This window comes from Aegilops tauschii, chromosome 5, assembly GCF_002575655.3.
Source record: "Aegilops tauschii subsp. strangulata cultivar AL8/78 chromosome 5, Aet v6.0, whole genome shotgun sequence".
Taxonomy (NCBI): domain Eukaryota; kingdom Viridiplantae; phylum Streptophyta; class Magnoliopsida; order Poales; family Poaceae; genus Aegilops; species Aegilops tauschii.
Genome location: NC_053039.3, coordinates 153,853,457 through 153,925,545, shown reverse-complemented (window position 1 = coordinate 153,925,545; position 72,089 = coordinate 153,853,457).

Genomic DNA, 72,089 nt, shown 5'->3' with positions numbered 1-72,089 from the left:
CTAGCTCTATAAGCTAGTTCAAATAATTTTACACTAGAGTTGAACTAGCTCTATATGCTTGTACAAATAATTTTACACTAGAGTTGAACTAGCTCTATAGCCTAGTACAAATAATTTTACACTAGAGTTGAACTAGCTCTATAAGCTTGTACAAATAATTTTAAAGTAGAGTTAAACTAGCTCTATAATCGAGTACAAATAATTTTACACTAGAGTTGAACTTGCTCTATAGGCTACTTCAAATATTTTTACACTAGAGTTGAACTAGCTCTATAAGCTAGTTCAAATAATTTTACACCAGAGTTAAACTAGCTTTATAAGGTTGTACAAATAATTTTACACTAGAGTTGAACTAGCTCTATAGTCTAGTACAAATAATTTTACACTAGAGTTGAACTAGCTCTGTAAGCTACTTCAAATAATTTTACAGTAGAGTTGAACTAGCTCTATAAGCTAGTTCAAATAATTTTACACTAGAGTTGAACTAGCTCTATAAGCTTGTACAAATAATTTTACACTAGAGTTGACCTTGCTCTATAGGCTAGTACAAATAGTTTTACACTAGAGTTGAACTAGCTCTATAAGCTAGTTCAAATAATTTTACACTAGAGTTGAACTAGCTCTATAATTTAGTTCAAATAATTTTACACTATTGTTGAACTAGCTCTATAGCCTAGTACAAATATTTTTACACTAGAGTTGAACTAGCTCTATAAGCTTGTACAAATAATTTTACACTAGAGTTGAACTAGCTCTATAGCCTAGTACGAATAATTTTACACTAGAGTTGAACTAGCTCTATAAGCTTGTACAAATAATTTTACAGTAGAGTTGAACTAGCTCTATAATCGAGTACAAATAATTTTACACTAGAGTTGAACTAGCTCTATAAACTACTTCAAATAATTTTACACTAGAGTTGACCTAGCTCTATAAGCTAGTTCAAATAATTTTACACTAGAGTTGAACTAGCTCTATAAACTTGTAAAAATAATTTTACACTAGAGTTGAACTTGCTCTATAGGCTAGTACAAATAATTTTACTCTAGAGTTGAACTAGCTCTATAAGCTAGTTCAAATAATTTTACACTAGAGTTGAACTAGCTGTATAATCTAGTTCAAATAATTTTACACTAGAGTTAAACTAGCTCTATAAGCTTCTTCAAATAATTTTACACTAGAGTTGACCTAGCTCTATAAGCTAGTTCAAATAATTTTACACTTGAGTTGAACTAGCTCTATAAGCTTGTACAAATAATTTTACACTAGAGTTGAACTTGCTCTATAGGCTAGTACAAATAATTTTACACTAGAGTTGAACTAGCTCTATAAGCTAGTTCGAATAATTTTACTCTAGAGTTGAACTAGCTCTATAATTTAGTTCAAATAATTTTACACTAGAGTTGAACTAGCTCTATAGCCTAGTACAAATAATTTTACACTAGAGTTGAACTAGCTCTATAAGCTTGTACAAATAATTTTACACTAGAGTTGAACTAGCTCTATAGCCTAGTACAAATAATTTTACACTAGAGTTGAACTAGCTCTATAAGCTTGTACAAATAGTTTTATAGTAGAGTTGAACCAGCTCTATAATCGAGTACAAATAATTTTACACTAGAGTTGAACTAGCTCTATAAACTACTTCAAATAATTTTACACTAGAGTTGACCTAGCTCTATAAGCTAGTTCAAATAATTTTACACTAGAGTTGAACTAGCTCTATAAGCTTGTACAAAAAAATTTACACTAGAGTTGAACTTGCTCTATAGGCTAGTCAAAATAATTTTACACTAGAGTTGAACTAGCTCTATAAGCTAGTTCAAATAATTTTACACTAGAGCGGAACTAGCTGTATAATCTAGTTAAAATAATTTTACACTAGAGTTGAACTAGCTCTATAAGCTTCTTCAAATAATTTTACACTAGAGTTGACCTAGCTCTATAAGCTAGTTCAAATAATTTTACACTAGATTTGAACTAGCTCTATATGCTTGTACAAATAATTTTACACTAGAGTTGAACTAGCTCTATAGCCTAGTACAAATAATTTTACACTAGAGTTGAACTAGCTCTATAAGCTTGTACAAATAATTTTAAAGTAGAGTTAAACTAGCTCTATAATCGAGTACAAATAATTTTACACTAGAGTTGAACTAGCTCTATAAGCTACTTCAAATAATTTTACACTAGAGTTGACCTAGCTCTATAAGCTAGTTCAAATAATTTTACACTAGAGTTGAACTAGCTCTATAAGCTTGTACAAATAATTTTACACTAGAGTTGAACTTGCTCTATAGGCTAGTACAAACAATTTTACACTAGAGTTGAACTAGCTCTATAAGCTAGTTCAAATAATTTTAAAGTAGAGTTGAACTAGCTCTATAATCGAGTACAAATAATTTTACAGTAGAGTTGAACTAGCTCTCTAAGCTACTTCAAATAATTTTACACTAGAGTTGACCTAGCTCTATAAGCTAGTTCAAATAATTTTACACTAGAGTTGAACTAGCTCTATAAGCTTGTACAAATAATTTTACACTAGAGTTGAACTTACTCTATAGGCTAGTACAAATAATTTTACACTAGAGTTGAACTAGCTCTATAAGCTAGTTCAAATAATTTTACACTAGAGTTGAAATAGCTCTATAATCTAGTACAAATAATTTTACACTAGAGTTGAACTAGCTCTATAAGCTACTTCAAATATTTTTACACTAGAGTTGAAATAGCTCTATAAGCTAGTTCAAATAATTTTACACCAGAGTTAAACTAGCTTTATAAGGTTGTACAAATAATTTTACACTAGAGTTGAACTAGCTCTATAGTCTAGTACAAATAATTTTACACTAGAGTTGAACTAGCTCTGTAAGCTACTTCAAATAATTTTACAGTAGAGTTGAACTAGCTCTATAAGCTAGTTCAAATAATTTTACACTAGAGTTGAACTAGCTCTATAAGCTTGTACAAATAATTTTACACGAGAGTTGACCTTGCTCTATAGGCTAGTACAAATAGTTTTACACTAGAGTTGAACTACCTCTATAAGCTAGTTCAAATAATTTTACACTAGAGTTGAACTAGCTCTATAATTTAGTTCAAATAATTTTACACTATTGTTGAACTAGCTCTATAGCCTAGTACAAATATTTTTACACTAGAGTTGAACTAGCTCTATAAGCTTGTACAAATAATTTTACACTAGAGTTGAACTAGCTCTATAGCCTAGTACAAATAATTTTACACTAGAGTTGAACTAGCTCTATAAGCTTGTACAAATAATTTTACAGTAGAGTTGAACTAGCTCTATAATCGAGTACAAATAATTTTACACTAGAGTTGAACTAGCTCTATAAACTTGTACAAATAATTTTACACTAGAGTTGAACTAGATCTATAAACTTGTACAAATAATTTTACACTAGAGTTGAAATTGCTCTATAGGCTAGTAAAAATAATTTTACTCTAGAGTTGAACTAGCTCTATAAGCTAGTTCAAATAATTTTACACTAGAGTTGAACTAGCTGTATAATCTAGTTCAAATAGTTTTACACTAGAGTTGAACTAGCTCTATAAGCTTCTTCAAATAATTTTACACTAGAGTTGACCTAGCTCTATAAGCTAGTTCAAATAATTTTACACTAGAGTTGAACTAGCTCTATAAGCTTGTACAAATAATTTTACAGTAGAGTTGAACTTGCTCTATAGGTAGTACAAATAATTTTACACTAGAGTTGAACTAGCTCTATAAGCTGGTTCAAATAATTTTACACTAGAGTTGAACTAGCTCTATAATCTAGTACAAATAATTTTACACTAGAGTTGAACTAGCTCTATAATCTAGTACAAATAATTTTACACTAGAGTTGAACTAGCTCTATAAGCTAATTCAAATATTTTTACACTAGAGTTGAACTAGCTCTATAAGCTAGTTCAAATAATTTTACACCAGAGTTAAACTAGCTTTATAAGGTTGTACAAATAATTTTACAGTAGAGCTGAACTAGCTCTATAGTCTAGTACAAATAATTTTACACTAGAGTTGAACTAGCTCTGTAAGCTACTTCAAATAATTTTACACTAGAGTTGAACTAGCTCTATAAGCTAGTTCAAATAATTTTACGCTAGAGTTGAACTAGCTCTATAAGCTTGTACAAATAATTTTAAAGTAGAGTTGAACTAGCTCTATAATCGAGTACAAATAAATTTACACTAGAGTTGAACTAGCTCTATAAGCTACTTCAAATAATTTTACACTAGAGTTGACCTAGCTCTATAAGCTAGTACAAATAATTTTACACTAGAGTTGAACTAGCTCTATAAGCTTGTACAAATAATTTTACACTAGAGTTGAACTTGCTCTATAGGCTAGTACAAATAATTTTACACTAGAGTTGAACTAGCTCTATAAGCTAGTTCAAATAATTTTACAGTAGAGTTGAACTAGCTCTATAATCGAGTACAAATAATTTTACACTAGAGTTGAACTAGCTCTCTAAGCTACTTCAAATAATTTTACACTAGAGTTGACCTAGCTCTATAAGCTAGTTCAAATAATTTTACACTAGAGTTGAACTAGCTCTATAAGCTTGTACAAATAATTTTACACTAGAGTTGAACTTACTCTATAGGCTAGTACAAATAATTTTACACTAGAGTTGAACTAGCTCTATAAGCTAGTTCAAATAATTTTACACTAGAGTTGAAATAGCTCTATAATCTAGTACAAATAATTTTACACTAGAGTTGAACTAGATCTATAAGCTACTTCAAATATTTTTACACTAGAGTTGAACTAGCTCTATAATTTCGTTCAAATAATTTTACACTAGAGTTGAACTAGCTCGATAGCCTAGTACAAATAATTTTACACTAGAGTTGAACTAGCTCTATATGCTTGTACAAATAATTTTACACTAGAATTGAACTAGCTCTATAGCCTAGTACAAATAATTTTACACTAGAGTTGAACTAGCTCTATAAGCTTGTACAAATAATTTTAAAGTAGAGTTAAACTAGCTCTATAATCGAGTACAAATAATTTTACACTAGAGTTGAACTAGCTCTATAAGCTACTTCAAATAATTTTACACTAGAGTTGACCTAGCTCTATTAGCTAGTTCAAATAATTTTACACTACAGTTGAACTAGCTCTATAAGCTTGTACAAATAATTTTACACTAGAGTTGAACTTGCTCTATAGGCTAGTACAAACAATTTTACACTAGAGTTGAACTAGCTCTATAAGCTAATTCAAATAATATTAAAGTAGAGTTGAACTAGCTCTATAATCGAGTACAAATAATTTTACACTAGAGTTGAACTAGCTCTCTAAGCTACTTCAAATAATTTTACACTAGAGTTGACCTAGCTCTATAAGCTAGTTCAAATAATTTTACACTAGAGTTGAACTAGCTCTATAAGCTTGTACAAATAATTTTACACTAGAGTTGACCTAGCTCTATAAGCTAGTTCAAACAATTTTACACTAGAGTTGAACTAGCTCTATAAGCTAGTTCAAATAATTTTACACTAGAGTTGAAATAGCTCTATAATCTAGTACAAATAATTTTACACTAGAGTTGAACTAGCTCTATAAGCTACTTCAAATATTTTTACACTAGAGTTGAAATAGCTCTATAAGCTAGTTCAAATAATTTTACACCAGAGTTAAACTAGCTTTATAAGGTTGTACAAATAATTTTACACTAGAGTTGAACTAGCTCTATAGTCTAGTACAAATAATTTTACACTAGAGTTGAACTAGCTCTGTAAGCTACTTCAAATAATTTTACAGTAGAGTTGAACTAGCTCTATAAGCTAGTTCAAATAATTTTACACTAGAGTTGAACTAGCTCTATAAGCTTGTACAAATAATTTTACACGAGAGTTGACCTTGCTCAATAGGCTAGTACAAATAGTTTTACACTAGAGTTGAACTACCTCTATAAGCTAGTTCAAATAATTTTACACTAGAGTTGAACTAGCTCTATAATTTAGTTCAAATAATTTTACACCAGAGTTAAACTAGCTTTATAAGGTTGTACAAATAATTTTACAGTAGAGCTGAACTAGCTCTATAGTCTAGTACAAATAATTTTACACTAGAGTTGAACTAGCTCTGTAAGCTACTTCAAATAAGTTTACACTAGAGTTGAACTAGCTCTATAAGCTAGTTCAAATAATTTTACGCTAGAGTTGAACTAGCTCTATAAGCTTGTACAAATAATTTTACACTAGAGTTGAACTTGCTCTATAGGCTAGTACAAATAATTTTACACTAGAGTTGAACTAGCTCTATAAGCTAGTTCGAATAATTTTACTCTAGAGTTGAACTAGCTCTATAATTTAGTTCAAATAATTTTACACTAGAGTTGAACTAGCTCTATAGCCTAGTACAAATAATTTTACACTAGAGTTGAACTAGCTCTATAAGCTTGTACAAATAATTTTACACTAGAGTTGAACTAGCTCTATAGCCTAGTACAAATAATTTTACACTAGAGTTGAACTAGCTCTATAAGCTTGTACAAATAGTTTTATAGTAGAGTTGAACTAGCTCTATAATCGAGTACAAATAATTTTACACTAGAGTTGAACTAGCTCTATAAGCTACTTCAAATAATTTTACACTAGAGTTGACCTAGCTCTATAAGCTAGTTGAAATAATTTTACACTAGAGTTGAACTAGCTCTATAAGCTTGTACAAATAATTTTACACTAGAGTTGACCTAGCTTTATAAGCTAGTTCAAATAATTTTACACTAGAGTTGAACTAGCTCTATAAGCTTGTACAAATAATTTTACACTAGAGTTGAACTAGCTCTATAGGCTAGTACAAATAATTTTACACTAGAGTTGAACTAGCTCTATAAGCTAGTTCAAATAATTTTACACTAGAGTTGAAATAGCTCTATAATCTAGTACAAATAATTTTACACTAGAGTTGAACTAGCTCTATAAGCTACTTCAAATATTTTTACACTAGAGTTGAACTAGCTCTATAAGCTAGTTCAAATAATTTTACACCAGAGTTAAACTAGCTTTATAAGGTTGTACAAATAATTTTACACTAGAGTTGAACTAGCTCTATAGTCTAGTACAAATAATTTTACACTAGAGTTGAACTAGCTCTGTAAGCTACTTCAAATAATTTTACAGTAGAGTTGAACTAGCTCTATAAGCTAGTTCAAATAATTTTACACTAGAGTTGAACTAGCTCTATAAGATTGTACAAATAATTTTACACTAGAGTTGACCTAGCTTTATAAGCTAGTTCAAATAATTTTACACTAGAGTTGAACTAGCTCTATAAGCTTGTACAAATAATTTTACATTAGAGTTGAACTAGCTCTATAGGCTAGTACAAATAATTTTACACTAGAGTTGAACTAGCTCTATAAGCTAGTTCAAATAATTTTACACTAGAGTTGAAATAGCTCTATAATCTAGTACAAATAATTTTACACTAGAGTTGAACTAGCTCTATAAGCTACTTCAAATATTTTTACACTAGAGTTGAACTAGCTCTATAAGCTAGTTCAAATAATTTTACACCAGAGTTAAACTAGCTTTATAAGGTTGTACAAATAATTTTACACTAGAGTTGAACTAGCTCTATAGTCTAGTACAAATAATTTTACACTAGAGTTGAACTAGCTCTATAAGCTTGTACAAATAATTTTACACTAGAGTTGACCTTGCTCTATAGGCTAGTACAAATAGTTTTACACTAGAGTTGAACTAGCTCTATAAGCTAGTTCAAATAATTTTACACTAGAGTTGAACTAGCTCTATAATTTAGTTCAAATAATTTTACACTATTGTTGAACTAGCTCTATAGCCTAGTACAAATATTTTTACACTAGAGTTGAACTAGCTCTATAAGCTTGTACAAATAATTTTACACTAGAGTTGAACTAGCTCTATAGCCTAGTACAAATAATTTTACACTAGAGTTGAACTAGCTCTATAAGCTTGTACAAATAATTTTACAGTAGAGTTGAACTAGCTCTATAATCGAGTACAAATAATTTTACACTAGAGTTGAACTAGCTCTATAAACTACTTCAAATAATTTTACACTAGAGTTGACCTAGCTCTATAAGCTAGTTCAAATAATTTTACACTAGAGTTGAACTAGCTCTATAAACTTGTAAAAATAATTTTACACTAGAGTTGAACCATCTCTATAGGCTAGTACAAATAATTTTACTCTAGAGTTGAACTAGCTCTATAAGCTAGTTCAAATAATTTTACACTAGAGTTGAACTAGCTGTATAATCTAGTTCAAATAATTTTACACGAGAGTTAAACTAGCTCTATAAGCTTCTTCAAATAATTTTACACTAGAGTTGACCTAGCTCTATAAGCTAGTTCAAATAATTTTACACTTGAGTTGAACTAGCTCTATAAGCTTGTACAAATAATTTTACACTAGAGTTGAACTTGCTCTATAGGCTAGTACAAATAATTTTACACTAGAGTTGAACTAGCTCTATAAGCTAGTTCGAATAATTTTACTCTAGAGTTGAACTAGCTCTATAATTTAGTTCAAATAATTTTACACTAGAGTTGAACTAGCTCTATAGCCTAGTACAAATAATTTTACACTAGAGTTGAACTAGCTCTATAAGCTTGTACAAATAATTTTACACTAGAGTTGAACTAGCTCTATAGCCTAGTACAAATAATTTTACACTAGAGTTGAACTAGCTCTATAAGCTTGTACAAATAGTTTTACAGTAGAGTTGAACTAGCTCTATAATCGAGTACAAATAATTTTACACTAGAGTTGAACTAGCTCTATAAGCTACTTCAAATAATTTTACACTAGAGTTGACCTAGCTCTATAAGCTAGTTCAAATAATTTTACACTAGAGTTGAACTAGCTCTATAAGCTTGTACAAATAATTTTACACTAGAGTTGAACTTGCTCTATAGGCTAGTCAAAATAATTTTACACTAGAGTTGAACTAGCTCTATAAGCTAGTTCAAATAATTTTACACTAGAGCTGAACTAGCTGTATAATCTAGTTCAAATAATTTTACACTAGAGTTGAACTAGCTCTATAAGCTTCTTCAAATAATTTTACACTAGAGTTGACCTAGCTCTATAAGCTAGTTCAAATAATTTTACACCAGAGTTAAACTAGCTTTATAAGGTTGTACAAATAATTTTACACTAGAGTTGAACTAGCTCTATAATCGAGTACAAATAATTTTACACTAGAGTTGAACTAGCTCTATAAGCTACTTCAAATAATTTTACACTAGAGTTGACCTAGCTCTATAAGGTAGTTCAAATAATTTTACACTAGAGTTGAACTAGCTCTATAAGCTTGTACAAATAATTTTACACTAGAGTTGAACTTACTCTATAGGCTAGTACAAATAATTTTACACTAGAGTTGAACTAGCTCTATAAGCTAGTTCAAATAATTTTACACTAGAGTTGAAATAGCTCTATAATCTAGTACAAATAATTTTACACTAGAGTTGAACTAGCTCTATAAGCTACTTCAAATATTTTTACACTAGAGTTGAAATAGCTCTATAAGCTAGTTCAAATAATTTTACACAAGAGTTAAACTAGCTTTATAAGGTTGTACAAATAATCTTACACTAGAGTTGAACTAGCTCTATAGTCTAGTACAGATAATTTTACACTAGAGTTGAACTAGCTCTGTAAGCTACTTCAAATAATTTTACAGTAGAGTTGAACTAGCTCTATAAGCTAGTTCAAATAATTTTACACTAGAGTTGAACTAGCTCTATAAGCTTGTACAAATAATTTTACACGAGAGTTGACCTTGCTCAATAGGCTAGTACAAATAGTTTTACACTAGAGTTGAACTACCTCTATAAGCTACTTCAAATAATTTTACACTAGAGTTGAACTAGCTCTATAATTTAGTTCAAATAATTTTACACCAGAGTTAAACTAGCTTTATAAGGTTGTACAAATAATTTTACAGTAGAGCTGAACTAGCTCTATAGTCTAGTACAAATAATTTTACACTAGAGTTGAACTAGCTCTGTAAGCTACTTCAAATAAGTTTACACTAGAGTTGAACTAGCTCTATAAGCTAGTTCAAATAATTTTACGCTAGAGTTGAACTAGCTCTATAAGCTTGTACAAATAATTTTACACTAGAGTTGAACTTGCTCTATAGGCTAGTACAAATAATTTTACACTAGAGTTGAACTAAGCTAGTTCGAATAATTTTACTCTAGAGTTGAACTAGCTCTATAATTTAGTTCAAATAATTTTACACTAGAGTTGAACTAGCTCTATAGCCTAGTACAAATAATTTTACACTAGAGTTGAACTAGCTCTATAAGCTTGTACAAATAATTTTACACTAGAGTTGAACTAGCTCTATAGCCTAGTACAAATAATTTTACACTAGAGTTGAACTAGCTCTATAAGCTTGTACAAATAGTTTTATAGTAGAGTTGAACTAGCTCTATAATCGAGTACAAATAATTTTACACTAGAGTTGAACTAGCTCTATAAGCTACTTCAAATAATTTTACACTAGAGTTGACCTAGCTCTATAAGCTAGTTGAAATAATTTTACACTAGAGTTGAACTAGCTCTATAAGCTTGTACAAATAATTTTACACTAGAGTTGACCTAGCTTTATAAGCTAGTTCAAATAATTTTACACTAGAGTTGAACTAGCTCTATAAGCTTGTACAAATAATTTTACACTAGAGTTGAACTAGCTCTATAGGCTAGTACAAATAATTTTACACTAGAGTTGAACTAGCTCTATAAGCTAGTTCAAATAATTTTACACTAGAGTTGAAATAGCTCTATAATCTAGTACAAATAATTTTACACTAGAGTTGAACTAGCTCTATAAGCTACTTCAAATATTTTTACACTAGAGTTGAACTAGCTCTATAAGCTAGTTCAAATAATTTTACACCAGAGTTAAACTAGCTTTATAAGGTTGTACAAATAATTTTACACTAGAGTTGAACTAGCTCTATAGTCTAGTACAAATAATTTTACACTAGAGTTGAACTAGCTCTGTAAGCTACTTCAAATAATTTTACAGTAGAGTTGAACTAGCTCTATAAGCTAGTTCAAATAATTTTACACTAGAGTTGAACTAGCTCAATAAGCTTGTACAAATAATTTTACACTAGAGTTGACCTAGCTTTATAAGCTAGTTCAAATAATTTTACACTAGAGTTGAACTGGCTCTATAAGCTTGTACAAATAATTTTACACTAGAGTTGAACTAGCTCTATAGGCTAGTACAAATAATTTTACACTAGAGTTGAACTAGCTCTATAAGCTAGTTCAAATAATTTTACACTAGAGTTGAAATAGCTCTATAATCTAGTACAAATAATTTTACACTAGAGTTGAACTAGCTCTATAAGCTACTTCAAATATTTTTACACTAGAGTTGAACTAGCTCTATAAGCTAGTTCAAATAATTTTACACCAGAGTTAAACTAGCTTTATAAGGTTGTACAAATAATTTTACACTAGAGTTGAACTAGCTCTATAGTCTAGTACAAATAATTTTACAGTAGAGTTGAACTAGCTCTATAAGCTTGTACAAATAATTTTACACTAGAGTTGACCTTGCTCTATAGGCTAGTACACATAGTTTTACACTAGAGTTGAACTAGCTCTATAAGCTAGTTCAAAATTTTTTACACTAGAGTTGAACTAGCTCTATAATTTAGTTCAAATAATTTTACACTATTGTTGAACTAGCTCTATAGCCTAGTACAAATATTTTTACACTAGAGTTGAACTAGCTCTATAAGCTTGTACAAATAATTTTACACTAGAGTTGAACTAGCTCTATAGCCTAGTACAAATAATTTTACACTAGAGTTGAATTAGCTCTATAAGCTTGTACAAATAATTTTACAGTAGAGTTGAACTAGCTCTATAATCGAGTACAAATAATTTTACACTAGAGTTGAACTAGCTCTATAAACTACTTCAAATAATTTTACACTAGAGTTGACCTAGCTCTATAAGCTAGTTCAAATAATTTTACACTAGAGTTGAACTAGCTCTATAAACTTGTAAAAATAATTTTACACTAGAGTTGAACTTGCTCTATAGGCTAGTACAAATAATTTTACTCTAGAGTTGAACTAGCTCTATAAGCTAGTTCAAATAATTTTACACTAGAGTTGAACTAGCTGTATAATCTAGTTCAAATAATTTTACACGAGAGTTAAACTAGCTCTATAAGCTTCTTCAAATAATTTTACACTAGAGTTGACCTAGCTCTATAAGCTAGTTCAAATAATTTTACACTTGAGTTGAACTAGCTCTATAAGCTTGTACAAATAATTTTACACTAGAGTTGAACTTGCTCTATAGGCTAGTACAAATAATTTTACACTAGAGTTGAACTAGCTCTATAAGCTAGTTCGAATAATTTTACTCTAGAGTTGAACTAGCTCTATAATTTAGTTCAAATAATTTTACACTAGAGTTGAACTAGCTCTATAGCCTAGTACAAATAATTTTACACTAGAGTTGAACTAGCTCTATAAGCTTGTACAAATAATTTTACACTAGAGTTGAACTAGCTCTATAAGCTACTTCATATATTTTTACACTAGAGTTGAACTAGCTCTATAAGCTAGTTCAAATAATTTTACACCAGAGTTAAACTAGCTTTATAAGGTTGTACAAATAATTTTACACTAGAGTTGAACTAGCTCTATAGTCTAGTACAAATAATTTTACACTAGAGTTGAACTAGCTCTATAAGCTTGTACAAATAATTTTACACTAGAGTTGACCTTGCTCTATAGGCTAGTACAAATAGTTTTACACTAGAGTTGAACTAGCTCTATAAGCTAGTTCAAAAAATTTTACACTAGAGTTGAACTAGCTCTATAATTTAGTTCAAATAATTTTACACTATTGTTGAACTAGCTCTATAGCCTAGTACAAATATTTTTACACTAGAGTTGAACTAGCTCTATAAGCTTGTACAAATAATTTTACACTAGAGTTGAACTAGCTCTATAGCCTAGTACAAATAATTTTACACTAGAGTTGAACTAGCTCTATAAGCTTGTACAAATAATTTTACAGTAGAGTTGAACTAGCTCTATAATCGAGTACAAATAATTTTACACTAGAGTTGAACTAGCTCTATAAACTACTTCAAATAATTTTACACTAGAGTTGACCTAGCTCTATAAGCTAGTTCAAATAATTTTACACTAGAGTTGAACTAGCTCTATAAACTTGTAAAAATAATTTTACACTAGAGTTGAACTTGCTCTATAGGCTAGTACAAATAATTTTACTCTAGAGTTGAACTAGCTCTATAAGCTAGTTCAAATAATTTTACACTAGAGTTGAACTAGCTGTATAATCTAGTTCAAATAATTTTACACGAGAGTTAAACTAGCTCTATAAGCTTCTTCAAATAATTTTACACTAGAGTTGACCTAGCTCTATAAGCTAGTTCAAATAATTTTACACTTGAGTTGAACTAGCTCTATAAGCTTGTACAAATAATTTTACACTAGAGTTGAACTTGCTCTATAGGCTAGTACAAATAATTTTACACTAGAGTTAAACTAGCTCTATAAGCTAGTTCGAATAATTTTACTCTAGAGTTGAACTAGCTCTATAATTTAGTTCAAATAATTTTACACTAGAGTTGAACTAGCTCTATAGCCTAGTACAAATAATTTTACACTAGAGTTGAACTAGCTCTATAAGCTTGTACAAATAATTTTACACTAGAGTTGAACTAGCTCTATAGCCTAGTACAAATAATTTTACACTAGAGTTGAACTAGCTCTATAAGCTTGTACAAATAGTTTTACAGTAGAGTTGAACTTGCTCTATAATCGAGTACAAATAATTTTACACTAGAGTTGAACTAGCTCTATAAGCTACTTCAAATAATTTTACACTAGAGTTGACCTAGCTCTATAAGCTAGTTCAAATAATTTTACACTAGAGTTGAACTAGCTCTATAAGCTTGTACAAATAATTTTACACTAGAGTTGAACTTGCTCTATAGGCTAGTCAAAATAATTTTACACTAGAGTTGAACTAGCTCTAAAAGCTAGTTCAAATAATTTTACACTAGAGCTGAACTAGCTGTATAATCTAGTTCAAATAATTTTACACTAGAGTTGAACTAGCTCTATAAGTTTCTTCAAATAATTTTACACTAGAGTTGACCTAGCTCTATAAGCTAGTTCAAATAATTTTACACTAGAGTTGAACTAGCTGTATAAGCGTGTACAAATAATTTTACACTAGAGTTGAACTTGCTCTATAGGCTAGTACAAATAATTTTACACTAGAGTTGAACTAGCTCTATAAGCTAGTTCAAATAATTTTACACTAGAGTTGAACTAGCTCTATAATCTAGTACAAATAATTTTACACTAGAGTTGAACTAGCTCTATAAGCTACTTCAAATATTTTTACACTAGAGTTGAACGAGCTCTATAAGCTAGTTCAAATAATTTTACACTAGAGTTGAACCAGCTCTATAGCCTAGTACAAATAATTTTACACTAGAGTTGAACTAGCTCTATAAGCTTGTACAAATAATTTTACACTAGAGTTGAACTAGCTCTATAGGCTAGTACAAATAATTTTACACTAGAGTTGAACTAGCTCTATAAGCTTGTACAAATAATTTTACAGTAGAGTTGAACTAGCTCTATAATCGAGTACAAATAATTTTACACTAGAGTTGAACTAGCTCTATAAACTACTTCAAATAATTTTACACTAGAGTTGACCTAGCTCTATAAGCTAGTTCAAATAATTTTACACTAGAGTTGAACTAGCTCTATAAACTTGTACAAATAATTTTACACTAGAGTTGAACTTGCTCTATAGGCTAGTACAAATAATTTTACTCTAGAGTTGAACTAGCTCTATAAGCTAGTTCAAATAATTTTACACTAGAGTTGAACTAGCTGTATAATCTAGTTCAAATAATTTTACACTAGAGTTGAACTAGCTCTATAAGCTTCTTCAAATAATTTTACACTAGAGTTGACCTAGCTCTTTAAGCTAGTTCAAATAATTTTACACTTGAGTTGAACTAGCTCTATAAGCTTGTACAAATAATTTTACACTGGAGTTGACCTTGCTCTATAGGCTAGTACAAATAATTTTACACTAGAGTTGAACTAGCTCTATAAGCTAGTTCGAATAATTTTACTCTAGAGTTGAACTAGCTCTATAATTTAGTTCAAATAATTTTACACTATTGTTGAACTAGCTCTATAGCCTAGTACAAATATTTTTACACTAGAGTTGAACTAGCTCTATAATCTAGTACAAATAATTTTACACTAGAGTTGAACTAGCTCTATAAGCTACTTCAAATATTTTTACACTAGAGTTGAACGAGCTCTATAAGCTAGTTCAAATAATTTTACACTAGAGTTGAACCAGCTCTATAGCCTAGTACAAATAATTTTACACTAGAGTTGAACTAGCTCTATAAGCTTGTACAAATAATTTTACACTAGAGTTGAACTAGCTCTATAGCCTAGTACAAATAATTTTACACTAGAGTTGAACTAGCTCTATAAGCTTGTACAAATAATTTTACAGTAGAGTTGAACTAGCTCTATAATCGAGTACAAATAATTTTACACTAGAGTTGAACTAGCTCTATAAACTACTTCAAATAATTTTACACTAGAGTTGACCTAGCTCTATAAGCTAGTTCAAATAATTTTACACTAGAGTTGAACTAGCTCTATAAACTTGTACAAATAATTTTACACTAGAGTTGAACTTGCTCTATAGGCTAGTACAAATAATTTTACTCTAGAGTTGAACTAGCTCTATAAGCTAGTTCAAATAATTTTACACTAGAGTTGAACTAGCTGTATAATCTAGTTCAAATAATTTTACACTAGAGTTGAACTAGCTCTATAAGCTTCTTCAAATAATTTTACACTAGAGTTGACCTAGCTCTTTAAGCTAGTTCAAATAATTTTACACTTGAGTTGAACTAGCTCTATAAGCTTGTACAAATAATTTTACACTGGAGTTGACCTTGCTCTATAGGCTAGTACAAATAATTTTACACTAGAGTTGAACTAGCTCTATAAGCTAGTTCGAATAATTTTACTCTAGAGTTGAACTAGCTCTATAATTTAGTTCAAATAATTTTACACTATTGTTGAACTAGCTCTATAGCCTAGTACAAATATTTTTACACTAGAGTTGAACTAGCTCTATAAGCTTGTACAAATAATTTTACACTAGAGTTGAACTAGCTCTATAGCCTAGTACAAATAATTTTACAATAGAGTTGAACTAGCTCTATAAGCTTGTACAAATAATTTTACAGTAGAGTTGAACTAGCTCTATAATCGAGTACAAATAATTTTACACTAGAGTTGAACTAGCTCTATAAACTACTTCAAATAATTTTACACTAGAGTTGACCTAGCTCTATAAGCTAGTTCAAATAATTTTACACTAGAGTTGAACTAGCTCTATAAACTTGTACAAATAATTTTACACTAGAGTTGAACTTGCTCTATAGGCTAGTACAAATAATTTTACTCTAGAGTTGAACTAGCTCTATAAGCTAGTTCAAATAATTTTACACTAGAGTTGAACTAGCTGTATAATCTAGTTCAAATAATTTTACACTAGAGTTGAACTAGCTCTATAAGCTTCTTCAAATAATTTTACACTAGAGTTGACCTAGCTCTATAAGCTAGTTCAAATAATTTTACACTTGAGTTGAACTAGCTCTATAAGCTTGTACAAATAATTTTACACTAGAGTTGAACTTGCTCTATAGGCTAGTACAAATAATTTTACACTAGAGTTGAACTAGCTCTATAAGCTAGTTCGAATAATTTTACTCTAGAGTTGAACTAGCTCTATAATTTAGTTCAAATAATTTTACACTAGAGTTGAACTAGCTCTATAGCCTAGTACAAATAATTTTACACTAGAGTTGAACTAGCTCTATAAGCTTGTACAAATAATTTTACACTAGAGTTGAACTAGCTCTATAGCCTAGTACAAATAAATTTACACTAGAGTTGAACTAGCTCTATAAGCTTGTACAAATAGTTTTACAGTAGAGTTGAACTAGCTCTATAATCGAGTACAAATAATTTTACACTAGAGTTGAACTAGCTCTATAAGCTACTTCAAATAATTTTACACTAGAGTTGACCTAGCTCTATAAGGTAGTTCAAATAATTTTATACTAGAGTTGAACTAGCTCTATAAGCTTGTACAAATAATTTTACACTAGAGTTGAACTTGCTCTATAGGCTAGTCAAAATAATTTTACACTAGAGTTGAACTAGCTCTATAAGGTAGTTCAAATAATTTTACACTAGAGCTGAACTAGCTGTATAATCTAGTTCAAATAATTTTACACTAGAGTTGAACTAGCTCTATAAGCTTCTTCAAATAATTTTACACTAGAGTTGACCTAGCTCTATAAGCTAGTTCAAATAATTTTACACTAGAGTTGAACTAGCTCTATAAGCGTGTACAAATAATTTTACACTAGAGTTGAACTTGCTCTATAGGCTAGTACAAATAATTTTACACTAGAGTTGAACTAGCTCTATAAGCTAGTTCAAATAATTTTACACTAGAGTTGAACTAGCTCTATAATCTAGTACAAATAATTTTACACTAGAGTTGAACTAGCTCTATAAGCTACTTCAAATATTTTTACACTAGAGTTGAACGAGCTCTATAAGCTAGTTCAAATAATTTTACACTAGAGTTGAACCAGCTCTATAGCCTAGTACAAATAATTTTACACTAGAGTTGAACTAGCTCTATAAGCTTGTACAAATAATTTTACACTAGAGTTGAACTAGCTCTATAGCCTAGTACAAATAATTTTACACTAGAGTTGAACTAGCTCTATAAGCTTGTACAAATAGTTTTACAGTAGAGTTGAACTAGCTCTATAATCGAGTACAAATAATTTTACACTAGAGTTGAACTAGCTCTATAAGCTACTTCAAATAATTTTACACTAGAGTTGACCTAGCTCTATAAGCTAGTTGAAATAATTTTACACTAGAGTTGAACTAGCTCTATAAGCTTGTACAAATAATTTTACACTAGAGTTGACCTAGCTTTATAAGCTAGTTCAAATAATTTTACACTAGAGTTGAACTAGCTCTATAAGCTTGTACAAATAATTTTACATTAGAGTTGAACTAGCTCTATAGGCTAGTACAAATAATTTTACACTAGAGTTGAACTAGCTCTATAAGCTAGTTCAAATAATTTTACACTAGAGTTGAAATAGCTCTATAATCTAGTACAAATAATTTTACACTAGAGTTGAACTAGCTCTATAAGCTACTTCAAATATTTTTACACTAGAGTTGAACTAGCTCTATAAGCTAGTTCAAATAATTTTACACCGGAGTTAAACTAGTTTTATAAGGTTGTACAAATAATTTTACACTAGAGTTGAACTAGCTCTATATTCTAGTACAAATAATTTTACACTAGAGTTGAACTAGCTCTGTAAGCTACTTCAAATAATTTTACAGTAGAGTTGAACTAGCTCTATAAGCTAGTTCAAATAATTTTACACTAGAGTTGAACTAGCTCTATAAGCTTGTACAAATAATTTTACACTAGAGTTGACCTTGCTCTATAGGCTAGTTCAAATAATTTTACACTAGAGTTGAACTAGCTCTATAATTTAGTTCAAATAATTTTACACTAGAGTTGAACTAGCTCTATAGCCTAGTACAAATAATTTTACACTAGAGTTGAACTAGCTCTATAAGCTTGTACAAATAATTTTACACTAGAGTTGAACTAGCTCTATAGCCTAGTACAAATAATTTTACACTAGAGTTGAACTAGCTCTATAAGCTTGTACAAATAGTTTTACAGTAGAATTGAACTAGCTCTATAATCGAGTACAAATAATTTTACACTAGAGTTGAACTAGCTCTATAAGCTACTTCAAATAATTTTACACTAGAGTTGACCTAGCTCTATAAGCTAGTTGAAATAATTTTACACTAGAGTTGAACTAGCTCTATAAGCTTGTACAAATAATTTTACACTAGAGTTGACCTAGCTTTATAAGCTAGTTCAAATAATTTTACACTAGAGTTGAACTAGCTCTATAAGCTTGTACAAATAATTTTACACTAGAGTTGAACTTACTCTATAGGCTAGTACAATTAATTTCACACTAGAGTTGAACTAGCTCTATAAGCTAGTTCAAATAATTTTACACTAGAGTTGAAATAGCTCTATAATCTAGTAGAAATAATTTTACACTAGAGTTGAACTAGCTCTATAAGCTACTTCAAATATTTTTACACTAGAGTTGAACTAGCTCTATAAGCTAGTTCAAATAATTTTACACCAGAGTTAAACTAGCTTTATAAGGTTGTACAAATAATTTTACACTAGAGTTGAACTAGCTCTATAGTCTAGTACAAATAATTTTACACTAGAGTTGAACTAGCTCTGTAAGCTACTTCAAATAATTTTACAGTAGAGTTGAACTAGCTCTATAAGCTAGTTCAAATAATTTTACACTAGAGTTGAACTAGCTCTATAAGCTTGTACAAATAATTTTACACTAGAGTTGACCTTGCTCTATTTGCTAGTACAAATAGTTTTACACTAGAGTTGAACTAGCTCTATAAGCTAGTTCAAATAGTTTTACACTAGAGTTGAACTAGCTCTATAATTTAGTTCAAATAATTTTACACTATTGTTGAACTAGCTCTATAGCCTAGTACAAATATTTTTACACTAGAGTTGAACTAGCTCTATAAGCTTGTACAAATAATTTTACACTAGAGTTGAACTAGCTCTATAGCCTAGTACAAATAATTTTACACTAGAGTTGAACTAGCTCTATAAGCTTGTACAAATAATTTTACAGTAGAGTTGAACTAGCTCTATAATCGAGTACAAATAATTTTACACTAGAGTTGAACTAGCTCTATAAACTACTTCAAATAATTTTACACTAGAGTTGACCTAGCTCTATAAGCTAGTTCAAATAATTTTACACTAGAGTTGAACTAGCTCTATAAACTTGTACAAATAATTTTACACTAGAGTTGAACTTGCTCTATAGGCTAGTACAAATAATTTTACTCTAGAGTTGAACTAGCTCTATAAGCTTGTTCAAATAATTTTACACTAGAGTTGAACTAGCTGTATAATCTAGTTCAAATAATTTTACACTAGAGTTGAACTAGCTCTATAAGCTTCTTCAAATAATTTTACACTAGAGTTGACCTAGCTCTATAAGCTAGTTCAAATAATTGTACACTAGAGTTGAACTAGCTCTATAAGCTTGTACAAATAATTTTACACTAGAGTTGAACTTGCTCTATAGGCTAGTACAAATAATTTTACACTAGAGTTGAACTAGCTCTATAAGCTAGTTCGAATAATTTTACTCTAGAGTTGAACTAGCTCTATAATTTAGTTCAAATAATTTTACACTAGAGTTGAACTAGCTCTATAGCCTAGTACAAATAATTTTACACTAGAGTTGAACTAGCTCTATAAGCTTGTACAAATAATTTTACACTAGAGTTGAACTAGCTCTATAGCCTAGTACAAATAATTTTACACTAGAGTTGAACTAGCTCTATAAGCTTGTACAAATAGTTTTACAGTAGAGTTGAACTAGCTCTATAATCGAGTACAAATAATTTTACACTAGAGTTGAACTAGCTCTATAAGCTACTTCAAATAATTTTACACTAGAGTTGACCTAGCTCTATAAGCTAGTTCAAATAATTTTACACTAGAGTTGAACTAGCTCTATAAGCTTGTACAAATAATTTTACACTAGAGTTGAACTTGCTCTATAGGCTAGTCAAAATAATTTTACACTAGAGTTGAACTAGCTCTATAAGCTAGTTCAAATAATTTTACACTAGAGCTGAACTAGTTGTATAATCTAGTTCAAATAATTTTACACTAGAGTTGAACTAGCTCTATAAGCTTCTTCAAATAATTTTACACTAGAGTTGACCTAGCTCTATAAGCTAGTTCAAATAATTTTACACTAGAGTTGAACTAGCTCTATAAGCGTGTACAAATAATTTTACACTAGAGTTGAACTAGCTCTATAGCCTAGTACAAATAATTTTACACTAGAGTTGAACTAGCTCTATAAGCTTGTACAAATAATTTTACACTAGAGTTGAACTAGCTCTATAGCCTAGTACAAATAATTTTACACTAGAGTTGAACTAGCTCTATAAGCTTGTACAAATAGTTTTACAGTAGAATTGAACTAGCTCTATAATCGAGTACAAATAATTTTACACTAGAGTTGAACTAGCTCTATAAGCTACTTCAAATAATTTTACACTAGAGTTGACCTAGCTCTATAAGCTAGTTGAAATAATTTTACACTAGAGTTGAACTAGCTCTATAAGCTTGTACAAATAATTTTACACTAGAGTTGACCTAGCTTTATAAGCTAGTTCAAATAATTTTACACTAGAGTTGAACTAGCTCTATAAGCTTGTACAAATAATTTTACACTAGAGTTGAACTTACTCTATAGGCTAGTACAAATAATTTCACACTAGAGTTGAACTAGCTCTATAAGCTAGTTCAAATAATTTTACACTAGAGTTAAAATAGCTCTATAATCTAGTAGAAATAATTTTACACTAGAGTTGAACTAGCTCTATAAGCTACTTCAAATATTTTTACACTAGAGTTGAACTAGCTCTATAAGCTAGTTCAAATAATTTTACACCAGAGTTAAACTAGCTTTATAAGGTTGTACAAATAATTTTACACTAGAGTTGAACTAGCTCTATAGTCTAGTACAAATAATTTTACACTAGAGTTGAACTAGCTCTGTAAGCTACTTCAAATAATTTTACAGTAGAGTTGAACTAGCTCTATAAGCTAGTTCAAATAATTTTACACTAGAGTTGAACTAGCTCTATAAGCTTGTACAAATAATTTTACACTAGAGTTGACCTTGCTCTATAGGCTAGTACAAATAGTTTTACACTAGAGTTGAACTAGCTCTATAAGCTAGTTCAAATAGTTTTACACTAGAGTTGAACTAGCTCTATAATTTAGTTCAAATAATTTTACACTATTGTTGAACTAGCTCTATAGCCTAGTACAAATATTTTTACACTAGAGTTGAACTAGCTCTATAAGCTTGTACAAATAATTTTACACTAGAGTTGAACTAGCTCTATAAGCTTGTACAAATAATTTTACACTAGAGTTGAACTAGCTCTATAGCCTAGTACAAATAATTTTACACTAGAGTTGAACTAGCTCTATAAGCTTGTACAAATAGTTTTACAGTAGAATTGAACTAGCTCTATAATCGAGTACAAATAATTTTACACTAGAGTTGAACTAGCTCTATAAGCTACTTCAAATAATTTTACACTAGAGTTGACCTAGCTCTATAAGCTAGTTGAAATAATTTTACACTAGAGTTGAACTAGCTCTATAAGCTTGTACAAATAATTTTACACTAGAGTTGACCTAGCTTTATAAGCTAGTTCAAATAATTTTACACTAGAGTTGAACTAGCTCTATAAGCTTGTACAAATAATTTTACACTAGAGTTGAACTTACTCTATAGGCTAGTACAAATAATTTCACACTAGAGTTGAACTAGCTCTATAAGCTAGTTCAAATAATTTTACACTAGAGTTAAAATAGCTCTATAATCTAGTAGAAATAATTTTACACTAGAGTTGAACTAGCTCTATAAGCTACTTCAAATATTTTTACACTAGAGTTGAACTAGCTCTATAAGCTAGTTCAAATAATTTTACACCAGAGTTAAACTAGCTTTATAAGGTTGTACAAATAATTTTACACTAGAGTTGAACTAGCTCTATAGTCTAGTACAAATAATTTTACACTAGAGTTGAACTAGCTCTGTAAGCTACTTCAAATAATTTTACAGTAGAGTTGAACTAGCTCTATAAGCTAGTTCAAATAATTTTACACTAGAGTTGAACTAGCTCTATAAGCTTGTACAAATAATTTTACACTAGAGTTGACCTTGCTCTATAGGCTAGTACAAATAGTTTTACACTAGAGTTGAACTAGCTCTATAAGCTAGTTCAAATAGTTTTACACTAGAGTTGAACTAGCTCTATAATTTAGTTCAAATAATTTTACACTATTGTTGAACTAGCTCTATAGCCTAGTACAAATATTTTTACACTAGAGTTGAACTAGCTCTATAAGCTTGTACAAATAATTTTACACTAGAGTTGAACTAGCTCTATAGCCTAGTACAAATAATTTTACACTAGAGTTGAACTAGCTCTATAAGCTTGTACAAATAATTTTACAGTAGAGTTGAACTAGCTCTATAATCGAGTACAAATAATTTTACACTAGAGTTGAACTAGCTCTATAAACTACTTCAAATAATTTTACACTAGAGTTGACCTAGCTCTATAAGCTAGTTCAAATAATTTTACACTAGAGTTGAACTAGCTCTATAAACTTGTACAAATAATTTTACACTAGAGTTGAACTTGCTCTATAGGCTAGTACAAATAATTTTACTCTAGAGTTGAACTAGCTCTATAAGCTAGCTCAAATAATTTTACACTAGAGTTGAACTAGCTGTATAATCTAGTTCAAATAATTTTACACTAGAGTTGAACTAGCTCTATAAGCTTCTTCAAATAATTTTACACTAGAGTTGACCTAGCTCTATAAGCTAGTTCAAATAATTTTACACTAGAGTTGAACTTGCTCTATAGGCTAGTACAAATAATTTTACACTAGAGTTGAACTAGCTCTATAAGCTTGTACAAATAATTTTACACTAGAGTTGAACTTGCTCTATAGGCTAGTACAAATAATTTTACACTAGAGTTGAACTAGCTCTATAAGCTAGTTCGAATAATTTTACTCTAGAGTTGAACTAGCTCTATAATTTAGTTCAAATAATTTTACACTAGAGTTGAACTAGCTCTATAGCCTAGTACAAATAATTTTACACTAGAGTTGAACTAGCTCTATAAGCTTGTACAAATAATTTTACACTAGAGTTGAACTAGCTCTATAGCCTAGTACAAATAATTTTACACTAGAGTTGAACTAGCTCTATAAGCTTGTACAAATAGTTTTACAGTAGAGTTGAACTAGCTCTATAATCGAGTACAAATAATTTTACACTAGAGTTGAACTAGCTCTATAAGCTACTTCAAATAATTTTACACTAGAGTTGACCTAGCTCTATAAGCTAGTTCAAATAATTTTACACTAGAGTTGAACTAGCTCTATAAGCTTGTACAAATACTTTTACACTAGAGTTGAACTAGCTCTATAAGCTTGTACAAATAATTTTACACTAGAGTTGAACTAGCTCTATAAGCTTGTACAAATAATTTTACACTAGAGTTGAACTAGCTCTATAAGCTTGTACAAATAATTTTACACTAGAGTTGAACTTGCTCTATAGGCTAGTACAAATAATTTTACACTAGAGTTGAACTAGCTCTATAAGCTAGTTCGAATAATTTTACTCTAGAGTTGAACTAGCTCTATAATTTAGTTCAAATAATTTTACACTAGAGTTGAACTAGCTCTATAGCCTAGTACAAATAATTTTACACTAGAGTTGAACTAGCTCTATAAGCTTGTACAAATAATTTTACACTAGAGTTGAACTAGCTCTATAGCCTAGTACAAATAATTTTACACTAGAGTTGAACTAGCTCTATAAGCTTGTACAAATAGTTTTACAGTAGAGTTGAACTAGCTCTATAATCGAGTACAAATAATTTTACACTAGAGTTGAACTAGCTCTATAAGCTACTTCAAATAATTTTACACTAGAGTTGACCTAGCTCTATAAGCTAGTTCAAATAATTTTACACTAGAGTTGAACTAGCTCTATAAGCTTGTACAAATAATTTTACACTAGAGTTGAACTTGCTCTATAGGCTAGTCAAAATAATTTTACACTAGAGTTGAACTAGCTCTATAAGCTAGTTCAAATAATTTTACACTAGAGCTGAACTAGCTGTATAATCTAGTTCAAATAATTTTACACTAGAGTTGAACTAGCTCTATAAGCTTCTTCAAATAATTTTACACTAGAGTTGACCTAGCTCTATAAGCTAGTTCAAATAATTTTACACTAGAGTTGAACTAGCTCTATAAGCGTGTACAAATAATTTTACACTAGAGTTGAACTTGCTCTATAGGCTAGTACAAATAATTTTACACTAGAGTTGAACTAGCTCTATAAGCTAGTTCAAATAATTTTACACTAGAGTTGAACTAGCTCTATAATCTAGTACAAATAATTTTACACTAGAGTTGAACTAGCTCTATAAGCTACTACAAATATTTTTACACTAGAGTTGAACGAGCTCTATAAGCTAGTTCAAATAATTTTACACTAGAGTTGAACCAGATCTATAGCCTAGTACAAATAATTTTACACTAGAGTTGAACTAGCTATATAGCCTAGTACAAATAATTTTACACTAGAGTTGAACTAGCTCTATAAACTTGTAAAAATAATTTCACACTAGAGTAAAACTCGCTCTATAAGCTAGTTCAAATAATTTTACACTAGAGTTGAACTAGCTCTATAAGCTAGTTCAAATAATTTTACACTAGAGTTCAACTAGCTCTATAAGCTTGTACAAATAATTTTACACTAGACTTGAACTAGCTCTATAGCCTAGTACAAATAATTTTACACTAGAGTTGAACTAGCTCTATAAGCCTGTACAAATAATTTTACACTAGAGTTGAACTAGCTCTATAATCTAGTTCAAATAATTTTACACTAGAGTTGAACTAGCTCTATAATCTAGTTCAAATAATTTTACACCAGAGTTAAACTAGATTTATAAGCTTGTACAAATAATTTTACACTAGAGTTGAACTAGCTCTATAGTCTAGTACAAATAATTTTACACTAGAGTTGAACTAGCTCTGTAAGCTACTTCAAATAATTTTACACTAGAGTTGAACTAGCTCTATAAGCTAGTTCAAATAATTTTACACTAGAGTTGACCTAGCTCTATAAGCTTGTACAAATAATTTTACACTAGAGTTGACCTTGCTCTATAGGCTAGTACAAATAATTTTACACTAGAGCGGAAATAGCTCTATAAGCTAGTTCAAATAATTTAACACTAGAGTTGAACTAGCTCTATAATCTAGTTCAAATAATTTTACACTAGAGTTGAACTAGCTCTATAGCCTAGTACAAATAATTTTACACTAAAGTTGAACTAGCTCTATAAGCTTGTACAAATAATTTTACACTAGAGTTGAACTAGCTCTATAGCCAAGTACAAATAATTTTACACTCGAGTTGAACTAGCTCTATAAGCTTGTACCAAAAAATTTACACTAGAGTTGAACTAGCTCTATAATCGAGTACAAATAATTTTACACTAGAGTTGAACTAGCTCTAGAAGCTACTTCAAATAATTTTACACTAGAGTTGACCTAGCTATATAAGCTAGTTCAAATAATTTTAAACTAGAGTTGAACTAGCTCTATAGCCTAGTACAAATAATTTTACACTCGAGTTGAACTAGCTCTATAAGCTTGTACAAAAGAATTTACACTAGAGTTGAACTAGCTCTATAATCGAGTACAAATAATTTTACACTAGAGTTGAACTAGCTCTATAAGCTACTTCAAATAATTTTACACTAGAGTTGACCTAGCTATATAAGCTAGTTCAAATAATTTTAAACTAGAGTTGAACTAGCTCTATAAGCTTGTACAAATAATTTTACACTAGAGTTGAACTTGCTCTATAGGCTAGTACAAATAATTTTACACCAGAGTTGAACTAGCTCTATAAGCTAGTTCAAATAGTTTTACACTAGAGTTGACCTAGCTCTATAAGCTAGTTCAAATAATTTTACACCAGAGTTGACCTAGCTCTATAAGCTAGTTCAAATAATTTTACACTAGAGTTGAACTAGCTCTATAAGCTTGTACAAATAATTTTACACTAGAGTTGAACTAGCTCTATAATCTAGTTAAAATAATTTTACACTGGAGTTGAACTAGCTCTATAAGCTACTTCAAATAATTTTACACTAGAGTTGAACTACCTCTATAAGCTAGTTGAAATAATTTTACACCAGAGTTAAACTAGATTTATAAGCTTGTACAAATAATTTTACACTAGAGTTGAACTAGCTCTATAGTCTAGTACAAATAATTTTACACTAGAGTTGAACTAGCTCTGTAAGTTACTTCAAATTATTTTACACTAGAGTTGAACTAGCTCTATAAGCTAGTTCAAATAATTTTACACTAGAGTTGAACTAGCACTATAAGCTTGTACAAATAATTTTACACTAGAGTTGACCTAGCTCTATAAGCTAGTTCAAATAATTTTACACTAGAGTTGAACTAGCTCTATAAGCTTGTACAAATAATTTTACACTAGAGTTGAACTTGCTCTATAGGCTAGTACAAATAATTTTACACTAGAGTTGAACTAGCTCTATAAGCTAGTTCGAATAATTTTACTCTAGAGTTGAACTAGCTCTATAATTTAGTTCAAATAATTTTACACTAGAGTTGAACTAGCTCTATAGCCTAGTACAAATAATTTTACACTAGAGTTGAACTAGCTCTATAAGCTTGTACAAATAATTTTACACTAGAGTTGAACTAGCTCTATAGCCTAGTACAAATAATTTTACACTAGAGTTGAACTAGCTCTATAATCGAGTACAAATAATTTTACACTAGAGTTGAACTAGCTCTATAAGCTACTTCAAATAATTTTACACTAGAGTTGACCTAGCTCTATAAGCTAGTTCAAATAATTTTACACTAGAGTTGAACTAGCTCTATAGCCTAGTACAAATAATTTTACACTAGAGTTGAACTAGCTCTATAAGCTTGTACAAATAATTTTACACTAGAGTTGAACTAGCTCTATAGCCTAGTACAAATAATTTTACACTAGAGTTGAACTAGCTCTATAAGCTTGTACAAATAGTTTTACAGTAGAGTTGAACTAGCTCTATAATCGAGTACAAATAATTTTACACTAGAGTTGAACTAGCTCTATAAGCTACTTCAAATAATTTTACACTAGAGTTGACCTAGCTCTATAAGCTAGTTGAAATAATTTTACACTAGAGTTGAACTAGCTCTATAAGCTTGTACAAATAATTTTACACTAGAGTTGAACTTGCTCTATAGGCTAGTCAAAATAATTTTACACTAGAGTTGAACTAGCTCTATAAGCTAGTTCAAATAATTTTACACTAGAGCTGAACTAGCTGTATAATCTAGTTCAAATAATTTTACACTAGAGTTGAACTAGCTCTATAAGCTTGTACAAATAATTTTACACTAGAGTTGAACTAGCTCTATAGCCTAGTACAAATAATTTTACACTAGAGTTGAACTAGCTCTATAAGCTTGTACAAATAGTTTTACAGTAGAGTTGAACTAGCTCTATAATCAAGTACAAATAATTTTACACTAGAGTTGAACTAGCTCTATAAGCCACTTCAAATAATTTTACACTAGAGTTGACCTAGCTCTATAAGCTAGTTCAAATAATTTTACACTAGAGTTGAACTAGCTCTATAAGCTTGTACAAATAATTTTACACTAGACTTGAACTAGCTCTATAGCCTAGTACAAATAATTTTACACTAGAGTTGAACTAGCTCTATAAGCTTGTACAAATAATTTGACACTAGAGTTGAACTAGCTCTATAATCTAGTTCAAATATTTTTACACTAGAGTTGAACTAGCTCTATAATCTAGTTCAAATAATTTTACACCAGAGTTAAACTAGATTTATAAGCTTGTACAAATAATTTTACACTAGAGTTGAACTAGCTCTATAGTCTAGTACAAATAATTTTACACTAGAGTTGAACTAGCTCTGTAAGCTACTTCAAATAATTTTACACTAGAGTTGAACTAGCTCTATAAGCTAGTTCAAATAATTTTACACTAGAGTTGACCTAGCTCTATAAGCTTGTACAAATAATTTTACACTAGAGTTGACCTTGCTCTATAGGCTAGTACAAATAATTTTACACTAGAGTGGAAATAGCTCTATAAGCTAGTTCAAATAATTTAACACTAGAGTTGAACTAGCTCTATAATCTAGTTCAAATAATTTTACGCTAGAGTTGAACTAGCTCTATAGCCTAGTACAAATAATTTCACACTAAAGTTGAACTAGCTCTATAAGCTTGTACAAATAATTTTACACTAGAGTTGAACTAGCTCTATAGCCAAGTACAAATAATTTTACACTCGAGTTGAACTAGCTCTATAAGATTGTACCAAAAAATTTACACTAGAGTTGAACTAGCTCTATAATCGAGTACAAATAATTTTACACTAGAGTTGAACTAGCTCTAGAAGCTACTTCAAATAATTTTACACTAGAGTTGACCTAGCTATATAAGCTAGTTCAAATAATTTTAAACTAGAGTTGAACTAGCTCAATAGCCTAGTACAAATAATTTTACACACGAGTTGAACTAGCTCTATAAGCTTGTACAAAAGAATTTACACTAGAGTTGAACTAGCTCTATAATCGAGTACAAATAATTTTACACTAGAGTTGAACTAGCTCTATAAGCTACTTCAAATAATTTTACACTAGAGTTGACCTAGCTATATAAGCTAGTTCAAATAATTTTAAACTAGAGTTGAACTAGCTCTATAAGCTTGTACAAATAATTTTACACTAGAGTTGAACTTGCTCTATAGGCTAGTACAAATAATTTTACACCAGAGTTGAACTAGCTCTATAAGCTAGTTCAAATAGTTTTACACTAGAGTTGAACTAGCTCTATAAGCTTGTACAAATAATTTTACACTAGAGTTGAACTAGCTCTATAATCTAGTTCAAATAATTTTACACTAGAGTTGAACTAGCTCTATAAGCTACTTCAAATAATTTTACACTAGAGTTGAACTACCTCTATAAGCTAGTTGAAATAATTTTACACCAGAGTTAAACTAGATTTATAAGCTTGTACAAATAATTTTACACTAGAGTTGAACTAGCTCTATAGTCTAGTACAAATAATTTTACACTAGAGTTGAACTAGCTCTGTAAGTTACTTCAAATTATTTTACACTAGAGTTGAACTAGCTCTATAAGCTAGTTCAAATAATTTTACACTAGAGTTGAACTAGCACTATAAGCTTGTACAAATAATTTTACACTAGAGTTGACCTTGCTCTATAGGCTAGTACAAATAATTTTACACTAGAGTTGACCTAGCTCTATAAGATAGTTCAAATAATTTTACACTAGAGTTGAACTAGCTCTATAAGCTTGTACAAATAATTTTACACTAGAGTTGAACTTGCTCTATAGGCTAGTACAAATAATTTTACACTAGAGTTGAACTAGCTTTATAAGCTAGTTCGAATAATTTTACTCTAGAGTTGAACTAGCTCTATAATTTAGTTCAAATAATTTTACACTAGAGTTGAACTAGCTCTATAGCCTAGTACAAATAATTTTACACTAGAGTTGAACTAGCTCTATGAGCTTGTACAAATAATTTTACACTAGAGTTGAACTAGCTCTATAGCCTAGTACAAATAATTTTACACTAGAGTTGAACTAGCTCTATAAGCTTGTACAAATAGTTTTACAGTAGAGTTGAACTATCTCTATAAGTTAGTTCAAATAATTTTACACTATATTTGAACTAGCTCTATAAGCTACTTCAAATAATTTTACACTAGAGTTGAACTAGCTCTATAGCCTAGTACAAATAATTTTACACTAGAGTTGAACTAGCTCTATAAGCTTGTACAAATAGTTTTACAGTAGAGTTGAACTAGCTCTATAATCGAGTACAAATAATTTTACACTAGAGTTGAACTAGCTCTATAAGCTACTTCAAATAATTTTACACTAGAGTTGACCTAGCTCTATAAGCTAGTTCAAATAATTTTACACTAGAGTTGAACTAGCTCTATAAGCTTGTACAAATAATTTTACACTAGACTTGAACTAGCTCTATAGCCTAGTACAAATAATTTTACACTAGAGTTGAACTAGCTCTATAAGCTTGTACAAATAATTTTACACTAGAGTTGAACTAGCTCTATAATCTAGTTCAAATAATTTTACACTAGAGTTGAACTAGCTCTATAATCTAGTTCAAATAATTTTACACCAGAGTTAAACTAGATTTATAAGCTTGTACAAATAATTTTACACTAGAGTTGAACTAGCTCTATAGTCTAGTACAAATAATTTTACACTAGAGTTGAACTAGCTCTGTAAGCTACTTCAAATAATTTTACACTAGAGTTGAACTAGCTCTATAAGCTAGTTCAAATAATTTTACACTAGAGTTGACCTAGCTCTATAAGCTTGTACAAATAATTTTACACTAGAGTTGACCTTGCTCTATAGGCTAGTACAAATAATTTTACACTAGAGTGGAAATAGCTCTATAAGCTAGTTCAAATAATTTAACACTAGAGTTGAACTAGCTCTATAATCTAGTTCAAATAATTTTACGCTAGAGTTGAACTAGCTCTATAGCCTAGTACAAATAATTTTACACTAAAGTTGAACTAGCTCTATAAGCTTGTACAAATAATTTTACACTAGAGTTGAACTAGCTCTATAGCCAAGTACAAATAATTTTACACTCGAGTTGAACTAGCTCTATAAGCTTGTACCAAAAAATTTACACGAGAGTTGAACTAGCTCTATAATCGAGTACAAATAATTTTACACTAGAGTTGAACTAGCTCTAGAAGCTACTTCAAATAATTTTACACTAGAGTTGACCTAGCTATATAAGCTAGTTCAAATAATTTTAAACTAGAGTTGAACTAGCTCTATAGCCTAGTACAAATAATTTTACACTCGAGTTGAACTAGCTCTATAAGCTTGTACAAAAGAATTTACACTAGAGTTGAACTAGCTCTATAATCGAGTACAAATAATTTTACACTAGAGTTGAACAAGCTCTATAAGCTACTTCAAATAATTTTAAACTAGAGTTGACCTAGCTATATAAGCTAGTTCAAATAATTTTAAACTAGAGTTGAACTAGCTCTATAAGCTTGTACAAATAATTTTACACTAGAGTTGAACTTGCTCTATAGGCTAGTACAAATAATTTTACACCAGAGTTGAACTAGCTCTATAAGCTAGTTTAAATAGTTTTACACTAGAGTTGAACTAGCTCTATAAGCTTGTACAAATAATTTTACACTAGAGTTGAACTAGCTCTATAATCTAGTTCAAATAATTTTACACTAGAGTTGAACTAGCTCTATAAGCTACTTCAAATAATTTTACACTAGAGTTGAACTACCTCTATAAGCTAGTTGAAACAATTTTACACCAGAGATAAACTAGATTTATAAGCTTGTACAAATAATTTTACACTAGAGTTGAACTAGCTCTATAGTCTAGTACAAATAATTTTACACTAGAGTTGAACTAGCTCTGTAAGTTACTTCAAATTATTTTACACTAGAGTTGAACTAGCTCTACAAGCTAGTTCAAATAATTTTACACTAGAGTTGAACTAGCACTATAAGCTTGTACAAATAATTTTACACTAGAGTTGACCTTGCTCTATAGCTAGTACAAATAATTTTACACTAGAGTTGACCTAGCTCTATAAGATAGTTCAAATAATTTTACACTAGAGTTGAACTAGCTCTATAAGCTTGTACAAATAATTTTACACTAGAGTTGAACTTGCTCTATAGGCTAGTACAAATAATTTTACACTAGAGTTGAACTAGCTCTATAAGCTAGTTCGAATAATTTTACTCTAGAGTTGAACTAGCTCTATAATTTAGTTCAAATAATTTTACACTAGAGTTGAACTAGCTCTATAGCCTAGTACAAATAATTTTACACTAGAGTTGAACTAGCTCTATAAGCTTGTACAAATAATTTTACACTAGAGTTGAACTAGCTCTATAGCCTAGTACAAATAATTTTACACTAGAGTTGAACTAGCTCTATAAGCTTGTACAAATAGTTTTACAGTAGAGTTGAACTATCTCCATAAGTTAGTTCAAATAATTTTACACTATATTTGAACTAGCTCTATAAGCTACTTCAAATAATTTTACACTAGAGTTGACCTAGCTCTATAAGCTAGTTCAAATAATTTTACACTAGAGTTGAACTAGCTCTATAAGCTTGTACAAATAATTTTACACTAGAGTTGAACTTGCTCTATTGGCTAGTCAAAATAATTTTACACTAGAGTTGAACTAGCTTTATAGCCTAGTACAAATAATTTTACACTAGAGCTGAACTAGCTGTATAATCTAGTTCAAATAATTTTGCACTAGAGTTGAACTAGCTCTATAAGCTTCTTCAAATAATTTTACACTAGAGTTGACCTAGCTCTATAAGCTAGTTCAAATAATTTTACACTAGAGTTGAACTAGCTCTATAAGCTTGTACAAATAATTTTACACTAGAGTTGAACTAGCTTTATAAGCTAGTTCAAATAATTTTACACTAGAGCTGAACTAGCTGTATAATCTAGTTCAAATAATTTTACACTAGAGTTGAACTAGCTCTATAAGCTTCTTCAAATAATTTTACACTAGAGTTGACCTAGCTCTATAAGCTAGTTCAAATAATTTTACACTAGAGTTGAACTAGCTCTATAAGCTTGTACAAATAATTTTACACTAGAGTTGAACTTGCTCTATAGGCTAGTAAAAATAATTTTACACTAGAGTTGAACTAGCTCTACAAGCTAGTTCAAATAATTTTAAACTACAGTTGAACTAGCTCTATAATCTAGTACAAATAATTTTACACTAGAGTTGAACTAGCTCTATAAGCTACTTCAAATATTTTTACACTAGAGTTGAACGAGCTCTATAAGCTAGTTCAAATAATTTTACACTAGAGTTGAACCAGCTCTATAGCCTAGTACAAATAATTTTACACTAGAGTTGAACTAGCTATATAGCCTAGTACAAATAATTTTACACTAGAGTTGAACTAGCTCTATAAACTTGTAAAAATAATTTCACACTAGAGTAAAACTCGCTCTATAAGTAGTTCAAATAATTTTACACTAGAGTTGAACTAGCTCTATAAGCTAGTTCAAATAATTTTACACTAGAGTTGAACTAGCTCTATAAGCTTGTACAAATAATTTTACACTAGACTTGAACTAGCTCTATAGCCTAGTACAAATAATTTTACACTAGAGTTGAACTAGCTCTATAAGCTTGTACAAATAATTTTACACTAGAGTTGAACTAGCTCTATAATCTAGTTCAAATAATTTTACACTAGAGTTGAACTAGCTCTATAATCTAGTTCAAATAATTTTACACCAGAGTTAAACTAGATTTATAAGCTTGTACAAATAATTTTACACTAGAGTTGAACTAGCTCTATAGTCTAGTACAAATAATTTTACACTAGAGTTGAACTAGCTCTGTAAGCTACTTCAAATAATTTTACACTAGAGTTGAACTAGCTCTATAAGCTAGTTCAAATAATTTTACACTAGAGTTGACCTAGCTCTATAAGCTTGTACAAATAATTTTACACTAGAGTTGACCTTGCTCTATAGGCTAGTACAAATAATTTTACACTAGAGTGGAAATAGCTCTATAAGCTAGTTCAAATAATTTAACACTAGAGCTGAACTAGCTCTATAATCTAGTTCAAATAATTTTACACTAGAGTTGAACTAGCTCTATAGCCTAGTACAAATAATTTTACACTAGAGTTGAACTAGCTCTATAAGCTTGTACAAATAATTTTACACTAGAGTTGAACTAGCTCTATAGCGAAGTACAAATAATTTTACACTCGAGTTGAACTAGCTCTATAAGCTTGTACCAAAAAATTTACACTAGAGTTGAACTAGCTCTATAATCGAGTACAAATAATTTTACACTAGAGTTGAACTAGCTCTATAAGCTACTTCAAATAATTTTACACTAGAGTTGACCTAGCTATATAAGCTAGTTCAAATAATTTTAAACTAGAGTTGAACTAGCTCTATAGCCTAGTACAAATAATTTTACACTCGAGTTGAACTAGCTCTATAAGCTTGTACAAAAGAATTTACACTAGAGTTGAACTAGCTCTATAATCGAGTACAAATAATTTTACACTAGAGTTGAACTAGCTCTATAAGCTACTTCAAATAATTTTACACTAGAGTTGACCTAGCTATATAAGCTAGTTCAAATAATTTTAAACTAGAGTTGAACTAGCTCTATAAGCTTGTACAAATAATTTTACACTAGAGTTGAACTTGCTCTATAGGCTAGTACAAATAATTTTACACCAGAGTTGAACTAGCTCTATAAGCTAGTTCAAATAGTTTTACACTAGAGTCGAACTAGCTCTATAAGCTTGTACAAATAATTTTACACTAGAGTTGAACTAGCTCTATAATCTAGTTCAAATAATTTTACACTAGAGTTGAACTAGCTCTATAAGCTACTTCAAATAATTTTACACTAGAGTTGAACTACCTCTATAAGCTATTTGAAATAATTTTACACCAGAGTTAAACTAGATTTATAAGCTTGTACAAATAATTTTACACTAGAGTTGAACTAGCTCTATAGTCTAGTACAAATAATTTTACACTAGAGTTGAACAAGCTCTGTAAGTTACTTCAAATTATTTTACATTAGAGTTGAACTAGCTCTATAAGCTAGTTCAAATAATTTTACACTAGAGTTGAACTAACTCTATAAGCTTGTACAAATAATTTTACACTAGAGTTGACCTTGCTCTATAGGCTAGTACAAATAATTTTACACTAGAGTTGAACTAGCTCTATAAGCTAGTTCAAATAATTTAACACTAGAGTTGAACTAGCTCTATAATCTAGTTCAAATAATTTTACACTAGAGTTGAACTAGCTCTATAGCCTAGTACAAATAATTTTGCACTAGAGTTGAACTAGCTCTATAAGCTTGTACAAATAATTTTACACTAGAGTTGAACTAGCTCTATAGCCTAGTACAAATAATTTTACACTCGAGTTGAACTAGCTCTATAAGCTTGTACAAAATTTTTTACACTAGAGTTGAACTAGCTCTATAATCGAGTACAAATAATTTTACACTAGAGTTGAACTAGCTCTATAAGCTACTTCAAATAATTTTACACTAGAGTTGACCTAGCTATATAAGCTAGTTCAAATAATTTTACACTAGAGTTGAACTAGCTCTATAAGCTCGTACAAAGAATTTTTAACTAGAGTTGAACTTGCTCTATAGGCTAGTACAAATAATTTTACACTAGAGTTGCACTAGCTCTATAAGCTAGTTCAAATAAATTTACACTAGAGTTGAACTAGCTCTATAATCTAGTTCAAATAATTTTACACTAGAGTTGAACTAGCTCTATAGCCTAGTACAAATAATTTTACACTAGAGTTGAACTAGCTTTATAAGCTAGTTCAAATAATTTTACACTAGAGTTGAACTAGCTCCATAATCTAGTTCAAATAATTTTACACTAGAGTTGAACTAGCTCTATAGCCTAGTACAAATAATTTTACACTAGAGTTGAACTAGCTTTATAAGCTAGTTCAAATAATTTTACACTAAAGTTGAACTAGGTCTATAGCCTAGTACAAATAATAGTTTTCCACTAGAGTTGAACTAGCTCTATAAGCTACTTCAAATATTTTTACACTAGAGTTGAACTAGCTCTATAAGCTAGTTCAAATAATTTTACACTAGAGTTGAACCAGCTCTATAGCCTAGTACAAATAATTTTACACTAGAGTTGAACTAGCTATATAGCCTAGTACAAATAATTTTACACTAGAGTTGAACTAGCTCTATAAACTTGTAAAAATAATTTCACACTAGAGTAAAACTCGCTCTATAAGCTAGTTCAAATAATTTTACACTAGAGTTGAACTAGCTCTATAAGCTAGTTCAAATAATCTTACACTAGAGTGGAACTAGCTCTATAAGCTTGTACAAATAATTTTACACTAGACTTGAACTAGCTCTATAGCCTAGTACAAATAATTTTACACTAGAGTTGAACTACCTCTATAAGCTTGTACAAATAATTTTACACTAGAGTTGAACTAGCTCTATAATCTAGTTCAAATAATTTTACACTAGAGTTGAACTAGCTCTATAGCCTAGTACAAATAATAATTTTACACTAGAGTTGAACTAGCTCTATAGCCTAGTACAAATATTTTTACACTAGAGTTGAACTTGCTCTATAAGCTAGTTAAAATGATTTTACACTAGAGTTGAACTAGCTCTATAGCCTAGTAAAAATAATTTCACACTAGAGTAAAACTCGCTCTATAAGCTAGTTCAAATAATTTTACACTAGAGTTGAACTAGCTCTATAAGCTAGTTCAAATAATCTTACACTAGAGTGGAACTAGCTCTATAAGCTTGTACAAATAATTTTACACTAGACTTGAACTAGCTCTATAGCCTAGTACAAATAATTTTACACTAGAGTTGAACTAGCTCTGTAAGTTACTTCAAATTATTTTACATTAGAGTTGAACTAGCTCTATAAGCTAGTTCAAATAATTTTACACTCGAGTTGAACTAGCTCTATAAGCTTGTACAAATTTTTTTACACTAGAGTTGAACTAGCTCTATAATCGAGTACAAATAATTTTACACTAGAGTTGAACTAGCTCTATAAGCTACTTCAAATAATTTTACACTAGAGTTGACCTAGCTATATAAGCTAGTTCAAATAATTTTACACTAGAGTTGAACTAGCTCTATAAGCTCGTACAAATAATTTTTAACTAGAGTTGAACTTGCTCTATAGGCTAGTACAAATAATTTTACACTAGAGTTGCACTAGCTCTATAAGCTAGTTCAAATAAATTTACACTAGAGTTGAACTAGCTCTATAATCTAGTTCAAATAATTTTACACTAGAGTTGAACTAGCTCTATAGCCTAGTACAAATAATTTTACACTAGAGTTGAACTAGCTTTATAAGCTAGTTCAAATAATTTTACACTAGAGTTGAACTAGCTCCATAATCTAGTTCAAATAATTTTACACTAGAGTTGAACTAGCTCTATAGCCTAGTACAAATAATTTTACACTAGAGTTGAACTAGCTTTATAAGCTAGTTCAAATAATTTTACACTAAAGTTGAACTAGGTCTATAGCCTAGTACAAATAATAGTTTTACACTAGAGTTGAACTAGCTCTATAAGCTACTTCAAATATTTTTACACTAGAGTTGAACTAGCTCTATAAGCTAGTTCAAATAATTTTACACTAGAGTTGAACCAGCTCTATAGCCTAGTACAAATAATTTTACACTAGAGTTGAACTAGCTATATAGCCTAGTACAAATAATTTTACACTAGAGTTGAACTAGCTCTATAAACTTGTAAAAATAATTTCACACTAGAGTAAAACTCGCTCTATAAGCTAGTTCAAATAATTTTACACTAGAGTTGAACTAGCTCTATAAGCTAGTTCAAATAATCTTACACTAGAGTGGAACTAGCTCTATAAGCTTGTACAAATAATTTTACACTAGACTTGAACTAGCTCTATAGCCTAGTACAAATAATTTTACACTAGAGTTGAACTACCTCTATAAGCTTGTACAAATAATTTTACACTAGAGTTGAACTAGCTCTATAATCTAGTTCAAATAATTTTACACTAGAGTTGAACTAGCTCTATAGCCTAGTACAAATAATAATTTTACACTAGAGTTGAACTAGCTCTATAGCCTAGTACAAATATTTTTACACTAGAGTTGAACTTGCTCTATAAGCTAGTTAAAATGATTTTACACTAGAGTTGAACTAGCTCTATAGCCTAGTAAAAATAATTTCACACTAGAGTAAAACTCGCTCTATAAGCTAGTTCAAATAATTTTACACTAGAGTTGAACTAGCTCTATAAGCTAGTTCAAATAATCTTACACTAGAGTGGAACTAGCTCTATAAGCTTGTACAAATAATTTTACACTAGACTTGAACTAGCTCTATAGCCTAGTACAAATAATTTTACACTAGAGTTGAACTAGCTCTGTAAGTTACTTCAAATTATTTTACATTAGAGTTGAACTAGCTCTATAAGCTAGTTCAAATAATTTTACACTCGAGTTGAACTAGCTCTATAAGCTTGTACAAAATTTTTTACACTAGAGTTGAACTAGCTCTATAATCGAGTACAAATAATTTTACACTAGAGTTGAACTAGCTCTATAAGCTACTTCAAATAATTTTACACTAGAGTTGACCTAGCTATATAAGCTAGTTCAAATAATTTTACACTAGAGTTGAACTAGCTCTATAAGCTCGTACAAATAATTTTTAACTAGAGTTGAACTTGCTCTATAGGCTAGTACAAATAATTTTACACTAGAGTTGCACTAGCTCTATAAGCTAGTTCAAATAAATTTACACTAGAGTTGAACTAGCTCTATAATCTAGTTCAAATAATTTTACACTAGAGTTGAACTAGCTCTATAGCCTAGTACAAATAATTTTACACTAGAGTTGAACTAGCTTTATAAGCTAGTTCAAATAATTTTACACTAGAGTTGAACTAGCTCCATTATCTAGTTCAAATAATTTTACACTAGAGTTGAACTAGCTCGATAGCCTAGTACAAATAATTTTACACTAGAGTTGAACTAGCTTTATAAGCTAGTTCAAATAATTTTACACTAAAGTTGAACTAGGTCTATAGCCTAGTACAAATAATAGTTTTACACTAGAGTTGAACTAGCTCTATAAGCTACTTCAAATATTTTTACACTAGAGTTGAACTAGCTCTATAAGCTAGTTCAAATAATTTTACACTAGAGTTGAACCAGCTCTATAGCCTAGTACAAATAATTTTACACTAGAGTTGAACTAGCTATATAGCCTAGTACAAATAATTTTACACTAGAGTTGAACTAGCTCTATAAACTTGTAAAAATAATTTCACACTAGAGTAAAACTCGCTCTATAAGCTAGTTCAAATAATTTTACACTAGAGTTGAACTAGCTCTATAAGCTAGTTCAAATAATCTTACACTAGAGTGGAACTAGCTCTATAAGCTTGTACAAATAATTTTACACTAGACTTGAACTAGCTCTATAGCCTAGTACAAATAATTTTACACTAGAGTTGAACTACCTCTATAAGCTTGTACAAATAATTTTACACTAGAGTTGAACTAGCTCTATAATCTAGTTCAAATAATTTTACACTAGAGTTGAACTAGCTCTATAGCCTAGTACAAATAATAATTTTACACTAGAGTTGAACTAGCTCTATAGCCTAGTACAAATATTTTTACACTAGAGTTGAACTTGCTCTATAAGCTAGTTAAAATGATTTTACACTAGAGTTGAACTAGCTCTATAGCCTAGTAAAAATAATTTCACACTAGAGTAAAACTCGCTCTATAAGCTAGTTCAAATAATTTTACACTAGAGTTGAACTAGCTCTATAAGGTAGTTCAAATAATCTTACACTAGAGTGGAACTAGCTCTATAAGCTTGTACAAATAATTTTACACTAGACTTGAACTAGCTCTATAGCCTAGTACAAATAATTTTACACTAGAGTTGAACTAGCTCTATAAGCTTGTACAAATAATTTTACACTAGAGTTGAACTAGCTCTATAGCCTAGTACAAATAATTTTACACTCGAGTTGAACTAGCTCTATAAGCTAGTTCAAATAATCTTACACTAGAGTGGAACTAGCTCTATAAGCTTGTACAAATAATTTTACACTAGACTTGAACTAGCTCTATAGCCTAGTACAAATAATTTTACAGTAGAGTTGAACTACCTCTATAAGCTTGTACAAATAATTTTACACTAGAGTTGAACTAGCTCTATAATCTAGTTCAAATAATTTTACACTAGAGTTGAACTAGCTCTATAGCCTAGTACAAATAATAATTTTACACTAGAGTTGAACTAGCTCTATAGCCTAGTATAAATATTTTTACACTAGAGTTGAACTTGCTCTATAAGCTAGTTAAAATGATTTTACACTAGAGTTGAACTAGCTCTATAGCCTAGTAAAAATAATTTCACACTAGAGTAAAACTCGCTCTATAAGCTAGTTCAAATAATTTTACACTAGAGTTGCACTAGCTCTATATGCTAGTTCAAATAAATTTACACTAGAGTTGAACTAGCTCTATAATCTAGTTCAAATAATTTTACACTAGAGTTGAACTAGCTCTATAGCCTAGTACAAATAATTTTACACTAGAGTTGAACTAGCTTTATAAGCTAGTTCAAATGATTTTACACTAGAGTTGAACTAGCTCCATAATCTAGTTCAAATAATTTTACACTAGATTTGAACTAGCTCTATAGCCTAGTACAAATAATTTTACACTAGAGTTGAACTAGCTTTATAAGCTAGTTCAAATAATTTTACACTAAAGTTGAACTAGGTCTATAGCCTAGTACAAATAATAGTTTTACACTAGAGTTGAACTAGCTCTATAAGCTACTTCAAATATTTTTACACTAGAGTTGAACTAGCTCTATAAGCTAGTTCAAATAATTTTACACTAGAGTTGAACGAGCTCTATAGCCTAGTACAAATAATTTTACACTAGAGTTGAACTAGCTATATAGCCTAGTACAAATAATTTTACACTAGAGTTGAACTAGCTCTATAAACTTGTAAAAATAATTTCACACTAGAGTAAAACTCGCTCTATAAGCTAGTTCAAATAATTTTACACTAGAGTTGAACTAGCTCCATAAGCTAGTTCAAATAATCTTACACTAGAGTGGAACTAGCTCTATAAGCTTGTACAAATAATTTTACACTAGACTTGAACTAGCTCTATAGCCTAGTACAAATAATTTTACACTAGAGTTGAACTACCTCTATAAGCTTGTACAAATAATTTTACACTAGAGTTGAACTAGCTCTATAATCTAGTTCAAATAATTTTACACTAGAGTTGAACTAGCTCTATAAGCTACTTCAAATAATTTTACACTAGAGTTGAACTACCTCTATAAGCTAGTTCAAATAATTTTACACCAGAGTTAAACTAGATTTATAAGCTTGTACAAATAATTTTACACTAGAGTTGAACTAGCTCTATAGTCTAGTACAAATAATTTTACACTAGAGTTGAACTAGCTCTGTAAGCTACTTCAAATAATTTTACACTAGAGTTGAACTAGCTCTATAAGCTAGTTCAAATAATTTTAAACTAGAGTTGAACTAGCTCTATAAGCTTGTACAAATAATTTTACACTAGAGTTGACCTTGCTCTATAGGCTAGTACAAATAATTTTACACTAGAGTGGAAATAGCTCTATAAGCTAGTTCAAATAATTTAACACTAGAGTTGAACTAGCTCTATAATATAGTTCAAATAATTTTACACTAGAGTTGAACTAGCTCTATAGCCTAGTACAAATAATTTTACACTAGAGTTGAACTAGCTCTATAAGCTTGTACAAATAATTTTACACTAGAGTTGAACTAGCTCTATAGCCTAGTACAAATAATTTTACACTCGAGTTGAACTAGCTCTATAAGCTTGTACAAGAAAATTTACACTAGAGTTGAACTAGCTCTATAATAGAGTACAAATAATTTTACACTAGAGTTGAACTAGCTCTATAAGCTACTTCAAATAATTTTACACTAGAGTTGACCTAGCTATATAAGCTAGTTCAAATAATTTTAAACTAGAGTTGAACTAGCTCTATAGCCTAGTACAAATAATTTTACACTCGAGTTGAACTAGCTCTATAAGCTTGTACAAAAGAATTTACACTAGAGTTGAACTAGCTCTATAATCGAGTACAAATAATTTTACACTAGAGTTGAACTAGCTCTAAAAGCTATTTCAAATAATTTTACACTAGAGTTGACCTAGCTATATAAGCTAGTTCAAATAATTTTAAACTAGAGTTGAACTAGCTCTATAAGCTTGTACAAATAATTTTACACTAGAGTTGAACTTGCTCTATAGGCTAGTACAAATAATTTTACACTAGAGTTGAACTAGCTCTATAATCTAGTTCAAATAATTTTACACTAGAGTTGAACTAGCTCTATAAGCTACTTCAAATAATTTTACACTAGAGTTGAACTACCTCTATAAGCTAGTTGAAATAATTTTACACCAGAGTTAAACTAGATTTATAAGCTTGTACAAATAATTTTACACTAGAGTTGAACTAGCTCTATAGTCTAGTACAAATAATTTTACACTAGAGTTGAACTAGCTCTGTAAGTTACTTCAAATAATTTTACACTAGAGTTGAACTAGCTCTATAAGCTAGTTCAAATAATTTTACACTAGAGTTGAACTAGCTCTATAAGCTTGTACAAATAATTTTACACTAGAGTTGACCTTGCTCTATAGGCTAGTACAAATAATTTTACACTAGAGTTGAACTAGCTCTATAAGCTAGTTCAAATAATTTAACACTAGAGTTGAGCTAGCTCTATAATCTAGTTCAAATAATTTTACACTAGAGTTGAACTAGCTCTATAGCCTAGTACAAATAATTTTACACTAGAGTTGAACTAGCTCTATAAGCTTGTACAAATAATTTTACACTAGAGTTGAACTAGCTCTATAGCCTAGTACAAATAATTTTACACTCGAGTTGAACTAGCTCTATAAGCTAGTTCAAATAATCTTACACTAGAGTGGAACTAGCTCTATAAGCTTGTACAAATAATTTTACACTAGACTTGAACTAGCTCTATAGCCTAGTACAAATAATTTTACAGTAGAGTTGAACTACCTCTATAAGCTTGTACAAATAATTTTACACTAAAGTTGAACTAGCTCTATAATCTAGTTCAAATAATTTTACACTAGAGTTGAACTAGCTCTATAGCCTAGTACAAATAATAATTTTACACTAGAGTTGAACTAGCTCTATAGCCTAGTATAAATATTTTTACACTAGAGTTGAACTTGCTCTATAAGCTAGTTAAAATGATTTTACACTAGAGTTGAACTAGCTCTATAGCCTAGTAAAAATAATTTCAGACTAGAGTAAAACTCGCTCTATAAGCTAGTTCAAATAATTTTACACTAGAGTTGAACTAGCTCTATAAGCTAGTTCAAATAATCTTACACTAGAGTGGAACTAGCTCTATAAGCTTGTACAAATAATTTTACACTAGACTTGAACTAGCTCTATAGCCTAGTACAAATAATTTTACACTAGAGTTGAACTAGCTGTATAAGCTAGTTCAAATAATTTTACACTAGAGTTGAACTAGCTCTATAAGCTAGTTCAAATAATCTTACACTAGAGTGGAACTAGCTCTATAAGCTTGTACAAATAATTTTACACTAGACTTGAACTAGCTCTATAGCCTAGTACAAATAATTTTACACTAGAGTTGAACTACCTCTATAAGCTTGTACAAATAATTTTACACTAGAGTTGAACTAGCTCTATAATCTAGTTCAAATAATTTTACACTAGAGTTGAACTAGCTCTATAGCCTAGTACAAATAATAATTTTACACTAGAGTTGAACTAGCTCTATAGCCTAGTACAAATATTTTTACACTAGAGTTGAACTTGCTCTATAAGCTAGTTAAAATGATTTTACACTAGAGTTGAACTAGCTCTATAGCCTAGTAAAAATAATTTCACACTAGAGTAAAACTCGCTCTATAAGCTAGTTCAAATAATTTTACACTAGAGTTGAACTAGCTCTATAAGCTAGTTCAAATAATCTTACACTAGAGTGGAACTAGCTCTATAAGCTTGTACAAATAATTTTACACTAGACTTGAACTAGCTCTATAGCCTAGTACAAATAATTTTACACTAGAGTTGAACTAGCTCTGTAAGTTACTTCAAATTATTTTACATTAGAGTTGAACTAGCTCTATAAGCTAGTTCAAATAATTTTACACTAGAGTTGAACTAACTCTATAAGCTTGTACAAATAATTTTACACTAGAGTTGACCTTGCTCTATAGGCTAGTACAAATAATTTTACACTAGAGTTGAACTAGCTCTATAAGCTAGTTCAAATAATTTAACACTAGAGTTGAACTAGCTCTATAATCTAGTTCAAATAATTTTACACTAGAGTGGAACTAGCTCTATAGCCTAGTACAAATAATTTTACACTAGAGTTGAACTAGCTCTATAAGCTTGTACAAATAATTTTACACTAGAGTTGAACTAGCTCTATAGCCTAGTACAAATAATTTTACACTCGAGTTGAACTAGCTCTATAAGCTTGTACAAATTTTTTTACACTAGAGTTGAACTAGCTCTATAATCGAGTACAAATAATTTTACACTAGAGTTGAACTAGCTCTATAAGCTACTTCAAATAATTTTACACTAGAGTTGACCTAGCTATATAAGCTAGTTCAAATAATTTTACACTAGAGTTGAACTAGCTCTATAAGCTCATACAAATAATTTTTAACTAGAGTTGAACTTGCTCTATAGGCTAGTACAAATAATTTTACACTAGAGTTGCACTAGCTCTATATGCTAGTTCAAATAAATTTACACTAGAGTTGAACTAGCTCTATAATCTAGTTCAAATAATTTTACACTAGAGTTGAACTAGCTCTATAGCCTAGTACAAATAATTTTACACTAGAGTTGAACTAGCTTTATAAGCTAGTTCAAATGATTTTACACTAGAGTTGAACTAGCTCCATAATCTAGTTCAAATAATTTTACACTAGATTTGAACTAGCTCTATAGCCTAGTACAAATAATTTTACACTAGAGTTGAACTAGCTTTATAAGCTAGTTCAAATAATTTTACACTAAAGTTGAACTAGGTCTATAGCCTAGTACAAATAATAGTTTTACACTAGAGTTGAACTAGCTCTATAAGCTACTTCAAATATTTTTACACTAGAGTTGAACTAGCTCTATAAGCTAGTTCAAATAATTTTACACTAGAGTTGAACGAGCTCTATAGCCTAGTACAAATAATTTTACACTAGAGTTGAACTAGCTATATAGCCTAGTACAAATAATTTTACACTAGAGTTGAACTAGCTCTATAAACTTGTAAAAATAATTTCACACTAGAGTAAAACTCGCTCTATAAGCTAGTTCAAATAATTTTACACTAGAGTTGAACTAGCTCCATAAGCTAGTTCAAATAATCTTACACTAGAGTGGAACTAGCTCTATAAGCTTGTACAAATAATTTTACACTAGACTTGAACTAGCTCTATAGCCTAGTACAAATAATTTTACACTAGAGTTGAACTACCTCTATAAGCTTGTACAAATAATTTTACACTAGAGTTGAACTAGCTCTATAATCTAGTTCAAATAATTTTACACTAGAGTTGAACTAGCTCTATAAGCTACTTCAAATAATTTTACACTAGAGTTGAACTACCTCTATAAGCTAGTTCAAATAATTTTACACCAGAGTTAAACTAGATTTATAAGCTTGTACAAATAATTTTACACTAGAGTTGAACTAGCTCTATAGTCTAGTACAAATAATTTTACACTAGAGTTGAACTAGCTCTGTAAGCTACTTCAAATAATTTTACACTAGAGTTGAACTAGCTCTATAAGCTAGTTCAAATAATTTTAAACTAGAGTTGAACTAGCTCTATAAGCTTGTACAAATAATTTTACACTAGAGTTGACCTTGCTCTATAGGCTAGTACAAATAATTTTACACTAGAGTGGAAATAGCTCTATAAGCTAGTTCAAATAATTTAACACTAGAGTTGAACTAGCTCTATAATATAGTTCAAATAATTTTACACTAGAGTTGAACTAGCTCTATAGCCTAGTACAAATAATTTTACACTAGAGTTGAACTAGCTCTATAAGCTTGTACAAATAATTTTACACTAGAGTTGAACTAGCTCTATAGCCTAGTACAAATAATTTTACACTCGAGTTGAACTAGCTCTATAAGCTTGTACAAGAAAATTTACACTAGAGTTGAACTAGCTCTATAATAGAGTACAAATAATTTTACACTAGAGTTGAACTAGCTCTATAAGCTACTTCAAATAATTTTACACTAGAGTTGACCTAGCTATATAAGCTAGTTCAAATAATTTTAAACTAGAGTTGAACTAGCTCTATAGCCTAGTACAAATAATTTTACACTCGAGTTGAACTAGCTCTATAAGCTTGTACAAAAGAATTTACACTAGAGTTGAACTAGCTCTATAATCGAGTACAAATAATTTTACACTAGAGTTGAACTAGCTCTATAAGCTATTTCAAATAATTTTACACTAGAGTTGACCTAGCTATATAAGCTAGTTCAAATAATTTTAAACTAGAGTTGAACTAGCTCTATAAGCTTGTACAAATAATTTTACACTAGAGTTGAACTTGCTCTATAGGCTAGTACAAATAATTTTACACTAGAGTTGAACTAGCTCTATAATCTAGTTCAAATAATTTTACACTAGAGTTGAACTAGCTCTATAAGCTACTTCAAATAATTTTACACTAGAGTTGAACTACCTCTATAAGCTAGTTGAAATAATTTTACACCAGAGTTAAACTAGATTTATAAGCTTGTACAAATAATTTTACACTAGAGTTGAACTAGCTCTATAGTCTAGTACAAATAATTTTACACTAGAGTTGAACTAGCTCTGTAAGTTACTTCAAATAATTTTACACTAGAGTTGAACTAGCTCTATAAGCTAGTTCAAATAATTTTACACTAGAGTTGAACTAGCTCTATAAGCTTGTACAAATAATTTTACACTAGAGTTGACCTTGCTCTATAGGCTAGTACAAATAATTTTACACTAGAGTTGAACTAGCTCTATAAGCTAGTTCAAATAATTTAACACTAGAGTTGAGCTAGCTCTATAATCTAGTTCAAATAATTTTACACTAGAGTTGAACTAGCTCTATAGCCTAGTACAAATAATTTTACACTAGAGTTGAACTAGCTCTATAAGCTTGTACAAATAATTTTACACTAGAGTTGAACTAGCTCTATAGCCTAGTACAAATAATTTTACACTCGAGTTGAACTAGCTCTATAAGCTTGTAAAAAAAATTTTACACTAGAGTTGAACTAGCTCTATAATCGAGTAGAAATAATTTTACACTAGAGTTGAACTATCTCTATAAGCTACTTCAAATAATTTTACACTAGAATTGACCTAGCTATATAAGCTAGTTCAAATAATTTTACACTAGAGTTGAACTAGCTCTATAAGCTTGTACAAATAATTTTTAACTAGAGTTGAACTTGCTCTATAGGCTAGTACAAATAATTTTACACTAGAGTTGCACTAGCTCTATAAGCTAGTTCAAATAATTTTACACTAGAGTTGAACTAGCTCTATAATCTAGTTCAAATAATTTTACACTAGAGTTGAACTAGCTCTATAGCCTAGTACAAATAATTTTACACTAGAGTTGAACTAGCTTTATAAGCTAGTTCAAATAATTTTACACTAGAGTTGAACTAGCTCCATAATCTAGTTCAAATACTTTTACACTAGAGTTGAACTAGCTCTATATCCTAGTACAAATAATTTTACACTAGAGTTGAACTAGCTTTATAAGCTAGTTCAAATAATTTTACACTAAAGTTGAACTAGGTCTATAGCCTAGTACAAATAATAATTTTACACTACAGTTCAACTAGCTCTATAGCCTAGTACAAATATTTTTACACTAGAGTTGAACCAGCTCTATAGCCTAGTACAAATAATTTTACACTAGAGTTGAACTAGCTCTATAGCCTAGTACAAATAATTTTACACTAGAGTTGAACTAGCTCTATAAACTTGTAAAAATAATTTCACACTAGAGTAAAACTCGCTCTATAAGCTAGTTCAAATAATTTTACACTAGAGTTGAACTAGCTCTATAAGGTAGTTCAAATAATTTTACACTAGAGTTGAACTAGCTCTATAAGCTTGTACAAATAATTTTACACTAGACTTGAACTAGCTCTATAGCCTAGTACAAATAATTTTACACTAGAGTTGAACTAGCTCTATAAGCTTGTACAAATAATTTTACACTAGAGTTGAACTAGCTCTATAATCTAGGTCAAATAATTTTACACTAGAGTTGAACGAGCTCTGTAAGCTACTTCAAATAATTTTACACTAGAGTTGAACTACCTCTATAAGCTAGTTCAAATAATTTTACACCAGAGTTAAACTAGATTTATAAGCTTGTACAAATAATTTTACACTAGAGTTGAACTAGCTCTATAGTCTAGTACAAATAATTTTACACTAGAGTTGAACTAGCTCTGTAAGCTACTTCAAATAATTTTACACTAGAGTTGAACTAGCTCTATAAGCTAGTTCAGATAATTTTACACTAGAGTTGAACTAGCTCTATAAGCTTGTACAAATAATTTTACACTAGAGTTGACCTTGCTCTATAGGCTAGTACAAATAATTTTCACTAGAGTTGAACTAGCTCTATAAGCTAGTTCAAAAAATTTAACACTAGAGTTGAACTAGCTCTATAATCTAGTTCAAATAATTTTACACTAGAGTTGAACTAGCTCTATAGCCTAGTACAAATAATTTTACACTAGAGTTGAACTAGCTCTGTAAGCTTGTACAAATAATTTTACACTAGAGTTGAACTAGCTCTATAAGCTAGTTCAGATAATTTTACACTCGAGTTGAACTAGCTCTATAAGCTTGTACAAAAAAATTTACACTAGAGTTGAACTAGCTCTATAAGCTAGTTCAAATAATTTAACACTAGAGTTGAGCTAGCTCTATAATCTAGTTCAAATAATTTTACACTAGAGTTGAACTAGCTCTATAGCCTAGTACAAATAATTTTACACTAGAGTTGAACTAGCTCTATAAGCTTGTACAAATAATTTTACACTAGAGTTGAACTAGCTCTATAGCCTAGTACAAATAATTTTACACTCGAGTTGAACTAGCTCTATAAGCTTGTAAAAAAATTTTTACACTAGAGTTGAACTAGCTCTATAATCGAGTAGAAATAATTTTACACTAGAGTTGAACTATCTCTATAAGCTACTTCAAATAATTTTACACTAGAATTGACCTAGCTATATAAGCTAGTTCAAATAATTTTACACTAGAGTTGAACTAGCTCTATAAGCTTGTACAAATAATTTTTAACTAGAGTTGAACTTGCTCTATAGGCTAGTACAAATAATTTTACACTAGAGTTGCACTAGCTCTATAAGCTAGTTCAAATAATTTTACACTAGAGTTGAACTAGCTCTATAATCTAGTTCAAATAATTTTACACTAGAGTTGAACTAGCTCTATAGCCTAGTACAAATAATTTTACACTAGAGTTGAACTAGCTTTATAAGCTAGTTCAAATAATTTTACACTAGAGTTGAACTAGCTCCATAATCTAGTTCAAATACTTTTACACTAGAGTTGAACTAGCTCTATATCCTAGTACAAATAATTTTACACTAGAGTTGAACTAGCTTTATAAGCTAGTTCAAATAATTTTACACTAAAGTTGAACTAGGTCTATAGCCTAGTACAAATAATAATTTTACACTACAGTTCAACTAGCTCTATAGCCTAGTACAAATATTTTTACACTAGAGTTGAACCAGCTCTATAGCCTAGTACAAATAATTTTACACTAGAGTTGAACTAGCTCTATAGCCTAGTACAAATAATTTTACACTAGAGTTGAACTAGCTCTATAAACTTGTAAAAATAATTTCACACTAGAGTAAAACTCGCTCTATAAGCTAGTTCAAATAATTTTACACTAGAGTTGAACTAGCTCTATAAGGTAGTTCAAATAATTTTACACTAGAGTTGAACTAGCTCTATAAGCTTGTACAAATAATTTTACACTAGACTTGAACTAGCTCTATAGCCTAGTACAAATAATTTTACACTAGAGTTGAACTAGCTCTATAAGCTTGTACAAATAATTTTACACTAGAGTTGAACTAGCTCTATAATCTAGGTCAAATAATTTTACACTAGAGTTGAACGAGCTCTGTAAGCTACTTCAAATAATTTTACACTAGAGTTGAACTACCTCTATAAGCTAGTTCAAATAATTTTACACCAGAGTTAAACTAGATTTATAAGCTTGTACAAATAATTTTACACTAGAGTTGAACTAGCTCTATAGTCTAGTACAAATAATTTTACACTAGAGTTGAACTAGCTCTGTAAGCTACTTCAAATAATTTTACACTAGAGTTGAACTAGCTCTATAAGCTAGTTCAGATAATTTTACACTAGAGTTGAACTAGCTCTATAAGCTTGTACAAATAATTTTACACTAGAGTTGACCTTGCTCTATAGGCTAGTACAAATAATTTTCACTAGAGTTGAACTAGCTCTATAAGCTAGTTCAAAAAATTTAACACTAGAGTTGAACTAGCTCTATAATCTAGTTCAAATAATTTTACACTAGAGTTGAACTAGCTCTATAGCCTAGTACAAATAATTTTACACTAGAGTTGAACTAGCTCTGTAAGCTTGTACAAATAATTTTACACTAGAGTTGAACTAGCTCTATAAGCTAGTTCAGATAATTTTACACTCGAGTTGAACTAGCTCTATAAGCTTGTACAAAAAAATTTACACTAGAGTTGAACTAGCTCTATAATCGAGTACAAATAATTTTACACTAGAGTTGAACTAGCTCTATAAGCTACTTCAAATAATTTTACACTAGAGTTGACCTAGCTATATAAACTAGTTCAAATAATTTTAAACTAGAGTTTAACTAGCTCTATAGCCTAGTACAAATAATTTTACACTCGAGTTGAACTAGCACTATAAGCTTGTACAAAAAAATTACACTAGAGTTGAACTAGCTCTATAATCAACTACAAATAATTTTACGCTAGAGTTGAACTAGCTCTATAAGCTACTTCTAATAATTTTACACTAGAGTTGACCTAGCTATATAAGCTAGTTCAAATAATTTTAAACTAGAGTTGAACTAGCTCTATAAGCTTGTACACATAATTTTACACTAGAGTTGAACTTGCTCTATAGGCTAGTACAAATAATTTTACACCAGAGTTGAACTAGCTCTATAAGCTAGTTCAAATAATTTTACACTAGAGTTGAACTAGCTCTGTAAGCTACTTCAAATAATTTTACACTAGAGTTGAACTACCTCTATAAGCTAGTTCAAATAATTTTACACCAGAGTTAAACTAGATTTATAAGCTTGTACAAATAATTTTAGACTAGAGTTGAACTAGCTCTATAGTCTAGTACAAATAATTTTACACTAGAGTTGAACTAGCTTTGTAAGCTACTTCAAATAATTTTACACTAGAGTTGAACTAGCTCTATAAGCTAGTTCAAATAATTTTACACTAGAGTTGTACTAGCTCTATAAGCTTGTACAAATAATTTTACACTAGAGTTGACCTTGCTCTATAGGCTAGTACAAATAATTTTCACTAGAGTTGAACTAGCTCTATAAGCTAGTTCAAATAATTTAACACTAGAGTTGAACTAGCTCTATAATCTAGTTCAAATAATTTTACACTAGAGTTGAACTAGCTCTATAGCCTAGTTCAAATAATTTTACACTAGAGTTGAACTAGCTCTATAAGCTTGTACAAATAATTTTACACTAGAGTTGAACTAGCTCTATAGCTTAGTACAAATAATTTTACACTCGAGTTGAACTAGCTCTATAAGCTTGTACAAAAAAATTTACACTAGAGTTGAACTAGCTCTATAATCGAGTACAAATAATTTTACACTAGAGTTGAACTAGCTCTATAAGCTACTTCAAATAATTTTACACTAGAGTTGACCTAGCTATATAAGCTAGTTCAAATAATTTTAAACTAGAGTTGAACTAGCTCTATAGCCTAGTACAAATAATTTTACACTCGAGGTTAACTAGCTCTATAAGCTTGTACAAAAAAAATTACACTAGAGTTGAACTAGCTCTATAATCAAGTACAAATTATTTTACGCTAGAGTTGAACTAGCTCTATAAGCTACTTCAAATAATTTTACACTAGAGTTGACCTAGCTATATAAGCTAGTTCAAATAATTTTAAACTAGAGTTGAGCTAGCTCTATAAGCTTGTACACATAATTTTACACTAGAGTTGAACTTGCTCTATAGGCTAGTACAAATAATTTTACACCAGAGTTGAACTAGCTCTATAAGCTAGTTCAAATAATTTTACACTAGAGTTGAACTAGCTCTATAAGCTTGTACAAATAATTTTACAATAGAGTTGAACTAGCTCTATAATCTAGTTCAAATAATTTTACACTAGAGTTGAACTAGCTCTATAAGCTACTTCAAATAATTTTACACTAGAGTTGAACTACCTCTATAAGCTAGTTGAAATAATTTTACACCAGAGTTAAACTAGATTTATAAGCTTGTACAAATAATTTTACCCTAGATTTGAACTAGCTCTATAGTCTAGTACAAATAACTTTACACTAGAGTTGAACTAGCTCTGTAAGCTACTTCAAATAATTTTACACTAGAGTTGAACTAGCTCTATAAGCTAGTTCAAATAATTTTACACTAGAGTTGAACTAGCTCTATAAGCTTGTACAAATAATTTTACACTAGAGTTGACCTTGCTCTATAGGCTAGTACAAATAATTTTACACTAGAGTTGAACTAGCTCTATAGCCTAGTACAAATAATTTTACACTAGAGTTGAACTAGCTCTATAAGCTTGTACACATAATTTTACACTAGAGTTGAACTTGCTCTATAGGCTAGTACAAATAATTTTACACCAGAGTTGAACTAGCTCTATAAGCTAGTTCAAATAATTTTACACTAGAGTTGAACTAGCTCTGTAAGCTACTTCTAATAATTTTACACTAGAGTTGAACTACCTCTATAAGCTAGTTCAAATAATTTTACACCAGAGTTAAACTAGATTTATAAGCTTGTACAAATAATTTTACACTAGAGTTGAACTAGCTCTATAGTCTAGTACAAATAATTTTACACTAGAGTTGAACTAGCTCTGTAAGCTACTTCAAATAATTTTACACTAGAGTTGAACTAGCTCTATAAGCTAGTTCAAATAATTTTACACTAGAGTTGAACTAGCTCTATAAGCTTGTACAAATAATTTTACACTAGAGTTGACCTTGCTCTATAGGCTAGTACAAATAATTTTCACTTGAGTTGAACTAGCTCTATAAGCTAGTTCAAATAATTTAACACTAGAGTTGAACTAGCTCTATAATCTAGTTCAAATAATTTTACACTAGAGTTGAACTAGCTCTATAGCCTAGTTCAAATAATTTTACACTAGAGTTGAACTAGCTCTATAAGCTTGTACAAATAATTTTACACTAGAGTTGAACTAGCTCTATAGCCTAGTACAAATAATTTTACACTCGAGTTGAACTAGCTCTATAAGCTTGTACAAAAAAATTTACACTAGAGTTGAACTAGCTCTATAATCGAGTACAAATAATTTTACACTAGAGTTGAACTAGCTCTATAAGCTACTTCAAATAATTTTACACTAGAGTTGACCTAGCTATATAAGCTAGTTCAAATAATTTTAAACTAGAGTTGAACTAGCTCTATAGCCTAGTACAAATAATTTTACACTCGAGTTGAACTAGCTCTATAAGCTTGTACAAAAACAATTACACTAGAGTTGAACTAGCTCTATAATCAAGTACAAATAATTTTACGCTAGAGTTGAACTAGCTCTATAAGCTAGTTCAAATAATTTAACACTAGAGTTGAACTAGCTCTATAATCTAGTTCAAATAATTTTACACTAGAGTTGAACTAGCTCTATAGCCTAGTTCAAATAATTTTACACTAGAGTTGAACTAGCTCTATAGCCTAGTACAAATAATTTTACACTCGAGTTGAACTAGCTCTATAAGCTTGTACAAAAAAAATTACACTAGAGTTGAACTAGCTCTATAATCAAGTACAAATAATTTTACGCTAGAGTTGAACTAGCTCTATAAGCTACTTCAAATAATTTTACACTAGAGTTGACCTAGCTATATAAGCTAGTTCAAATAATTTTAAAATAGAGTTGAACTAGCTCTATAAGCTTGTACACATAATTTTACACTAGAGTTGAACTTGCTCTATAGGCTAGTACAAATAATTTTACACCAGAGTTGAACTAGCTCTATAAGCTAGTTCAAATAATTTTACACTAGAGTTGAACTAGCTCTGTAAGCTACTTCAAATAATTTTACACTAGAGTTGAACTAGCTCTATAAGCTAGTTCAAATAATTGTACACTAGAGTTGAACTAGCTCTATAAGCTTGTACAAATAATTTTACACCAGAGTTGACCTTGCTCTATAGGCTAGTACAAATAATTTTCACTAGAGTTGAACTAGCTCTATAAGCTAGTTCAAATAATTTAACACTAGAGTTGAACTAGCTCTATAATCTAGTTCAAATAATTTTACACTAGAGTTGAACTAGCTCTATAGCCTAGTTCAAATAATTTTACACTAGAGTTGAACTAGCTCTATAAGCTTGTACAAATAATTTTACACTAGAGTTGAACTAGCTCTATAGCCTAGTACAAATAATTTTACACTCGAGTTGAACTAGCTCTATAAGCTTGTACAAAAAAATTTACACTAGAGTTGAACTAGCTCTATAATCGAGTACAAATAATTTTACACTAGAGTTGAACTAGCTCTATAAGCTACTTCAAATAATTTTACACTAGAGTTGACCTAGCTATATAAGCTAGTTCAAATAATTTTAAACTAGAGTTGAACTAGCTCTATAGCCTAGTACAAATAATTTTACACTCGAGTTGAACTAGCTCTATAAGCTTGTACAAAAAAATTACACTATAGTTGAACTAGCTCTATAATCAAGTACAAATAATTTTACGCTAGAGTTGAACTAGCTCTATAAGCTACTTCAAATAATTTTACACTAGAGTTGACCTAGCTATATAAGCTAGTTCAAATAATTTTAAACTAGAGTTGAACTAGCTCTATAAGCTTGTACACATAATTTTACACTAGAGTTGAACTTGCTCTATAGTCTAGTACAAATAATTTTACACCAGAGTTGAACTAGCTCTATAAGCTAGTTCAAATAATTTTACACTAGAGTTGAACTAGCTCTGTAAGCTACTTCAAATAATTTTACACTAGAGTTGAACTAGCTCTATAAGCTAGTTCAAATAATTTTACACTAGAGTTGAACTAGCTCTATAAGCTTGTACAAATAATTTTACACTAGAGTTGACCTTGCTCTATAGGCTAGTACAAATAATTTTCACTAGAGTTGAACTAGCTCTATAAGCTACTTCAAATAATTTTACACTAGAGTTGACCTAGCTATATAAGCTAGTTCAAATAATTTTAAACTAGAGTTGAACTAGCTCTATAGCCTAGTACAAATAATTTTACACTCGAGTTGAACTAGCTCTATAAGCTTGTACAAAAAAAATTACACTAGAGTTGAACTAGCTCTATAATCAAGTACAAATAATTTTACGCTAGAGTTGAACTAGCTCTATAAGCTACTTCAAATAATTTTACACTAGAGTTGACCTAGCTATATAAGCTAGTTCAAATAATTTTAAACTAGAGTTGAACTAGCTCTATAAGCTTGTACACATAATTTTACACTAGAGTTGAACTTGCTCTATAGGCTAGTACAAATAATTTTACACCAGAGTTGAACTAGCTCTATAAGCTAGTTCAAATAATTTTACACTAGAGTTGAACTAGCTCTATAAGCTTGTACAAATAATTTTACAATAGAGTTGAACTAGCTCTATAATCTAGTTCAAATAATTTTACACTAGAGTTGAACTAGCTCTATAAGCTACTTCAAATAATTTTACACTAGAGTTGAACTACCTCTATAAGCTAGTTGAAATAATTTTACACCAGAGTTAAACTAGATTTATAAGCTTGTACAAATAATTTTACCCTAGATTTGAATTAGCTCTATAGTCTAGTACAAATAATTTTACACTAGAGTTGAACTAGCTCTGTAAGCTACTTCAAATAATTTTACACTAGAGTTGAACTAGCTCTATAAGCTAGTTCAAATAATTTTACACTAGAGTTGAACTAGCTCTATAAGCTTGTACAAATAATTTTACACTAGAGTTGACCTTGCTCTATAGGCTAGTACAAATAATTTTACACTAGAGTTGAACTAGCTCTATAGCCTAGTACAAATAATTTTACACTAGAGTTGAACTAGCTCTATAAGCTTGTACAAATAATTTTACACTAGAGTTGAACTAGCTCTATAGCCTAGTACAAATAATTTTACACTAGAGTTGAACTAGCTCTATAAGCTTGTACAAATAATTTTTAACTAGAGTTGAACTTGCTCTATAGGCTAGTACAAATAATTTTACACTAGAATTGCACTAGCTCTATAAGCTAGTTCTAATAATTTTACACTAGAGTTGAACTAGCTCTATAATCTAGTTCAAATAATTTTACACTAGAGTTGACCTAGCTCTATAGCCTAGTACAAATAATTTTACACTAGAGTTGAACTAGCTTTATAAGCTAGTTCAAATAATTTTACACTAGAGTTGAACTAGCTCCATAATCTAGTTCAAATAATTTTACACTAGAGTTGAACTAGCTCTATAGCCTAGTACAAATAATTTTACACTAGAGTTGAACTAGTTTTATTAGCTAGTTCAAATAATTTTACACTAAAGTTGAACTAGGTCTATAGCCTAGTACAAATAATAATTTTACACTACAGTTCAACTAGCTCTATAGCCTAGTACAAATATTTTTACACTAGAGTTGAACTACTTCTATAAGCTAGTTATAATAATTTTACACTAGAGTTGAACCAGCTCTATAGCCTAGTACAAATAATTTTACACTAGAGTTGAACTAGCTCTATAGCCTAGTACAAATAATTTTACACTAGAGTTGAACTAGCTCTATAAGCTAGTTACAATAATTTTACACTAGAGTTGAACTAGCTCTATAAGCTTGTACAAATAATTTTACACTAGACTTGAACTAGCTCTATAGCCTAGTACAAATAATTTTACACTAGAGTTGAACTAGCTCTATAAGCTTGTTCAAATAATTTTACACTAGAGTTGAACTAGCTCTATAATCTAGTTCAAATAATTTTACACTAGAGTTGAACTAGCTCTGTAAGCTACTTCAAATAATTTTACACTAGAGTTGAACTACCTCTATAAGCTAGTTCAAATAAATTTACACCAGAGTTAAACTAGATTTATAAGCTTGTACAAATAATTTTACACTAGAGTTGAACTAGCTCTATAGTCTAGTACAAATAATTTTACACTAGAGTTGAACTAGCTCTGTAAGCTACTTCAAATAATTTTACACTAGAGTTGAACTAGCTCTATAAGCTAGTTCAAATAATTTTACACTAGAGTTGAACTAGCTCTATAAGCTTGTACAAATAATTTTACACTAGAGTTGACCTTGCTCTATAGGCTAGTACAAATAATTTTACACTAGAGTTGAACTAGCTCTATAGCCTAGTACAAATAATTTTACACTAGAGTTGAACTAGCTCTATAAGCTTGTACACATAATTTTACACTAGAGTTGAACTAGCTCTATAAGCTTGTACACATAATTTTACACCAGAGTTGAACTAGCTCTCTAAGCTAGTTCAAATAATTTTACACTAGAGTTGAACTAGCTCTGTAAGCTACTTCAAATAATTTTACACTAGAGTTGAACTACCTCTATAAGCTAGTTCAAATAATTTTACACCAGAGTTAAACTAGATTTATAAGCTTGTACAAATAATTTTACACTAGAGTTGAACTAGCTCTATAGTTTAGTACAAATAATTTTACACTAGAGTTGAACTAGCTCTGTAAGCTACTTCAAATAATTTTACACTAGAGTTGAACTAGCTCTATAAGCTAGTTCAAATAATTTTACACTAGAGTTGAACTAGCTCTATAAGCTTGTACAAATAATTTTACACTAGAGTTGACCTTGCTCTATAGGCTAGTACAAATAATTTTCACTAGAGTTGAACTAGCTCTATAAGCTAGTTCAAATAATTTAACACTAGAGTTGAATTAGCTCTATAATCTAGTTCAAATAATTTTACACTAGAGTTGAACTAGCTCTATAGCCTAGTTCAAATAATTTTACACTAGAGTTGAACTAGCTCTATAAGCTTGTACAAATAATTTTACACTAGAGTTGAACTAGCTCTATAGCCTAGTACAAATAATTTTACACTCGAGTTGAACTAGCTCTATAAGCTTGTACAAAAAAATTTACACTAGAGTTGAACTAGCTCTATAATCGAGTACAAATAATTTTACCCTAGAGTTGAACTAGCCCTATAAGCTACTTCAAATAATTTTACACTAGAGTTGACCTAGCTATATAAGCTAGTTCAAATAATTTTAAACTAGAGTTGAACTAGCTCTATAGCCTAGTACAAATAATTTTACACTCGAGTTGAACTAGCTCTATAAGCTTGTACAAAAAAATTACACTAGAGTTGAACTAGCTCTATAATCAAGTACAAATAATTTTACGCTAGACTTGAACTAGCTCTATAAGCTACTTCAAATAATTTTACACTAGAGTTGACCTAGCTATATAAGCTAGTTCAAATAATTTTAAACTAGAGTTGAACTAGCTCTATAAGCTTGTACACATAATTTTACACTAGAGTTGAACTTGCTCTATAGGCTAGTACAAATAATTTTACACCAGAGTTGAACTAGCTCTATAAGCTAGTTCAAATAATTTTACACTAGAATTGAACTAGTTCTATAAGCTTGTACAAATAATTTTACAATAGAGTTGAACTAGCTCTATAATCTAGTTCAAATAATTTTACACTAGAGTTGAACTAGCTCTATAAGCTACTTCAAATAATTTTACACTAGAGTTGAAATACCTCTATAAGCTAGTTGAAATAATTTTACACCAGAGTTAAACTAGATTTATAAGCTTGTACAAATAATTTTACCCTAGATTTGAACTAGCTCTATATTCTAGTACAAATAATTTTACACTAGAGTTGAACTAGCTCTGTAAGCTACTTCAAATAATTTTACACTAGAGTTGAACTAGCTCTATAAGCTAGTTCAAATAATTTTACACTAGAGTTGAACTAGCTCTATAAGCTTGTACAAATAATTTTACACTAGAGTTGACCTTGCTCTATAGGCTAGTACAAATAATTTTACACTAGAGTTGAACTAGCTCTATAGCCTAGTACAAATAATTTTACACTAGAGTTGAACTAGCTCTATAAGCTTGTACAAATAATTTTACACTAGAGTTGAACTAGCTCTATAGCCTAGTACAAATAATTTTACACTAGAGTTGAACTAGCTCTATAAGCTTGTACAAATAATTTTTAACTAGAGTTGAACTTGCTCTATAGGCTAGTACAAATAATTTTACACTAGAGTTGCACTAGCTCTATAAGCTAGTTCAAATAATTTTACACTAGAGTTGAACTAGCTCTATAATCTAGTTCAAATAATTTTACACTAGAGTTGACCTAGCTCTATAGCCTAGTACAAATAATTTTACACTAGAGTTGAACTAGCTTTATAAGCTAGTTCAAATAATTTTACACTAGAGTTGAACTAGCTCCATAATCTAGTTCAAATAATTTTACACTAGAGTTGAACTAGCTCTATAGCCTAGTACAAATAATTTTACACTAGAGTTGAACTAGCTTTATAAGCTAGTTCAAATATTTTTACACTAAAGTTGAACTAGGTCTATAGCCTAGTACAAATAATAATTTTACACTACAGTTCAACTAGCTCTATAGCCTAGTACAAATATTTTTACACTAGAGTTGAACTAGCTCTATAAGCTAGTTATAATAATTTTACACTAGAGTTGAACCAGCTCTATAGCCTAGTACAAATAATTTTACACTAGAGTTGAACTAGCTCTATAGCCTAGTACAAATAATTTTACACTAGAGTTGAACTAGCTCTATAAACTTGTAAAAATAATTTCACACTAGAGTAAAACTCGCTCTATAAGCTAGTTCAAATAATTTTACACTAGAGTTGAACTAGCTCTATAAGCTAGTTCAAATAATTTTACACTAGAGTTGAACTAGCTCTATAAGCTTGTACAAATAATTTTACACTAGACTTGAACTATCTCTATAGCCTAGTACAAATAATTTTACACTAGAGTTGAACTAGCTCTATAAGGTTGTACAAATAATTTTACACTAGAGTTGAACTAGCTCTATAATCTAGTTCAAATAATTTTACACTAGAGTTGAACTAGCTCTGTAAGCTACTTCAAATAATTTGACACTAGAGTTGAACTACCTCTATAAGCTAGTTCAAATAAATTTACACCAGAGTTAAACTAGATTTATAAGCTTGTACAAATAATTTTACACTAGAGTTGAACTAGCTCTATAGGTTAGTACAAATAATTTTACACTGGAGTTGAACTAGCTCTGTAAGCTACTTCAAATAATTTTACACTAGAGTTGAACTAGCTCTATAAGCTAGTTCAAATAATTTTACACTAGAGTTGAACAAGCTCTATAAGCTTGTACAAATAATTTTACACTAGAGTTGACCTTGCTCTATAGGCTAGTACAAATAATTTTACACTAGAGTTGAACTAGCTCTATAAGCTAGTTCAAATAATTTAACACTAGAGTTGAACTAGCTCTATAATATAGTTCAAATAATTTTACACTAGAGTTGAACTAGCTCTATAGCCTAGTACAAATAATTTTACACTAGAGTTGAACTAGCTCTATAAGCTTGTACAAATAATTTTACACTAGAGTTGAACTAGCTCTATAGCCTAGTACAAATAATGTTACACTCGAGTTGAACTAGCTCTATAAGCTTGTACAAAAAAATTTACAGTAGAGTTGAACTAGCTCTATAATCGAGTACAAATAATTTTACACTAGAGTTGAACTAGCTCTATAAGCTACTTCAAATAATTTTACACTAGAGTTGACCTAGCTATATAAGCTAGTTCAAATAATTTTAAACTAGAGTTGAACTAGCTCTATAGCGTAGTACAAATAATTTTACACTCGAGTTGAACTAGCTCTATAAGCTTGTACAAAAAAATTTACACTAGAGTTGAACTAGCTCTATAATCAAGTACAAATAATTTTACGCTAGAGTTGAACTAGCTCTATAAGCTACTTCAAATAATTTTACACTAGAGTTGACCTAGCTATATAAGCTAGTTCAAATAACTTGAAACTAGAGTTGAACTAGCTCTATAAGCTTGTACACATAATTTTACACTAGAGTTGAACTTGCTCTATAGGCTAGTACAAATAATTTTACACCAGAGTTGAACTAGCTCTATAAGCTAGTTCAAATAATTTTACACTAGGGTTGAACTAGCTCTATAAGCTTGTACAAATAATTTTACACTAGAGTTGAACTAGCTCTATAATCTAGTTCAAATAATTTTACACTGGAGTTGAACTAGCTCTATAAGCTACTTCAAATAATTTTACACTAGAGTTGAACTACCTCTATAAGCTAGTTGAAATAATTTTACACCAGAGTTAAACTAGATTTATAAGCTTGTAAAAATAATTTTACCCTAGATTTGAACTAGCTCTATAGTCTAGTACAAATAATTTTACACTAGAGTTGAACTAGCTCTGTAAGCTACTTCAAATAATTTTACACTAGAGTTGAACTAGCTCTATAAGCTAGTTCAAATAATTTTACACTAGAGTTGAACTAGCGCTATAAGCTTGTACAAATAATTTTACACTAGAGTTGACCTTGCTCTATAGGCTAGTACAAATAATTTTACACTAGAGTTGAACTAGCTCTATAGCCTAGTACAAATAATTTTACACTAGAGTTGAACTAGCTCTATAAGCTTGTACAAATAATTTTACACTAGAGTTGAACTAGCTCTATAGCCTAGTACAAATAATTTTACACTCGAGTTGAACTAGCTCTATAAGCTTGTACAAAAAAATTTACACTAGAGTTGAACTAGCTCTATAATCGAGTACAAATAATTTTACACTAGAGTTGAACTAGCTCTATAAGCTACTTCAAATAATTTTACACTATAGTTGACCTAGCTATATAAGCTAGTTCAAATAATTTTAAACTAGGGTTGAACTAGCTCTATAAGCTTGTACGAATAATTTTACACTAGAGTGGAACTTGCTCTATAGGCTAGTACAAATAATTTTACACTAGAGTTGAACTAGCTCTATAAGCTAGTTCAAATAATTTTACACTAGAGTGGAACTAGCTCTATAGCCTAGTACAAATATTTTTACACTAGAGTTGAACTAGCTCTACAGCCTAGTACAACTAATTTTACACTAGAGTTGAACTAGCTTTATAAGCTAGTTCAAATAATTTCACACTAGAGTTGAACTAGGTCTATAGCCTAGTACAAATAATACCTTTACACTAGAGTTGACCTAGCTCTATAGCCTAGTACAAATATTTTTACACTAGAGTTGAACTAGCTCTATAAGCTAGTTAAAATAATTTTACACTAGAGTTGAACTAGCTCTATAGCCTAGTACAAATAATTTTACACTAGAGTTGAACTAGCTCTATAGCCTAGTACAAATAATTTTACACTAGAGTTGAACTAGCTCTATAAACTTGTAAAAATAATTTCACACTAGAGTAAAACTAGTTCTAAAAGCTACTTCAAATAATTTTACACTAGAGTTGAACTAGCTATATAAGCTAGTTCAAGTAATTTTACACTAGAGTTGAACTAGCTCTATAAGCTTGTACAAATAATTTTACACTAGAGTTGACCTTGCTCTATAGCCTAGTACAAATAATAATTTTACACTAGAGTTGAACTAGCTCTATAGCCTAGTACAAATATTTTTACACTAGAATTGAACTAGCTCTATAAGCTAGTTAAAATAATTTTACACTAGAGTTGAACTAGCTCTATAATCTAGTTCAAATAATTTTACACTAGAGTTGAACTAGCTCTATAGGCTAGTACAAATAATTTTACACTAGAGTTGAACTAGCTCTATAAGCTTGTACAAATAATTTTACAGTAGAGTTGAACTAGCTCTATAATCAAGTACAAATAATTTTACACTAGAGTTGAACTAGCTCTATAAGCTACTTCAAATAATTTTATACTAGAGTTGACCTAGCTCTATTAGCTTGTACAAATAATTTTACACTAGAGTTGACCTTGCTCTATAGGCTAGTACAAATAATTTTACACTAGAGTTGAACTAGCTCTATAGCCTAGTACAAATAATTTTACACTAGAGTTGAACTAGCTCTATAAGCTTGTACAAATAATTTTACACTAGAGTTGAACTAGCTCTATAGCCTAGTACAAATAATTTTACACTCGAGTTGAACTAGCTCTATTAGCTTGTACAAAAAAATTTACACTAGAGTTGAACTAGCTCTATAATCGAGTACAAATAATTTTACACTAGAGTTGAACTAGCTCTATAAGCTACTTCAAATAATTTTACACTAGAGTTGAACTAGCTATATAAGCTAGTTCAAATAATTTTAAACTAGGGTTGAACTAGCTCTATAAGCTTGTACAAATAATTTTACACTAGAGTGGAACTTGCTCTATAGGCTAGTACCAATAATTTTACACTAGAGTTGAACTAGCTCTATAAGCTAGTTCAAATAATTTTACACTAGAGTTGAACTAGCTCTATAGCCTAGTACAAATATTTTTACACTAGAGTTGAACTAGCTCTACAGCCTAGTACAAATAATTTTACACTAGAGTTGAACTAGCTTTATAAGCTAGTTCAAATAATTTCACACTAGAGTTGAACTAGCTCTATAGCCTAGTACAAATAATACCTTTACACTACAGTTGACCTAGCTCTATAGCCTAGTACAAATATTTTTACACTAGAGTTGAACTAGCTCTATAAGCTAGTTAAAATAATTTTACACTAGAGTTGAACTAGCTCTATAGCCTAGTACAAATAATTTTACACTAGAGTTGAACTAGCTCTATAGCCTAGTACAAATAATTTTACACTAGAGTTGAACTAGCTATATAAACTTGTAAAAATAATTTCACACTAGAGTAAAACTAGTTCTAAAAGCTACTTCAAATAATTTTACACTAGAGTTGAACTAGCTATATAAGCTAGTTCAAGTAATTTTACACTAGAGTTGAACTAGCTCTATAAGCTTGTACAAATAATTTTACACTAGAGTTGACCTTGCTCTATAGCCTAGTACAAATAATAATTTTACACTAGAGTTGAACTAGCTCTATAGCCTAGTACAAATATTTTTACACTAGAGTTGAACTAGCTCTATAAGCTAGATAAAATAATTTTACACTAGAGTTGAACTAGCTCTATAGCCTAGTACAAATAATTTTACACTAGAGTTGAACTAGCTCTATAGCCTAGTACAAATAATTTTACACTAGAGTTGAACTAGCTCTATAGCCTAGTACAAATAATTTTACACTAGAGTTGAACTAGCTATATAAACTTGTAAAAATAATTTCACACTAGAGTAAAACTAGTTCTAAAAGCTACTTCAAATAATTTTACACTAGAGTTGAACTAGCTATATAAGCTAGTTCAAGTAATTTTACACTAGAGTTGAACTAGCTCTATAAGCTTGTACAAATAATTTTACACTAGAGTTGACCTTGCTCTATAGCCTAGTACAAATAATAATTTTACACTAGAGTTGAACTAGCTCTATAGCCTAGTACAAATATTTTTACACTAGAGTTGAACTAGCTCTATAAGCTAGATAAAATAATTTTACACTAGAGTTGAACTAGCTCTATAATCTAGTTCAAATAATTTTACACTAGAGTTGAACTAGCTCTATAGCCTAGTACAAATAATTTTACACTAGAGTTGAACTAGCTCTATAAGCTTGTACAAATAAATTTACAGTAGTGTTGAACTAGCTCTATAATCGAGTACAAATAATTTTACACTAGAGTTGAACTAGCTCTATAAGCTTGTACAAAAAAATTTACACTAGAGTTGAACTAGCTCTATAATCGAGTACAAATAATTTTACACTCGAGTTGAACTAGCTCTATAAGCTACTTCAAATAATTTTACACTAGAGTTGAACTAGCTATATAAGCTAGTTCAAATAATTTTAAACTAGGGTTGAACTAGCTCTATAAGCTTGTACAAATAATTTTACACTAGAGTGGAACTTGCTCTATAGGCTAGTACCAATAATTTTACACTAGAGTTGAACTTGCTCTATAGGCTAGTTCAAATAATTTTACACTAGAGTTGAACTAGCTCTATAGCCTAGTACAAATATTTTTACACTAGAGTTGAACTAGCTCTACACCCTAGTACAAATAATTTTACACTAGAGTTGAACTAGCTTTATAAGCTAGTTCAAATAATATCACACTAGAGTTGAACGAGGTCTATAGCCTAGTACAAATAATACCTTTACACTACAGTTGACCTAGCTCTATAGCCTAGTACAAATATTTTTACACATGAGTTGAACTAGCTCTATAAGCTAGTTAAAATAATTTTACACTAGAGTTGAACTAGCTCTATAGCCTAGTACAAATAATTTTACACTAGAGTTGAACTAGCTCTATAGCCTAGTACAAATAATTTTACACTAGAGTTGAACTAGCTATATAAACTTGTAAAAATAATTTCACACTAGAGTAAAACTAGTTCTAAAAGCTACTTCAAATAATTTTACACTAGAGTTGAACTAGCTATATAAGCTAGTTCATGTAATTTTACACTAGAGTTGAACTAGCTCTATAAGCTTGTACAAATAATTTTACACTAGAGTTGACCTTGCTCTATAGCCTAGTACAAATAATAATTTTACACTAGAGTTGAACTAGCTCTATAGCCTAGTACAAATATTTTTACACTAGAGTTGAACTAGCTCTATAAGCTAGATAAAATAATTTTACACTAGAGTTGAACTAGCTCTATAATCTAGTTCAAATAATTTTACACTAGAGTTGAACTAGCTCTATAGCCTAGTACAAATAATTTTACACTAGAGTTGAACTAGCTCTATAAGCTTGTACAAATAAATTTACAGTAGTGTTGAACTAGCTCTATAATCGAGTACAAATAATTTTACACTAGAGTTGAACTAGCTCTATAAGGTACTTCAAATAATTTTACACTAGAGTTGACCTAGCTCTATAAGCTAGTTCAAATTTTTTTACACTAGAGTTGAACTAGCTCTATAAGCTTGTACAAATAATTTTACACTAGAGTTGAACTTGCTCTATAGGCTAGTACAAATAATTTTACACTAGAGTTGAACTAGCTCTACAAGCTAGTTCAAATAATTTTACACTAGAGTTGAGCTAGCTCTATAATCTAGTTCAAATAATTTTACACTAGAGTTGAACTAGCTCTATAGCCTAGTACAAATAATTTTACACTAGAGTTTAACTAGCTTTATAAGCTAGTTCCAATAATTTTACACGAAAGTTGAACTAGGTCTATAGCCTAGTACAAATAATAATTTTACAATACAGTTGAACTAGCTCTATAACCTAGTACAAATATTTTTACACTAGAGTTGAACTAGCTCTGTAAGCTACTTCAAATAATTTTACACTAGAGTTGAACTAGCTCTATAAGCTAGTTCAAATAATTTTACACTAGAGTTGAACTAGCTCTATAAGCTTGTACAAATAATTTTACACTAGAGTTGACCTTGCTCTATAGGCTAGTACAAATAATTTTACACTAGAGTTGAACTAGCTCTATAGCCTAGTACAAATAATTTTACACTAGAGTTGAACTAGCTCTATAAGCTTGTACAAATAATTTTACACTAGAGTTGAACTAGCTCTATAGCCTAGTACAAATAATTTTACACTCGAGTTGAACTAGCTCTATAAGCTTGTACAAAAAAATTTACACTAGAGTTGAACTAGCTCTATAATCGAGTACAAATAATTTTACACTAGAGTTGAACTAGCTCTATAAGCTACTTCAAATAATTTTACACTACAGTTGACCTAGCTATATAAGCTAGTTCAAATAATTTTAAACTAGAGTTGAACTAGCTCTATAAGCTTGTACAAATAATTTTACACTAGAGTGGAACTTGCTCTATAGGCTAGTACAAATAATTTTACACTAGAGTCGAACTAGCTCTATAAGCTAGTTCAAATAATTTTACACTAGAGTTGAACTAGCTTTATAGCCTAGTACAAATATTTTTACACTAGAGTTGAACTAGCTCTACAGCCTAGTACAAATAATTTTACACTAGAGTTGAACTAGCTTTATAAGCTAGTTCAAGTAATTTCACACTAGAGTTGAACTAGGTCTATAGCCTAGTACAAATAATACCTTTACACTAGAGTTGACCTAGCTCTATAGCCTAGTACAAATATTTTTACACTAGAGTTGAACTAGCTCTATAAGCTAGTTAAAATAATTTTACACTAGAGTTGAACTAGCTCTATAGCCTAGTACAAATAATTTTACACTAGAGTTGAACTAGCTCTATAGCCTAGTACAAATAATTTTACACTAGAGTTGAACTAGCTCTATAAACTTGTAAAAATAATTTCACACTAGAGTAAAACTAGTTCTAAAAGCTACTTCAAATAATTTTACACTAGAGTTGAACTAGCTATATAAGCTAGTTCAAGTAATTTTACACTAGAGTTGAACTAGCTCTATAAGCTTGTACAAATAATTTTACACTAGAGTTGACCTTGCTCTATAGCCTAGTACAAATAATAATTTTACACTAGAGTTGAACTAGCTCTATAGCCTAGTACAAATATTTTTACACTAGAGTTGAACTAGCTCTATAAGCTAGATAAAATAATTTTACACTAGAGTTGAACTAGCTCTATAATCTAGTTCAAATAATTTTACACTAGAGTTGAACTAGCTCTATAGCCTAGTACAAATAATTTTACACTAGAGTTGAACTAGCTCTATAAGCTTGTACAAATAAATTTACAGTAGTGTTGAACTAGCTCTATAATCGAGTACAAATAATTTTACACTAGAGTTGAACTAGCTCTATAAGCTTGTACAAAAAAATTTACACTAGAGTAGAACTAGCTCTATAATCGAGTACAAATAATTTTACACTCGAGTTGAACTAGCTCTATAAGCTACTTCAAATAATTTTACACTAGAGTTGAACTAGCTATATAAGCTAGTTCAAATAATTTTAAACTAGGGTTGAACTAGCTCTATAAGCTTGTACAAATAATTTTACACTAGAGTGGAACTTGCTCTATAGGCTAGTACCAATAATTTTACACTAGAGTTGAACTTGCTCTATAGGCTAGTTCAAATAATTTTACACTAGAGTTGAACTAGCTCTATAGCCTAGTACAAATATTTTTACACTAGAGTTGAACTAGCTCTACACCCTAGTACAAATAATTTTACACTAGAGTTGAACTAGCTTTATAAGCTAGTTCAAATAATATCACACTAGAGTTGAACGAGGTCTATAGCCTAGTACAAATAATACCTTTACACTACAGTTGACCTAGCTCTATAGCCTAGTACAAATATTTTTACACATGAGTTGAACTAGCTCTATAAGCTAGTTAAAATAATTTTACACTAGAGTTGAACTAGCTCTATAGCCTAGTACAAATAATTTTACACTAGAGTTGAACTAGCTCTATAGCCTAGTACAAATAATTTTACACTAGAGTTGAACTAGCTATATAAACTTGTAAAAATAATTTCACACTAGAGTAAAACTAGTTCTAAAAGCTACTTCAAATAATTTTACACTAGAGTTGAACTAGCTATATAAGCTAGTTCATGTAATTTTACACTAGAGTTGAACTAGCTCTATAAGCTTGTACAAATAATTTTACACTAGAGTTGACCTTGCTCTATAGCCTAGTACAAATAATAATTTTACACTAGAGTTGAACTAGCTCTATAGCCTAGTACAAATATTTTTACACTAGAGTTGAACTAGCTCTATAAGCTAGATAAAATAATTTTACACTAGAGTTGAACTAGCTCTATAATCTAGTTCAAATAATTTTACACTAGAGTTGAACTAGCTCTATAGCCTAGTACAAATAATTTTACACTAGAGTTGAACTAGCTCTATAAGCTTGTACAAATAAATTTACAGTAGTGTTGAACTAGCTCTATAATCGAGTACAAATAATTTTACACTAGAGTTGAACTAGCTCTATAAGGTACTTCAAATAATTTTACACTAGAGTTGACCTAGCTCTATAAGCTAGTTCAAATTTTTTTACACTAGAGTTGAACTAGCTCTATAAGCTTGTACAAATAATTTTACACTAGAGTTGAACTTGCTCTATAGGCTAGTACAAATAATTTTACACTAGAGTTGAACTAGCTCTACAAGCTAGTTCAAATAATTTTACACTAGAGTTGAGCTAGCTCTATAATCTAGTTCAAATAATTTTACACTAGAGTTGAACTAGCTCTATAGCCTAGTACAAATAATTTTACACTAGAGTTTAACTAGCTTTATAAGCTAGTTCCAATAATTTTACACGAAAGTTGAACTAGGTCTATAGCCTAGTACAAATAATAATTTTACAATACAGTTGAACTAGCTCTATAACCTAGTACAAATATTTTTACACTAGAGTTGAACTAGCTCTGTAAGCTACTTCAAATAATTTTACACTAGAGTTGAACTAGCTCTATAAGCTAGTTCAAATAATTATACACTAGAGTTGAACTAGCTCTATAAGCTTGTACAAATAATTTTACACTAGAGTTGACCTTGCTCTATAGGCTAGTACAAATAATTTTACACTAGAGTTGAACTAGCTCTATAGCCTAGTACAAATAATTTTACACTAGAGTTGAACTAGCTCTATAAGCTTGTACAAATAATTTTACACTAGAGTTGAACTAGCTCTATAGCCTAGTACAAATAATTTTACACTCGAGTTGAACTAGCTCTATAAGCTTGTACAAAAAAATTTACACTAGAGTTGAACTAGCTCTATAATCGAGTACAAATAATTTTACACTAGAGTTGAACTAGCTCTATAAGCTACTTCAAATAATTTTACACTACAGTTGACCTAGCTATATAAGCTAGTTCAAATAATTTTAAACTAGAGTTGAACTAGCTCTATAAGCTTGTACAAATAATTTTACACTAGAGTGGAACTTGCTCTATAGGCTAGTACAAATAATTTTACACTAGAGTCGAACTAGCTCTATAAGCTAGTTCAAATAATTTTACACTAGAGTTGAACTAGCTTTATAGCCTAGTACAAATATTTTTACACTAGAGTTGAACTAGCTCTACAGCCTAGTACAAATAATTTTACACTAGAGTTGAACTAGCTTTATAAGCTAGTTCAAGTAATTTCACACTAGAGTTGAACTAGGTCTATAGCCTAGTACAAATAATACCTTTACACTAGAGTTGACCTAGCTCTATAGCCTAGTACAAATATTTTTACACTAGAGTTGAACTAGCTCTATAAGCTAGTTAAAATAATTTTACACTAGAGTTGAACTAGCTCTATAGCCTAGTACAAATAATTTTACACTAGAGTTGAACTAGCTCTATAGCCTAGTACAAATAATTTTACACTAGAGTTGAACTAGCTCTATAAACTTGTAAAAATAATTTCACACTAGAGTAAAACTAGTTCTAAAAGCTACTTCAAATAATTTTACACTAGAGTTGAACTAGCTATATAAGCTAGTTCAAGTAATTTTACACTAGAGTTGAACTAGCTCTATAAGCTTGTACAAATAATTTTACACTAGAGTTGACCTTGCTCTATAGCCTAGTACAAATAATAATTTTACACTAGAGTTGAGCTAGCTCTATAATCTAGTTCAAATAATTTTACACTAGAGTTGAACTAGCTCTATAGCCTAGTACAAATAATTTTACACTAGAGTTTAACTAGCTTTATAAGCTAGTTCCAATAATTTTACACGAAAGTTGAACTAGGTCTATAGCCTAGTACAAATAATAATTTTACAATACAGTTGAACTAGCTCTATAACCTAGTACAAATATTTTTACACTAGAGTTGAACTAGCTCTGTAAGCTACTTCAAATAATTTTACACTAGAGTTGAACTAGCTCTATAAGCTAGTTCAAATAATTTTACACTAGAGTTGAACTAGCTCTATAAGCTTGTACAAATAATTTTACACTAGAGTTGACCTTGCTCTATAGGCTAGTACAAATAATTTTACA